The sequence below is a fragment of the Heptranchias perlo genome, unplaced genomic scaffold (genome assembly GCF_035084215.1).
Source record: "Heptranchias perlo isolate sHepPer1 unplaced genomic scaffold, sHepPer1.hap1 HAP1_SCAFFOLD_54, whole genome shotgun sequence".
Classification (NCBI taxonomy): Eukaryota; Metazoa; Chordata; class Chondrichthyes; order Hexanchiformes; family Hexanchidae; genus Heptranchias; species Heptranchias perlo.
In genome coordinates, this window is record NW_027139559.1 from 1,893,604 (window position 1) to 1,965,692 (window position 72,089).

General features: G+C 44.7%; 4 non-coding genes across 4 annotated transcripts; all 4 read left to right on the plus strand.

The window, feature by feature from the left end:
• The first annotated feature begins 5,168 nt into the window (after window positions 1–5,168).
• On the plus strand, window positions 5,169–5,263 carry trnai-uau (transfer RNA isoleucine (anticodon UAU)). Its single transcript has 2 exons — window positions 5,169–5,206; window positions 5,228–5,263. It is a non-coding gene; the product is annotated as a tRNA-Ile (tRNA).
• Window positions 5,264–9,539: 4,276 nt separating this feature from the next.
• trnar-ucg (transfer RNA arginine (anticodon UCG)) lies at window positions 9,540–9,629 on the plus strand. Its single transcript is given in 2 exon segments — window positions 9,540–9,576; window positions 9,594–9,629. It is a non-coding gene; the product is annotated as a tRNA-Arg (tRNA).
• Window positions 9,630–14,149: 4,520 nt separating this feature from the next.
• trnat-ugu (transfer RNA threonine (anticodon UGU)) lies at window positions 14,150–14,222 on the plus strand. The gene has a single exon. It is a non-coding gene; the product is annotated as a tRNA-Thr (tRNA).
• Window positions 14,223–22,566: 8,344 nt separating this feature from the next.
• Window positions 22,567–22,662, plus strand: trnai-uau (transfer RNA isoleucine (anticodon UAU)). Its single transcript has 2 exons — window positions 22,567–22,604; window positions 22,627–22,662. It is a non-coding gene; the product is annotated as a tRNA-Ile (tRNA).
• Window positions 22,663–72,089: the final 49,427 nt, after the last annotated feature.

A 72,089-nucleotide genomic window follows, 5' to 3' on the forward strand; every position in this document is an offset into this window, starting at 1 on the left:
TTCTTAATTACTTTAAGTTCCTCACTCTCATTGGACCCCATGGCTAACCACTATTTCCGGTACCTTTTGTGCCTTCTACTGTGAAGACAGATAAAACATATTTGTTCAACGTCTCTGCAGATGAAGTTCAACGCAGAAAAGTGTGGAATGATATATTTCGGTAGGAAGAACGAGGAGAGGCAATATAAACTAAAGGGTATGAACTGAAAGGGGTGCAGGTACAGAGAGATCTCGAAGTATATGTGCACAAATCGTTGAAGGTGGCAGGGCAGGTTGAGAAAGCGGTTAAGAAAGCATATGGGATCCTGGGCTTTATAAAAAGAGGCACGGAGTACAAAAGCAAGGGTGTTATGATGAAGCTTTGTAAAACACTGGATCGGCCACAACTGGAGTATTGTTTCCAGTTCTGGGCACCGGACTTCAGGAAGGATGTGAAGGCCTTCGAGAGGGTGCAGATGAGATTCACTGGGATGATGCCAGGGATGAGAGACCTCAGAGACGTGCATAGACTGGAGAAGCTGGGGTTGTTCTCCTTATAGGAGAGAAGTTTGAGAGGAGATTTGATAGAGGTGTTCCAAATCATGAAGGGTCTGGACAGAGTAGATCGACAGAAAGTGTTCCCATTGGCGGAGGGGTCATGAACCAGAGGACAAAGATTTAAGGTGACTGGCAAAATAACCAAAGGAGACATGAGGAAAAACTTTTTGCACAGCGAGGCTTCACATCCTTCATAAAGTGCGGTGCTGAGACCAAGGCAGAATATTCCTGTTGTGGCCGAACCAGTGTTTTATAAAAGTTCATCATAACTTCTTTGCATTACTACTCTATGCCTGTATTTATAAAGCCCAGGATCCCGTACGCTTTCTTAAAATATCTTTACACAGCGAATGGTTGTGACCTGGAATGCACTGCCTGAGGGGGTGGTGGAGGCAGATTCAATAGCGCCTTTCAAAAGGGTATTGGATAAGTACGGGAATGGAAAATAATTGCAATGCTCCGGGGATAGGGCGGGGGAGTGGGACGAGTTGGATTGCTCTTGCTGAGAGACGGCACTGACTCGATGCGCTGAATGGCCTCCTCCCGTGCTGTTACCATTCTATGATTGTATGCTGAAGTACGGAACATCACGACCAGAATTCGAACCCACGCAATCTGAACACATGGCCTTAGACCATGCGGACATCCTCGCTCCCGGGTGCATCATTCAAATCCATTCATCAACCGGTAACTTTCTGTATCAGATTGCCGGAAATCCTAACATGGTTAGCGAGTTGCCGTCAAAAATGTAATATGTTTTTTATGTTTTGCCCATGTTGATTGTCATCCATTCTCATTATACAGACGGTATTTTGGGACTTGGTTAAAAATGTTCCGTGCTTATGTCAACAGGAATCTAGAAAGAATTTAAATTCTCCACCTCACTAAACACAACGGTAACTATTGCCCCCATTCTATCTTGCAACCACACCAAGTGCCGCCTCAATTGAAAAACCTTAACTAATACGATCCCCCTCTACGCCACTATTGAACAACCTCAGGTGTGTATAAACAAAGTGTGAGTGTGTTTGTTTGACTGTGATATTTTTGAAATAGCAGCCTCCAATCCCTCCATGTCTCTGGAAAGTTTGTTAGTGACGAAAGTCGAATCGTGCCCTGACAATATTGGAGCATCAATGTCCGGGCTCAGGCAACTCGACCGCGCTCTCGTCCAGTGTTGTCCAATGGAAAATGCTGACTAACCGCAGGTGTGACTGTGGAGACACCGTTTTATCCACATGAACGGATTTAGTGGAAACATCCCCCACACACAATACAAGGAAATGGACTTCACATGTGTGTATTTCATAACATCTTTCACCATTCAGTAACCAAGGAAGTAAAACACTCACAACGACGAAACAACACTCGCACACTCTGCTTTTTATCTTATCGTTTTACCAACAACACAAAAAGGATAAAGTTCACATGCAAATCGCATGCGAATATGAGTATTGAGATCACAGGCCCAAAGACTGTGTTCATTACTCATTTTTCAATTTAATAATTTCAATTGTAATTAACCACATCTGAATTCCCATTTGGCCATTAGAGCCCAGTTGCAACGGTATTGAACGACACGGAGGGATTGGAGGCTACTATTACTTAAATATCACAGTCAAAAAAACACACTCACACTTTGTATATGCACACTTGAGTTTAAAAATAGTGGCAGAGAGCAGGGATGGTATTAGTTAAGGTTTTTTTTAAATTGAGGCGGCACATGGTGTGGTTGCAGGATAAATAGACACACTCACACCTTGTATATACACACTTGAGGTTGTACAATAGTGGGGGACACAAGTTAAGGTTCTTTAATGAGGCGGCACTATTTAGGGTTATATGATAGAGTGGAGCAGTAATTACCGTTGTGTTTTAGTGAGGTGGGCAATTTAACAATTCAACACATGCAAAACACAAAAACTTATTTGAGCTTTGACTGACTCGGTAAACATGTTCGGATTCCCTTCAGACTGAAGCACAAAGTTATCGGTTGATTAATGGCGAATTGAATAATTATTCATCGTCTTTGAAGAGTTTGCTGTGGTTCTCGTAATTAATACAGTAAACTGTTTTGTAAAAAGTGAATTCTCTGAAACGAGAATCGAATCCGCCTCCCGCACTGAAAACATTTGTTGACCGCTGTCCTCTTCTCAGTTGTTCCTATAGTAATTTACAGAGCTGAGTTTCCGTAGTGTAATGTTTAGCACTCTCGCCTAATGCACGAAAAGGCCCTGGTTTGAAATTGCGTTGCATTATTTTGAAAACATTCCTCATTAAAGGCGCAAAATTTCAAAAGTTAAAGAATTCATGTTGAGGTTAAATATGAATAAAATAGAATATCTCACAGCCCCGGTGTATTCTTTCTTTCTCTGTACAGTTCTACTCAGACAAACATCACACAGATACCGGCAGTGTATCTCCCTCACTCCCAATCCTTGCCCTGACGATGTCGAAAACCCCTCTCAAAGCTGCACATTCAGTTGATTTGTTAGAGATCATTAATGGAACCTGCAGCGATGCCTCTGTTAATAAAAATAGGTTTTAACCGCATTTCATCAGCGGCAACAAAGCCATCAGATTTTCGCTGTTCCCCAGCTCCCGGAGTGAGTGAAGCCGCGACAAGCAGCAACATTGAGGCCGCCTGTCCGGCCCCGCTCTCTTCAATCACCCACTGCCGGTAGAAAGCAGCCAATGCAGCCTCGCATTCCTGCCCCTCCCTGGGAAACAAGATGCCACGGTCCGGTCAAACCTCCCCATGCACCGAGCACATGGGCAGGAAATTTTGGGGAGACTGTATCCCAGTCACTCAGCCTACCGGAAACATTTAACGAAGTCCGGAATGAGTGAAAATGTATTTGGGTTTTAATCTAGAAATGAGAGAATGTGACCACTGCAGCCAGGAGTCGGGAGTCTGAGGCGCTGCGTTCACGTCACGTGGAGCCGTTGGTTCCAATCCCAGTCCTGACGTTCAGTCCTTTACAAAGACGGAACTATTTTTGATGCATTCGGCTGGATGGGTTTTACGGCGTTGTTGATTTGTTCCTTCCAGAAAACGAACCTGACCTGCATTCGAATCCTAACCAGGGAAACTGCTGCAATTTTCCTTCAATCAAGCCGACCAACGCTGCCCTTCCTGCTTCTCCCTTTGAAATTTAGGTCACTTTCGCCGCAGACAAGCTGCTCAAACAAAATTACATTTACTGCAAGAACACGAAAGACTTGTTCAGAGAATGAAAGCACCAAGTGCGGGGAGGCATGAACATGGAATGTACAGTGAGGGGAAATACTATCACAAGCTGCTGGTGTAACTGTGTCCATTTCAAAAACCCACCCAGCTGATCAATGCATCTCCTTGGAAAGGTGCAAGGCAACGCCGGCCTCTCAGGCCTCATTTGAAGCAAGTGACACTCACATTTTCTGCCAGTTTCACCTGCCATCTCCTTCTGTTTCTCTCTGTTATTTTCCTCCGGCTTCCTCTTTTCCTCCAGATGCCGGGGAATTAGATGTTCGAAGCAAATACTGCGGCTTAAAAATAAATCTTTACCAGGAAAGCAGGGAGAAGGGAGGAAAGATGTTGGGCATTGCGAGACGATGGATTTTGCAGATGCCAGGATAAATAGACACATAGATCTCATCTCCCTGCCTCTCTCAGCTGCTGAAAATCTTGATGCTCAAGAGATGTTCTCACTGCCCCAGGCCCATTCTCCCGAGTCACACTGTCCCTCCGATCCTGCACACGTTACTTAGCTTTGAAACTGTCCATCACCCCTGTGCTCGCTGATCTGCATTGGCTTCCGGTCCGCCAATGCCTCGATTTTAAAATTCTCATCGTTGTGTTCAGATCCCTCCGTGGCCTCGGCTCTCCCTATCGCTGTAACATCCCACAGCCCTACAACCCTCCAAGATCACTGAGTTCCTCAAATTATGGCCTCTTGTGCATTCCTGATTTTAATCGCTCCACCATTGGCGGTCTTGCCTTCAGCTCCCTCGGCCCATACTCTGGAATACCCGACTAAAACCCCTCCGCCTCTCTCTCCTCCTTTCTGACGCTCTTTAAAACCGACCTTTTTTGACAAAGTTTTCGGTCACCTGTCCGAATATCTCCTTTCTTGGATCTGTGTCAAATTTTACCTGATTACGCTCCTGTGAAGCGCCTTGGGACATTTTATTTTGTTAAAGGCGCGATATAAATGCAAGTTGTTGTTTATTGTAAGCTCTCCCACCATTTCAAGAAGTCAGGGTATGTCAGTCACCTTGGTAACTCCGAACCATCTATTGCTGCACCTGGTTCACCGTTTCCATCACCAGCCCAGGTGCACCGTCTCGAGAGGATGTATCTTGTGAGACTGAGGGTATCTCACAGGGTGAAGCACCGAGCACCAGTGAGCAGGAGGAGCTGGAAATAATTATGATAATTATTATTACATAAACTTTGAACAGCCTATACCTTAAACAATGACCCAATATAAAACCAATCGCCAGTCCGTGAGTCGATATACTCAAGTCGTGATTTGCACACGGCCGAATGGCAGTTGGCGACATGTGTCCTCTTGGAAACCGATCTGAAAGATCATACATTATCACCGGTCGGAAATGAGAGTATTTGATGGCAGCTTCAATGGTGCGCAGCTCCAGTGGCGCAATCGGTTAGCGCGCGGTACTTATATAACAGTATCAGGCTCGGGAAATGCCGAGGTTGTGAGTTCGAACCTCACCTGGAGCAGTTCAACTTTTTGCTTCATGAACATTTCCACCGGAGTTCAAGGGACAGCTGCTTTGTTCCATGAAGTATCTCCTTCTTATTGTTCTCATGGGGGCACTTCGGGTCCTCTGGCCGGCCGTATTGCAATAGCAGGTGTGAGTTTATTTGTTAATAGGCGGGAGAGGGGGCGATTGGCGACAGCATGAAATGGCAAAGGAGGCGGCACGAGATCTTTAAATCTGAAGATCCGAACACACGATTCTTCTTTTCGTGAAACAGACATTCTTCTGTTTGAAGTGTCGTGTTGGAAAATTCGGAAGGTAAATGTGTTTCCCGGTGTCACTGAGTAACGGGTGGAATTATTCCGCTTTCAGTTGTTGATCCGCTGACAGGTCGAGAGACCTTTTCCAGCTCCGGTGTGGGACAAGTTTAGCTTTTGAGCCACTGGGTAAAGTTTTTATTTAATTGGTGTTAACGAATACCAGGACATTTGGCACAAATAAGAAAAATTGTAAACTCACGAGTTTTCTCTCCATGTTTCTTACATCAGGTTCAACACAAACACGGATTCTCCTCAAAACGTTACTGAGAATTTTATAAAACGGACCCTCACCCGAGTTCGACGCCCACAATGGAAAATTCAGAGACCGACCATGAATCTGTATGATGCAAACTTACGAATAGCGACCCTGGATAGTTCAGTCGGTAGAGCATCAGAACTTTAAGCGAAGTAGTGATCTTAGGATCGAGGATTTAAGTCCCGACTCAGGTTGTTAGTTTTACAACAGTTGGCAAGTTCTGCCTTTCCAGCGGAACAACAACTGCGGGAGAGACGATGCCTGCCATGTGTTGTCAATATGTTGACCTTTGGTGAGCATTCTCAGAAAAGGGCTTTGTTCTTCTCTGATCAACATTTTTACCAGAAACATTTGGACAGTAGATGATCAGTTAGAAAGACAACTGATTGCCCGTTCACACCACCCGTCCCTTGTTTGCACAGATATTGCTTAATGTCTAAACTGCTTCAAGTAAGTCTCTTCCATAATTATCTGGAAATGTTTGGATTGGTGCAGTTATCTGTAGCTTGTCAATTGGATGGTGAACACTGAGTTTAGTTGGGCTGATCTGATTTCTTTGTTCCAATAAATTAGATACCTTTTAACCGCGACCCACTCCTTGCAGACACTTCCGGCATCATCTCCGTGGGCGGTAGAATGCAGAGACATTCAGCGCTACAAATCCGTGCTGCCTCTTACCGAATCTCGGGAACAATGTGAACCCTTTCAGCCTCTCAGATGCCGATGTCTCCAATTTCATCTTGTGAGCCAGAACCCCTGGTGATATTACAGTCACTGAAGTTCGCTTCACTTTCCCAAAGGTTTGCTCCAAGAGAAAACAACGAAAAATAAGGAAAAAGTGAGCATTTCGTCATTGGTGGCGAAGCAACATCGCTGCTTTCATTCCTTCCAACGTTTGTCTTCCTGCGGGCTCTGAACCTTCTGCACTCCGCTATTTTTATCACATGACCAGGAAGTGAAACAAGTTGAATGTGAAAGTTGGAACAACAAACTGGATCAAGCTATAGGCGGGGCGGGATATTGGAAAACAAACAGCCAAGCAACGAAAAGCGGGTCAGCTGTTATATAAGAACATAAGAAATAGGAGCAGGAGTCGGCCTTACGGCCCCTCGAACTTGCTCCACCATTCAATAAGATCATGGCTGATCTTCGAACTCGAATCGATTTTCCCGCCCGATCCCCATATTCCAACACGACACTTCAAACAGAAGAATGTTTGTTTCACGAAGAGAAGAATTGTGTGTTCGGTTCTTTGGATTGAAAGATCTCGTGCCGCCTCCTTTGTCATTTCACGCTGTCGCCAATCGCCCCCTCTCCTGCCGATTAACATCTAAACTCACATCTGCTTTGCAATACGGCGGGCCAGAGGACACCAAATGCACACATGAGAACACGAAGAAGGAGATGCTTCAAGGAACAGACCAGCTGTGCCTTGAACTCGGGTGGAAATATTCAGAAGCAAAAGTTCAAACTGCTCCAGGTGAGGCTCAAACTCACAACCTCGACATTTCTCAAGCCTGATACTATCATTTCAATACCGCGCGTTGACGGATTGCGCCACTGGAGCCACGTATGACAAGCAGTCTCATCAAACACTCTCATTTCCGGCCTGTGAGACTGTGTTCTTTCCACCATGTTTCCAATTGGACAAATGCAGCCAACTGCAGTTTGACCATGGATGTTTTGGTGGTCGAATTCTTGCCTGCCACACAGGAAGCGAGCGTTCCATTACCGCCCAATGCAGGAGCATTTTCATTCTGCATTCATGACATCGCTGAATTGGGATCAATTCATATTCAGCTTCAATCTGCACAACATCTTGAGACATTTTCTTTTCTCCAGGTGTGTTGCGTCCACTGAACCTCGGATTCTGCACGCAATGGATGGCAGACGTTTTGAACGCTCTTCTGCTGACCGTCGTTGATGCAAGCTCACTTGTGAATGTTAAATCTGAGATTAATAGATTTCTGTGAACGAAGGGTATGAAGCGATATGTGGCAAAGGCGGGTATATGGAGTTAAGTCGCAGGTTCACCATGATCTAATTGAATGGCGGAACAGGCTCGACTGGCTAAATGCCACTGCCACTTGCTGATATGCGCCACCTTCTCCTGCAAGAAAACGGGACGTGTGTCTGTGTGATTTGCCTGTCATGCTTGGATAGCTGCCAGAGTGTATGACCTGCGATATGTGGGTGGGCGGCTCACAACAGTGGTCATGTGTAAGGGTGAAAGGAAGCCTCTGGTTAGAAGAGTTGAGTACCGATGGAAAGGGTTTGTTGATATGTGGGGGATGGGGGATGTTGTGCGTGGTGCAGTTGGTAGGCGAGGCCACTTGAGAGCTGACCTCACTCGCCTTAACGACTCATGTAAGAGCATTGAACTTCTTCCCGCACTGCATCCAAGTCCATTCTCCTGTGCGCCTGGCATCGACTTCCGCTCCCGCTGCCTCCCGCTGCCTTTGGATGTATGTCTGGAGGGCCTCTTTCCCACCCCCTCCATCACCCCTCACTCTGCGGTTATTGGATGTTCCTCCATCTATCCAAATCTTGCACCATGGTCTCTCAGCGTCAACAGAGACACTTGGCGCATGCCCTCTCCAGGCCTGGTACCAACTCAGATTCATGACCAAACAATGCATTGTATTGATGTTGCTGAAGGGATAAATATTGAACTGGTCTCCGGGGAGAACGAATCACCTTTTAAGACGGAGACAAGGTGATTGTATCAGTTCGAGTTTTGACCTTTGTAATGTTTTTCTTTCCTTATTTTTCTTTTCTTCAGATTCCAACTGATCAGAAAACTGACAACTGAACTCTCAAAGAGTTTTAGATAAATCTGTCACTCAAAATATAAAATGTTATAAATAAAGAAATAAACCGGATTGAGACGGTTCACTTCACTTCACTGAAACGTCTAATTCCGGTTAAACCGGCGCGGCGGAGTCACAGCAGCTCATCGCTGATCTGCACCTCAACTCCATTTAGCGAAATAGAAACTGGAAATCTCATGTTTCGAGACGAGTTTACTAATTCCCTGAAAAATGATTATCACTAAAACAGCAAAACATTCCCTGCCCTGATTAAACACACAGCAAGGGGATGTGTCGAATATATGGCAAGAAACGCGCGAATTTATTATTACACGGATAGAATCCCGTGCTCAATATTAACATTAACACTGAGCGCCAGGTCTGGATCTGACCCGTTTACCCCATGGTGCGGGACCCCGTCCGCGTTTATATTTACCAAACACAGAACATCAGAATATAATAATCGCACCCAGCAGAATTGGGGATTGTTCGTATTTTACAGGACGAGATGAGACCACTCGGCCCGTCGGGCTTGGATATTAAATTCTGTTCACATTCTCCGCTCGGTGTTGTTCTCCGTGTACATTTTTAGTTAACCGATTTGTCTTGTTATTTTATTTCCCCTCTCTCTATTTTGCAGGCTGAGTGCGAAAGAGATTCAATTTTGAGGCTAAACACTTTGATCAAAGATTTGAACATTGTTTATTCTGATTGTAGGTTTCTCGGAGACCCAGCGGGAGTTCAGTTCTCAGTTTCCTGATTAGTCGGAAACAGGAGAGCCAACTTGCTCCAAGAAAGAAAACAATAAATGAACAACATCAACAAAGTGAAAGTCAGTGAAAGATCCAAGCAGAGTCTTAACAACCCCTGCCCCCGGTTTAAGATCTTTTGCTGAAACTTTGCAGCAGCGGCCGCGTAGCCTAATGGATAAGGCGTCTGACTTCGGTATTAATCGTCGATGTTATCAGAAGATTGCAGGTTCGAGTCCTGCCGCGGTCGTTTTTACATTCCTTCCAACGTGCGCCGTTACTGTTTGACACCGGGCCGTTTCGAACAGTGACTGACCTTATTGAACGGAATCCACAAATGCCTTTGCTCACAGAAGTTGGCCCGACACATTCAACATTGTCGGTCTGGGTGCTCGGGCAGGACATTGTGCAAAAGTGACTTTGTTTCTATTGTTTGGATTCAGAAATGGTCGATTAATCCATTCTGCTCTGTCCGTGTGGGTCGGAATCCCATCCGTGTCGTTATTGTATTGAAATTTTGTTGCGGCCCTACGTAAGTTTTGTACAATTAAAATGGTCTTGAATGATATTACTATCAATTCGAAACCGGTGTTTTAAGTCTATGTCCCTGGATTGTTTATATTTTGTTTAAATGGAGAGTGACAATTGGAATTTTACACCTGCTGTGATGAGATAAAGGTCGAGTCGAGAGGACGGATCGGAGATAAACCTTTCTGTCCTTCCTTGCTGCCTCTGGGGTTAACAGCGAATGAAAGATTAACAGGAAAAGCAAATGAAAAGGGAGCTGGAACATAAAGGGTTAACTTTATCCATCAGGATGAAATCGAATTTCAAAACTTTTTAACAATCTTGAACCTGTCCAGTTATTAGATTTGAACCAAGTCTGTACATTTTTTCTGTTAAATTTAATTCCTCCGCCCGCTCTTCATGACGAAAAATTAAATTTGGAGGGAGGTCGGGTCCAGATTTGAGCCCACGATCTCTCTCATTGTTAAGAGTCTCCCGTTTTGAACTGGAATCCCACCCATGGCTCGGTTCCCAGTAACTGCTGCAGAGATTGAAGGACTTCGGTCCCTCCTGAATCTCCTGCATTTCACCATCTCCCGATTATTCGATCGCTATTTGGGAACATGGGAGAAAGTCTGGGTTTAAATCCCGAACATTTAAATCCCCAACAATTCTTCTGTTTAACCCATTCCACGGTGTCTTTAGTTAACAATAACGCCCGAGCGCAATTGGAATCCAGTCCGCAGTTTGTTTCCTTCTCTGTTCCTGTTCTCCCTCGATGTCTCCAAAAGACCATTCACTGTTTGGATCAGGAGCCTGGGTTTAAATCAGCATTCTTGTAATTATCTGCTGCACCCTCTCGAAAGCCTTGATATCCTTCCGAGAGTGTGGGGCCAATAATTGAATACAATATTTCAGCTGAGGCCTAACCAGTGTTTTATAAAGGTTTAGCATAACTTCCTTTCTTTTATACTCTATGGCTCTAAGCCAATGATCCCATATGCTGATTTAACAGCCTTCTCAACTTGTCCTGCCACATTCAAAGATTTATTTACATAGATCTCCATATCTCTGTGTTCCTGCACCCGATTTAAAATTGTACCATTCGATTTATATTGTCTCTCCTCATTCTTCAGGCCAAAACTTACCACTTCACACTTCTTTGCGTTAAATTTCATCTGCCATGCGTCTGGCCATTTCATCACTCTGCCTATGTCGTCCTGAAGTCTGTTACTATCCTTTAAATTGTTTATCACATTGCCGAGTTTCGTGTCACCTGCACACTTTGAAATTCTGCCCTGTCCATCCAAGTCCATGTTGTACACTATCTATTTCAAGCCGACGCGATCAGGCCTTCTTTACCAAAATCGTTTTCAATGCGTGACATTCATTATCAAGTAAGACTTTGCAGAATGTATGAGATAAGAAACGACATTGCCGTCTGTATGTGCAACGTAATAAAGTGCTTCCTGATTTCACCGTGAAAATCCGAGCTCTGAATTATGTCCCGCCCCGTCCCCATCACCGGAGGAAATAACTTCTCTGCATCTACTCTTACGAATCGTTTTATCGTTTTAAATACCTCAATCAGATCAACCTTTCAAACTGAAGGGAATACAATCCAAGTTCATGCAACCTGTCCTCATAATTTAACCCTTTAAGACCAGGTTAGACCTGGTGAATCTGCGCTGCACCCCCTCCAAGGCCAATAACTCCTTCCTGAGGGGCGGTGCCCAGAACTGAACGCAGTTCTCCAGATTTAGTCTGACCAAGGCTCCATACAACTGAAGCATAACTTCCTCCTCTTTATATTCCAGTCCCTTTAACCTTTTTGATTACCTTTTTTTATTGTCCAATCGTTTTTAGTGATTTGTGTACATGGACACACAAATCCCTTTGCTCCTCCACTGTTCCTAATCTCTCGACATTGAGACCATTTTCCGATTGATTGGATCCAAAGTGAATTACCTCACACTTCCCCACATTAAACTCCATTTAACACAGTTTTGCGAGTCACTTAATCTGTCTCTGTCCCTTTGTAACTTCCTGCTCCCACCCACACAGGTAACTGTGCCACCGATCTTACTGTCATTTGCAAACTTTGATATACAACTCTCTATTCCTTCATCCAAGTCACTCAGAAATATTGGGAGCACATTCCCGAGTGTTCACTGAAATCAGGTACCTTAATATTTTGAGGAATCCTTGAAATCCCACGGTGTTTCCCCACAGGTTTCAGTGAGCGCTGCAGTAAATCTCGTCCTCGCGTCTTTATTGAAAACCGTCAGTTTTTGCTGTTCAATCAGAATTGTCTTTGCATCCCGTGCTGGCGAGTCAGGGATTAGTGTTCGAAGAATCAGGAATAGGATCTGGAACCAGATCTTGCCGACTGCGCCACTGGAGAAATATGAGTTCGATTTTTATGTTTGATCCGCTCGATCAGATTGAATTTGACCCAGAAACAGGAAGCGGTTTCGGTGAAACTGATCCGAGGGGGAAGCGCGAAGGTGGTTGAAGCGATGAGCTGCTCAGTGATTGGATCCAGCCCGTGTGGCTCGGGATCCCGGTCTGGTCTCGGTCGCCGACACTGTTTTCTTCCTGATTGGTTTCCCTCTGCTTTCAGCAATTGCCTCAGGAACGACCGTTTATATCTGGATTCAGCACCAGGCAGAGAGATAGAAACAACTGTCTGGTGTTTATTGACCTGATCGGGAGGTTAATGTCACCGACGGCTGATTCACTGAGGTCTCCAGGCCTGTGCTCTGCCGCCATTTGCTTTGGTTCCCTGTTCGACGCTTGTTCTCTACGGGTGAAGGAGACAGATTTTCTCTTTCACCAGTTTTTTACAATACTGGACCGGTCCCATTTTCTCTGTGGATAACTGGGATAAGTGGACAGAGCAGGGACAGAGAAAGGCTGTTGGATCCCGGAGCGGAACAAGGTCTCACTGTTATCGGACCAGAATTATTTCGTTATCATTATAATCCTGCAATTGCTGGGACCTCGAGCCAAAATGATGCATTCACAGCGTGCGCCATTATCGATAGGTAAATGTTGCAGAAAGTGAGATACGGGAATTTGTGATTTGCCCAATAATTTCTGGAACATTTCCGCCGCTCCTCCGAAAGGCTCGGTTAAACGATGAAAGTTGTTTTCGTCGCTCAGCCCACGGTTGCCGTCAACGGCGATCGCCAATTCGCTGTATTTACGCAATTATTCGCGCCGCAGCCAATTACGATTGGACAATGAAGGTAAAGAAATTATGAGGCAGCAGGAAGTGACTGAGAAAAGTCACATACTTCAGCCTCTCAGCTTCTCTCCTGCCATCTCACTCTCAGGCTCAGTCTTTTGTTCCTTTTCAGTCGAGTTTATTTCTGCTCCCTCCCATCTTCCTTCCTTCTATCCATCACTGCCATCTTTCTTGGAAAAATACGTTCCTGCCGTCTGCAGCTATGAAAAAATCTGAGACGCCAATTGGTGATTTTTCACTTAAAATGGAAGCGGAGTGGGACTTAACTGGGATCCGATCTCCGGACTTCTCATTTATCAATCTGTGAAAACCTCAAAGTGAAAATAAGACCCGAAGTTCAACGAAACGCTGGCATTTGACCATGCAGCCATGTGAAACTTCGCTGCCACCCACAGCCGATCAGCCATACTTTCAGACGCTTCCTGTTCATTCAATCTCGCTTTCTATTCCGATGTACAGCATCATTGAGTTGTACACTAATTATTTCAAGTGAACAATATCAACGTCTCTTCACCAAATTTTGAATGTCCAACTTGTCTTATCCAGTAAGACTTTCTAAAATTAAAATGATCTGAAGCAAAATTGCCGTTTGTGTGAGAACAGGTACACCGGGTAGACTAGCGCGAATACACATTTCATAACGTAAAACAAACACACGTTAAACTATTGTGCAGTAGTTGTCGGAGGTCAACCACAGGAGGAGGTCAGGGCCGGGTGTATCACACACAGTACTCACCAACATTTCGTGGGAAGAGATCAGAAATGCAATAGGGTAAGACCAGATAGTTTGGGGAGAGTGTGGGATTAAAACAGGATGAATAGGACTGGATATAAGATGTGCTGACAGGGGATAACAAAGAGAAGGTCACGACTGATATCCATGGTTTCTCAAGCTGAGACCGTTGAACAAAAGATCGATGTTATTGCGCAGACGCTCTGAAGGGGAAGGCTCAACAAAGTCGCTTGACAAAGGTATCAATACCATAACGTTGGGAAAGATTTGTACAAATGTGGGCGCCGTGGCTCAGTGGTTAAAGCACCTGTCTTGTAAACAGGGGGTCCTGGGTTCAAATCCCAGCGGTGCCTTCAAGTTCATGTTGTTTGTTTCTTTGCTTCCATTTTTCCACCCGTTGTGCTCCAGAGAGCAGCGAGATCAATGTTCACTCTTCCTCATTGGCAGCCTCCAGAAGCCCTTCGTTTTTGCTTCCCAGCCTCTCTGTGTTGACTGCCGATTTAAATTAGTTCCAGAGATTCCCATCCACGCGTTTCCAATTGCAACGAATCATCTCCGTGAGGTTAAAGTGCCCCCTGCTCCTTTATATTTCCATTAAATAATAAAAATCATTTGCGGAATAAAAATTCAGCTGTTCGCTGATATTCTGTATTTTCCCAAATCAAGTCGACAGGAGGGAACGAATCTTTCTGTGAGGACGTTGGACAAACTGATTCTCGGGGAGAGCTAAACATTCATGGTGGAGATTAAACACAGACCAACACCGCGGGACCGCTTCTGGTCAACGACTTTAATTCTTAAACCAGAGTTGTTTTAGCGAAGGGATTGAATAGCTGGATTCTAAATCTAAGGGGATTCCGACCCGCCGGTTTAACCGGATTTACACGGTTCACTTCACTTCAAGAGGAAAACATTCGACAATTTCAAAAGTTTCATCCCCTGATTCTCGAGACCGGACAGGAAGTGAAATTTCAAATTGGTTTTTCAGTTCGAGCAACAAGATTCTTCTCAATATAAGAAAAACGGAGTGTTTCAAACTGCAGGGAGTGAATTAACCGCAGATTCGGAGCGAGCGCTCTCCAGTGTGTTCTTATCTACAACACTCTTCGAATTATAGAGTCATAGAATGGTTCCAGCACAGAAAGAGTACATTCGGCCCTTCGAGTCCGTGCCGGCTCTCTGCAAGAGAAATCCAGCTAATCCCATTTCCCCGCTCTATACTCGAAGCTCTGCATTTTTTCCCCTTCAAGTACTGATCCAATTCCCTTTTGAAAGCCACAAGTGAATCTGCCTCCACCACCCCCTCAGGCACTGCATTACAGATCACAACCATCGCTGTGTCAAAAACTTTTTTCTCATGTCGCCTTTGGTTCTTTTGCCCATGACCTTAAATCTATGTCCTCTGGTACTTGATCCCTCCGCCAATGGGAACAGTTTCTCTCTATCTACTCTGCCTGGACCCTTCATGATGTTGAATACCTCGATCAAATCTCCTCTCAAACTTCTGGCTCAATGGAGAACAGACCCAGCTTCTCCAGTCTATGCACGGAACTGAAGTCCCTCATCCCTAGAATCATTGCAGTAAATCTCTTCTGCAACCTCTCTAAGGCCTTCACATCCTTCCGAATGTGCGGTGCCCAGAACTAGAAACAATACTCTAGTTGTGGCTCAACCACTGCTTTATAAAGGTTCATCATAACCTCCTTGCTTTTGAACTCTATGCATCTATTCATAAAGCCCAGGTTCCCGTATGCTTTCTTAACCGCTTTCTCAACCTGCCCTACCATCTTCAATGATTTGTGTACATAGACCCGCAGATCTCTCTGTTCCTGCACCCCTATTAGAATTATACCGTTTAGTTTATATTGCTTTTCCTCGTTCCATCACTCTTCCCTTCCGCCGATAATTCTTAGGACTGAAAACTGAGTTTAATTACAACGACTTATCATTTTCTAATTTATCCCGTTTCTCTCCCTCTCTGTCTGTATCGAACGTGGTTTCCTCACATGTTGCGACCCCGCCCGCACTCCTTCCGTCTCTGTGTTCAGACAAAGGAACTGGCTGAAGTGTCACATTATCCTGGGGGATTTCAGCGTGTAAGTGAGGCTTCCGCGGACACTGGATCCCGTTCAAAGAGTTTCATCAAGAGGTGTTTCAATTCGGTGAGATGATCTTTACTTCCTGGAGATTATAATGTCCAGACGGGCAGTGAGACTGAATGGAGTCTGAGTGCTGAGATTGGAATGGGAGGCCAGCAAATTCACTTTGGTCTGGCCATGTTTTAATTTCTTCTCTATGAATCCCCTGAGCTGGAGATCAGCCTCCTCCTTGAGAGCGATTCGCCAATCCAGATCAGAGGGAATTAAGTGTCATGAAAGTCGAGTGGGACTGGAGCCCCTTGTTTGACTAATTTATTCGAGTTTTTTGAGGATGTAACCAGCAGGGTAGATCAAGGGGAACCAGTGGCGGTAGTTTACATGGATTTTCAAAAGGCATTCGATAAGTTCCCACATAAAAGGTTGTTCCATTAAGTAAGGGCGCATGGGGTTGGGGGTAATATATTAGCATGGATAGTAGATTAGTTAACGGAGAGAAAGCAGAGAGCAGGGATAACGAGTCATTCTCAGGTTGGCAGTCTGTAATTAGTGAGGTGCCACAAGGATCGGTGCTTGGGCCTAAGCTATTTACAATCTATATTAATGAATTAAATAAAGGGAACGAGTGTACTGTATCCACCTTTGCTGACGATACAAAGCTCGGCGGCAAAGCAAGTTGTGAGGAGGAGACAAAGAATCTGCAAAGGGATATAAAAAGATTTACTGAGTGGGCAAGAAGGTGGCAGATAGAGTATAACGTGGAGAAATGTGAAGTTATTCACTTTGGCAGTCAGAATAGAAGAACAGAATATTGTTTCAATGGTGAGAATCTATTAAAGGTTGGTCTTCAGAGAGACTTGGGTGACCTAGGTCATAACATTTATTACGTGGGTACAGCAAGCAATTAGGAAAGCAAATGGCATGTTGGCCTTTATTGCAAGGTGGTTGGAGGACAAGAGTAACGAAGTCTTATTGCAGTTGTGAGGGCTTTGGTGAGACCTCTCCTGAAGTACTGCCAACAGTTTTGCTCTCCTTATCTAAGGAAGGATATACTTGCCTTCGAGAACGTGCAATGAAGGTTGACTAGATTAATTCCTCCGATGAGAGGGTTGTCCTATAAAGAGAGGTTGAGTAGAATGGGCCTAAACTCTCTGAAGTTTAGAAAAATGAGAGGTGATCTCATTAAAACGTAAAACATTGTGAGGGGGCGTGACAAGTTAGGTGCTGAGAGATTGTTTCTCCTAGTTAGATAGAAATGAACCAGGGGCATAGTCGCAGGACAAGTGGTCGGTTATTCAAGACTTTGATGAGGAGGAATTTGTTCACGCAGAGGGTTGTGAAATTTCGAATTCTTTACCCCAGATGGCTGTAGATGCTGATTCATTGAATATATTCAAGGCTGAGATAGAACGATTTTAGGACTCTCGGAGAATCAAGGGATATGGGGATCGGGCGGGAAAGTGGAGTTGAGGTAGAAGATCAGCCATTATCTGATTGAATGACGGAGCAGGCTCCAGGGGCCGTGTGACCGACTCCAGCTCTTGTTTCTTATGTTCTTAAAACAGGAAGCGTCGGGATGGCTGTTTGCCTTCCATGAAGGACATCGGTGAACAGCTTGGGTTTTTATTACAAGGTCCCACCCTTCAGTATCATTACTATGCAGCCGTTATCTAAAATACAACGCTAGTGGGATTTGAACCCACAACCTTTAAAACCGTTTCATTTACTCACAATGACGTATCCATTGCGTCACAGAGCTAAAAGCAGCAAGGTCAATTTTGCTGAGTGCTGAACCGACCGGGCAAGCCGTTCGGTAGATTTGCACTTCCCACAGATTTTCCGTGGGGTTTCACACGCACGTTTTTATCAGCCAAACATCTAAACAGAGCTACAGAGCTACGACAGCAGACTGAGAGATGGGGGTTGAGGGATATTGTGAGAAGCTTGATAAGTGGGTTGAGAGGCATGGAGAGAAGGACTTAGTTGGGTTTGATGGATATGGTGAAAACTGGGAAGCTGGGGTTAGATGGAGAGTAAAGCTCCCTCAACAATGTCCCGTCAAACACTCACAGGGCAGGTACAGCACGAGTTAGATTACAGAGTAAATCTCCCTCTTCACTGCCCCATCAAACATTCACAGGGCATGTACAGTACGGGTTAAATCCAAAGTAAAACTGCCTCTAAACTGTCCCATCAAACACTCCAAGGGCAGCAGCACAGAGCGGCCGGGATATCACAGGATCATTGTCGGTGCAGCACAGGAGGAGGCCATTCATCCCCTCGAGTCCTTTCAGCCATTCAATTAGATCTTGGCTGATCTGTACGTAGGAACAAATGGAAGCGATTCATCTGGTCGAGCCTGTACCATCATTCAACTATAAGGAACCGATCCCACCATCAAACTCACCATGGACGACTCTTCAGAATCGTTTTTTTTCTTGGACACACAAATCTCCATCAAAGACGGGCATCTCAGCACCTCACTCTACCGCAAGCCCACGGACAACCACACGAAGCGCCACCGATCCAGCTTCCACCCAAACTCCGTCAAAGAGGCCATCCCCGATGGACAGGCACTGCGGATACACAGGATCTGCTCAGACGAGGAGGAACGCGATGGACACCTACAGACGCTGAAAGACGCCCTCGTAAGAACGGGATATGACGCTAGACTTGTCGATCGACAGTTCCGACGGGCCACAGCGAAGAATCGCATAGACCTCCTCAGAAGACAAACACGGGACGCAACCGACAGAGTACCCTTCGTCGTCCAGCACTTCCCCGGAGCGGAGAAACTTCGCCATGTTCTCCACAGCCTTCAACACGTCCTCGATGACGGCGAACACCTCGCTAAGGCCATCCCCAAGCCTCCACTACTCGCCTTCAAACAGACACCCAACCTCAAACAGACCATCGTTCGCAGCAAATTACCCAGCTTTCTGGAGAACAGCGTCCACGACACCACACAACCCTGCCACGGCAACCTCTGCAAGACATGCCAGATCATCGACACAAATACCACCATCACACGAGAGGACACCACCCACCAGGTACATGGTTCATCCTCCTGTGACTCGGCCAACGTTGTCTACCTCATACTTTTCAGGAAAGGATGCCCCAGAGCATGGTACATTGGCGAGACCATGCAGACACTGCGACAACGGATGAACGGACACCGCACAAAAATCGCCAGACAGGAGGGTTCCCTCCCAGTCGGGGAACACTTTAGCAGTCAAGGACATTCAGCCACCGATCTTCGGGTAAACATTCTCCAAGGCGGCCTTGGAGACACACGACAACGCAAAATCGTCGAGCAGAAATTGATAGCCAAGTTCCGCACCCATGAGGACGGCCTCAACCGGGATCTTGGGTTCATGTCACGCTACACGTAACCCCACCAGCGGGAAAAAAAAGTTATCTGTTTTTAATACAACTGGACATTCTCTCTTCTCTCTCTCTGCCTTTCGGGTCTCTTTCTCTTCTTGTCTGTGTCATTTGACCCTTGTGTATTCAGTATACTGGGACATACTGTTTTCCGTGGCTAACCTGTCTGAACACCAACGACACCTTTGAATCCCAGCTTAATATAAGATATGCGATTTGAGAACCTCTCATTCACTCACTCACCTGACGAAAGAGATAATCTCCGAAAGCTTGTGATTTTCAAATAAAACTGTTGGACGATAACCTGGTGTTGTAAGATTCCTTTCATTTTTCCACCCCAGTTCATCACCGGCATCTCCACATCATCATTCAACTAGTTCCTCGCTGATCTGTACCTCAGCTCCATTTTCCCGTCTTTTCTCCGCACCCTCAGATAACCTGAACCAACAAAAATCTCTCGATCTCAGTCCTGACATTTTCATTTCATGGAGTCACCACAGCCTTTTCGGGGAGAGAGTTCTAGATTTCACGGAAAAGCAGTGCCAGTGCTCTCGATCTACAAACCGCCTCCTCGATGTACCCGGTTTACTGGACGGGCAGAGAAATTGAGGAGCAGCAGATCCTTACAATTGTTGCGCTCAGCTCTAACACTAAACAGCAACTCCCCAATGTTAGAGAAAGAGATTTCATTCGACATTCTAAGTCCCTTGTATTTGAAATGTGCTGTTGAGAATACAGCACGTGCAGACAAAGGGACAGGCAGAAATGCAGATTTGGCAAATAACAACGCAAAATAGATCCTCACAAATTAAACACATCGTGAAATGAAATGGGGAAAATGATAAACAGTAACGATAATAATGAAAATAACGATAATAATCCTCATCATCATCATATTGGAATTAATCCAGAAGGAGAATTAATTATGGGGAATGTCCGTGGAACGAGTTATATCATAGGTCAGAGCGCAGTAGATCAGCATCACCTCAAGATTTCGGCCACCTCGATGCACCGGTAGCTTCCAAAAGCCGTTTTATTTCCTTCTTTCTGAATCCAAACAGTGTGAATTAAGTGACCGGTACAAAATGTCCTGCCCGTGCACCCAGATCGACAATGTTGAAATCGCACAGTCAGGAAGACAAGGAATGTATGTATTTACCTCAAGTCTTTTCTGGGACAGTTAGAAATGGTCGGATGTAAAACAGTTCCGACCCATGTAGAACACGTTATCCACCAGTGTGAAAACCGACCAGAGCAGGACTGGAACCTGCAATCTTTTGATGACATCACGATAAAGAGCGAAATCAGGTGCTTTTTTTTATTAGACCACGATCACCAAATGATCCAAAACCCGGAACAGTGTTCATTAAAGCCTTTACTTCATTCTGTCTCTTGCTTTCACTTTGTGGATGTTGGTCATTTAATTGATTATCTGCTCTTTTACCAAGTTGGCCCTTCAGCTTCCGAAATCGAAATAAATCTTTCAGAAAACTGACAACTGAACTCCCGCTCGGTCTCCGAGAAATTTACAATCAAAATAAATTATGTTCAAATAATTGATCGAAATGATTAGCCGCCAAACCGAACCTCTTCCACACTCAGTCCGTAAAATAGAGAGAGGAAAAGACAAATTGGTGAACTGAAAATCTATACTGAGAGCAACACAGAGCAGAGAGAGCGAACATAATTTACTGCGGGCCCCGACGGGCCGAATGGTCTCTTCCTGTTCTGTAAAATACGAACATTCTCCAATTCCACTGGGCGTGATTACTATTTTCTGATTTTCATTTGGTATTAAATATGAACGCAGTGTATTTGTGAGAGTGTGTGAGTGTGGTGGGGGTCCCGGAACCTCGGGGTAATGGGTTCGATTCAGATCTGGCGCTCAGTGTTAATATGTGTATTCTCACTGTTTATTAGTTAAATCGCGGGTTTCTTGCTATGCACTCAACACATGCCCTGTAATGTGTGTTTAATTTCTGCAGGGAATATTTTGCGAAATTGGTAATATTCAACTCGCGGGAATTTAATAAAATGGGAAATAATTATTTTTGCCAAAATGAGAGGGCACGGAATTGGAGCGAGCCATTTGACTTGGGTTGAACATTAGTTGGGATGTAGGAGGCAGAGAGTGGGGATAAAGTTTAGGTATTCTGATTGGCGGGATGTGACAGTGATGTTCCCCAGAGTTCTGTTCTGGGGCTTCAACTCTCCACCATATTTATTAATGACTGGGATGAAGGAATACAGGGTTGGATATCCAAGTTTGCAGATGTGACTAAGTGAGAACGGACAGTAAGTGAAAAGGGGAGCAGGAAGTTGCAAAGGCGCATAGACAGATTAAGAGAATGGACAAAACTATGGCAAATAGAGTTCAAAGTGGGCAAGTGTGAGGTCATCAACTTTGGACACGTAAATCGGCGAATTTTCTGAATGGTTAGAAGCGAGGGATTGTAGAGGAGCACAGAGATTTGGGAGTGCAAGCACATAAATCATTGAAAGGCAGGTAGAGAAAGCAATTGAAAAGTCTCAACTCTTGTAACCAGAGGCTTCCTCCCACTCTTCCACATTATCACTGTTGCAAGCCGCCCAGCCACAACTCATAGGTCACACACACTGGCAGCTATTTAACCATGACAGGCACATCACTCAGCCACACATCCCGCTTTCTTGCAGGTGAAGGTGGTGCATATCAGGAGGCAGCAAGTAGCAGTGATACGTAGCCCGTCGATCTTGTTGCACCATTAAATGAGATCATGGCGGAGCTGTGACCTCACTCCATGTACCCGGCTTCGCCCCATATCCCTTAATACCCTTGTTTCACAGAAATCTATCAATCTCAGAATTAGCATTCACAAGTGTGCTACCATCAACTTCCATCTGCAGAAGAGCGTTCCAAAACGTCTCCCACCCTTTGCGAATAGAAGCCGAGGTGAAGTGAAAACAACACACATGGAGAAAAGATGTTGTGCAGATCGAAGCTGAATATGAATTTATCGCAATTCACGCGATGTCATGAATGCAGAATGAAAATGCTGCTACATTGGGCGTTAATCGAACACTTGCTTCGTGTGTGGCAGGAAAGAATTCGATTTCCAAAACACCAATGCCCAAGTGGCAGGTGGCGGCATGTGTCCACTTGGAAACCTGCCTGAAAGAATATGCAGTCTTACAGGCCGAAAATGAGTGTGTTTGATGAGACTACTAAACCAACGCGGCTCCAGTGGCGCAATCGGTTAGCGCGCGGTACTTATATAACAGTATTCAGGCTCAAGAAATGCCGAGGTTGTGAGTTCGAGCCTCACCTGGAGCAGTTTAACCTTTTGCTTCTAACATTTCCACCGGAGTTCAAGGGACAGCTGGTCTGTTCCCTGAAGCATCTCCTTCTTCGTGTTCTCATGTGGGCACTGGCACATAAGGGGGAACTCTATGACATATCACAAGTGTTGTCAGCAGCTAAATGTGTTTACAACGCGCAAGACGCGTCATGCCACCAGCTGTTTGACCTGGCCGTCCGCCACAAATGCACTTGTTCATGCCCCAGTATAACTATCGGGGACTTTCCAGACTCTGAGGACTTCACCGAGGACTGCGAGTGCATACGGTGCCTTGGAGAACCACAGGCTCAATTACCAGCCGTCGACTTCAGGGGTCCCCGACGGGCAGACGCACGTGAGCTTGTGATTGATTGTTTGTCTGTTACAGTACTTGTATGTTATTAGTGTTACAATAAAGTAGTACCTTTTACTTTCGCCTGTGTACGATATTGTCTCAGATCCAGAACCTGTGTTTGAAACAAAACACTACACAATACGACAGTGTAACCCTGCGATAAAACAATACATAGATTCGAGATAGAATTTACAGAAACGGGCCATTCGCCCCAACTGGACTCTGCTGGTGTTTATGCTCCACACAATATTCCTCCTACTCCATCTCATCTAAAACTATCAGCATATCTTTCTGTTCCTTTCTCTCTCGTGTACTTATCTAGCGTCCCCTTACATATTTCTAAGATATTCTCCTCAACTACTCCATGTAGCAGTAAGTTCCACATTCTCACTACTGTCTGAGTAAAGATGTTTCTCCTGAATTCCTTATTGAAGGTATGAGTGATTATTTTCTACTGATCACCCGAAAATTTCGGCTCCCCGTAAGTTGAATCATCTTCTCTATCCCCACCTATCAAACCACGACATAATTGTAAAGACCTCGACCAGGTCACCTCTTAGTCTTCTCTCTTCTAGAGTAAAATGTCCCACACTGTTCAGTCTTTCCTGATAGGTATAACCTCTTCGAATTGTTATGATCCTCGTGAATATTTTATTTTCGTTCTCCAGTGCTTCTATATCCGTTTCCGTAATATGGAGACCAGAACAGTGCAGGCCTAAAACGTCATCATTGAGAGCGGTTCGTCAATCCAGATCAAAGGGAATTCAGGATTGAGAAAGTCGGGGTGGACCGGCGCCACTCGCACAACAGGAAGTGTCGGGGCGGCAGTTGCCTTTCATGGACATCAGCTTGGATTTTTGTTTCACCCACAGCGTCATTATTATGGAGCCCTCATCTGAAATATAAATCGGGGGAACACAGCATCATTATTATGGAGCCATGATATGAAGTATAAATCTGGGGGAACACAGCATCATTATTATGGGGCCGTGATCTGAAATATAACTCTGGGGGAACCCAGCATCATTATTATGGAGCCCTGATCTGAAATATAACTCTGGGGGAACACAGCATCATGATTATGGAGACCTGATCTGATATATAACTCCTGGGGAATACAGCATCATTATTATGGAGCCCTGATCAGAAATATAACTCCTGGGGAACACAGCATCATTCTTATGGAGCCCTGATCCGAAATATATCTCTGGGGGAACACAGCATCATTATTATGGAGCCCTGATCTGAAATATAACTCCTGGGGAACACAGCATCATTCTTATGGAGCCCTGATCCGAAATATATCTCTGGGGGAACACAGCATCATTATTATGGAGCCCTGATCCGAAATATAACTCTGGAGGAACACAGCATCATTATTTGGAGCCCTGATCTGAAATATTACTCTAGGGGAACACAGCATCATTATTATGGAGGCCTGATCTGAAATCTAACTCTGGGGGAACACAGCATCATTATTATGGAGGCCTGATCTGAAATATAACTCCAGTGGAACACAGCATCATTATTATGGAGTCGTGATCTGAAATAGAACTCTAGTGGAACACAGCATCATTATTATAGAGTCGTGATCTGAAATATAACTCTTAGAGAACTCAAGCCCAGAACCTTTCAAATGTCGTTACAGTCTTGAACTAAAAGTCCAATGTGCTGTCCGTCGCGCCACAGAACCCAATATATTTTACCTCTTCTTTCACTCTGTTCTTGTGAATCTTATGTTGGGCAAACTTTTGTAAATATCTAAATTCTCCCTATTCCATTTTATTAAACACTTTCGTTCATATATTTCACACCAAGCTTGTTGTTGTAGTTAGGAGCAGGAGTAATATGTCAGGAGAAATCAGCTTTTGCTGGAGGTAAATATAAATCACCACTGAGCAGGAAATGCTCATTTGGTAAATATCATTCACAAATCATCCTAAAAAATGAAGCACAATGTGGAAAGAAATTCGGGAAATAATTATAGTCGTCAAAATAATATTCGAGCTACACTCGCCTTGCATTAAACAAGAGAGGAATTAATTGCGGGGAATATTTGTGCAATGAGTTACTTGACCAGACGGTTGCTTTTATTACTTGTAGAGAAACACCAACAATTATGAGGAGATGCACAGACTGAATATCTGGGGCTCAATTCCATTGGATTCTCAACAGTCAGTATAATAATTTACAATTATTGATAAGGAAACCCGCAATCTTATTATTTAGCAGTGAGGACACAGATATTAAAAACGAGTGGCCCGACTGCTTCGGACTCATTCCCAAGAAATGACCGGACCAGAGGGGTTTAGAATTTCGCAAAACGGAGACTGGACATAGCAGAGTGTCCCAGACTCTGATCTGAGAATTGGACCTTCACTTGGTGTAAAATGGGTCACTCACTGAAAGAAATAAACCAGCATCAGCCCCGAAAAATCAACGAGTTCCGATATTAAGTGACGGCCCCGATAACCATTCAATTCTCAGACAGAGGCTGTTTTGGGTTTGACAAACTGTGAAACAGAGAAGTGTGGGATGATATAAAGTATTGTAAATTATCTATTTTAGTTTCAGATTTACAGTTTCTCTTCAATTGTTACTGACAGGAGCGGCTGTAACGGAGGTGACTGACTGAGTAACAAGCTGCGATCAGTCATTGGCCTGTGCTCCAAACCAGCTCGTTGGACCTGCTCATTTCAGCTCACTTCATTCTCAGCTACAGGGAAAATGACTGAAAGAGAAGATGTGAATAACAGCTGGAAAAAAACAATGGTCTCTACATTGGTGGTCTGAGCTCTCCAACATACAGCAGTTAAGGGACTCGGTGAGTTTGATGTTCAGAGACAACACAGCACAGTTTCAGTCGTGCAAGCTCCATCCACTTATATTCATAGAATCACAGAAAGGTAACAGCACGGAAGGAGGCCATTCGGCCCATCGAGTCTGCGCCAGCTCTATTCAAGAGCAATCAAGCTCGTCGCACTCCCCCGCCCTATCCCCGTAACCCTGCAAATTCTTTCCCTTCAAGTACTTATCCAGTTCCCTTTTGAAGGCCATGATTGAATCTGCCTCCCCCACTCCCTCGGGCAGTGCATTCCAGATCCGAACCACTCTCTGTGTAAAAAAGATTTACCTCATGTCACCATTGGTTCTTTTGCCAATCACCTTGAACCTATCTCCTCTGGTCCTTGACCCTTCCGCCAATGGGAACAGCTTCTCTCAATCTGCTCTGTCTGGACCCGTCATGATTTTGAAGAAGGTGGATGATTTTGAAGAATGACTTGTTGGAAGGATTATAGGGGAGAGTAGAATGTTTTTCAGTGGGTGGTGGGGATCTGGAATCACTACCTGGAAGGTTGGAAGAGGCAGAAACCCTCATCGCGTTTAAAAATTACGTGGATATCCACTTGAACTGCCTTAACTTCTGAGGCGAGAAACCAAATGCTGCAAAGTGTGATAAGGCTGGAAAGCCCTTTTTTCGGCCGGCACAGACACGATGGGCCGAATGGCCTCCTTTTGTGTGGTAAATTTCTATCATTTCTATGATTCTATTTTGTTTGTTTTTCATGTGTTCCCGACACCAACTGTGTTAACTGATCGTTTACTTGAACGACAGAGTTTTCTGTCGCACTCACAGCTCAGCGAAGGGCGGTTTTCAAAATTAAAGCCGCAACGATAATGTTAAATATAGATAATGCCAAGAAATGAGTTTTATTTCTGTTCTTCCCCAGATAAATGTGTTATTTAGCGAGCGATCAGAAGACCGTTGATTTGTCTTTCTCACACCTGCAATCTTGTGTTTGTGCAGAGGGTGATATTTGATGTCCCCTCTTCCCATTATATTGTGGGCAGAGTTTGTTATCCAGACTCAGAAGGTGATATTTGAAGTCCCCTCTTCCCATTATATTGTGGGCAGAGTTTGTTCTTCAGACTCAGAGGGTGATATTTGAAGTCCCCTCTTCCCATTATATTGTGCACAGATTTTGTTCTTCAGACTCAGAGGGTGATATTTGAAGTCCGCTCTTCCCATTATATTGCGGGCAGGGTATTTTCTAAATGGTAAAAAGTTAAAAACAGTGGATGTCCAAAGGGACTTCGAGGTTGAGGGACAGAGATCATTGAAGTGTCATGAACAGGTGCAGAAAATAATCAAGAAGGCAAATGGAATGTTGGCCTTTCTACCTAGAGGACTAGAGTACAAGGGGGCAGAAGTTATGCTGCAGCTATTCAAAACCCTGGTTAGACCGCACCAGGAGTACTGTGAGCAGTTCTGGGCACCGGACCTTCAGAAGGACATATTGGCCTTGGAGGGAGTGCAGCGTAGGTTTACGAGAATGATACCCGGACTTCAAGGATTAATTTACGAGGAGAGATTACACAAATTGGGGTTGTATTCTCTGGAGTTTCGAAGGTTGAGTGGTGATCTGATCGAACTTTATAAGATTTTAATGGGAACAGATAGGGTGGATGGAGAGAAACTATTTCAGCTGGCTGGTGTTTTTACGAGCAGGGGGCACAGTGTAAAAATCAGAGGCAGACCTTTCAGGAGCGAGATTAGAAAAACATTCTACACAAAAGGGTAGTAAGAGTTTGGAACTCTCTTCCGCAAACGGCAATTGATACTAGCCCAATTGCTAAATTTAAATCTGAGACAGATAGATTTTTGGCAACCAAAGGTATTAAGGGATTTTTTTAAATTCATTGATGAGATGTGGGCGTCGCTGGCGAGGCCGGCATTTATTGACCATCCCTAATTGCCCTTGAGAAGGTGGTGGTGAGCCGCCTTCTTGAACCGCTGCAGTCCGTGTGGTGACGGTTCTCCCACAGTGCTGTTCGGAAGGGAGTTCCAGGATTTTGACCTAGCGACGTTGAAGGAATGAAGATATATTTCCAAGTCGGGATGGTATGTGACTTGGTGGGGAACGTGCAGGTGGTGTTGTTCCCATGTGCCTTCTGCTCCTGTCCTTCTAGGTGGTAGAGGTCGCGGGTTTGGGAGGTGCTGTCGAAGAAGCCTTGGCGAATTGCTGCAGTGCATCCTGTGGATGGTACACACTGCAGCCACAGTGCGCCGGTGGTGAAGGGAGTGAATGTTTAGGGTGGTGGATGGGGTGCCAATCAAGCGGGCTGCTTTATCTTGGATGGTGTCGAGCTTCTTGAGTGTTGTTGGAGCTGCACTCATCCAAGCAAGTGGAAAGTATTCCATCACACTCCTGACTTGTGCCTTGTAGATGGTGGAAAGGCTTTGGGGTGTCAGGAGGTGAGTCACTCGCCGCAGAATACCCAGCCTCTGGCCTGCTCTCGTAGCCATAATATTTATAAGGCTGGTCCAATTCAGTTTCTGGTCAATGGTGATCCCCAGGATGTTGATGGTGGGGGATTCGGCGATGGTAATGCCGTTGAATGTCAAGGGGAGGTGGTTAGACTCTCCCTTGTTGGAGATGGTCATTGCCTGGCACTTATCTGGCGCGAATGTTACTTGCCACTTATGAGCCGAAGCCTGGATATTGTCCAGGTCTTGCTGCATGCGGGCTCGGACTGCTTCATTATTTGAGGGGTTGCGAATGGAACTGAAAACTGTGCAATCATCAGCGAACATCCCCATTTCTGACCTTATGATGGAGGGAAGGTCATTGATGAAGCAACTAAAGATGGTTGGGCCGAGGACACTGCCCTGAGGAACTCCTGCAGCAATGTCCTGGGGCTGAGATGATTGGCATCCAACAACCACTACCATCTTCCTTTGTGCTAGGTATGACTCCAGCCAGTGGAGAGTTTCCCCCCTGATTCCCATTGACCTCAATTTTACTAGGGCTCCTTGGTCCCACACTCGGTCAACTGCTGCCTTGATGTCAAGGGCAGTGACTCTCACCTCACATCTGGAATTCAGCTCTTTTGTCCATGTTTGGACCAAGGATGTAATGAGGTCTGTAATGGCATCATTACCCTGTTTACAGGTATTGTCTCATCATCAGCATCATGACCCTATTTTTTAAAAAAGTCTGACCATTAGCATCATTGCCCACTTTAAAAAGCATCATGACCCTGTTTAAAGATAGATTCTCTCCATCTTCATTATGACACTGTTTAAAAGGAGCCTCACCATCAACATCATGACCCTTTTTAAAGAGTGTCTCACCATCAACATCATGGCAGTGTTTATAGAGAGTCTCACTATCAGCCTCATCGCCCTGTTCAGATTGAGTCTCACTATTAGCATCATGGACTGTTTAAAGAGCGTGTTTCGCCATCAACATCATGACCCTGCTTAATGAACGTATCTCTCCATCAACATCACGGACGGTATAAAGAGAAAGTGGTACATATCGGTACCTACGACATAGGTAAAAAGAGGAACCAGGTCTTGCAAGCACAATATAAGGAGATAGGAAATAAGTTAAAAAGCAGGACCTCACTGGTAAATATCTCATGATTACTCCCAGTGACACGTGCTCGTGTGTATAGGAAACGGAGAATAGAGCAGATGAACGCGTGGCTGGGGGGTTGGTGCGGGAGGGAGGAATTTAAATTCCTGAGGAATTGGGACCGATTCTTGGGAAGGTGGGACCTGTCCAAGCCGCATGGATTGCTTTTCAACAGATCTGGGGCTCATATCCTCGCAGGGTATTGCTACTGCTGTTGGCGAGGGTTTTAACTAGAGTGGCAGGGAGATGGGAACTTGAGCGGGGAGTCATAATAGAGTAAAGCTGAAAGCAACAAGGGAGAGGAGGATCAAGAGAAATTTACAACACAAACAGTACAAATGGTTGTTCAAGAACAAATGAAAGGGAAAAGCGTTGAGCAGCAGAAAGAAAATGTACTTTTGGCACTACAGATAAAGTAAAAACTAGAAGGTGTAAAGCGATTAATCCAGCATCAAAGCTAAAGGTCAGGCTGGGGTGTGTGGCCCAACTAAGAGTTCGATATACAAATACACGGAGTAGAAGGAATAAATTAAATGAACTACAGGTACAAATTCAAATTGGAGGTATGATATGATATGATAGCTATTACGGAGACATGGCTGCAGGAGGTGACGAAAGTAGTGGTCAGGGGAATGTCAGTGGATGTTATTTATATGGACTTCCAGAAGGCATTTGATACGGTCCCACATAAGAGACTGTTAGCTAAGATACAAGCCCATGGAATCGAGGGAAAAGTACGGATTGGTTAGGAAGTTGGCTGAGCGAAAGGAGACAGAGAGTGGAGATAATGGGAAGGTACTCATATTGGCAGGATGTGACTAGTGGAGTCCCGCAGGGATCTGTCTTGTGGCCTCAATTATTCACAACATTTATTAACGAATTAGATGAAGGCATAGAAAGTCTCATATCTAAGTTTGCCGATGACACAAAGATTGGTGGCATTGTAAGCAGTGTAGATGAAAACATAAAATTACAAAGCGATATTGATAGATTAGGTGAATGGACAAAATTGTGGCAAATGGAATTCAATGCAGACAAATGTGAGGTTATCCACTTTGGAACAAAAAAGGATAGAACAGGATACTTTATAAATGTTAAATGTTAAAAACAGTGGATGTCCAAAGGGACTTTGGGGTTCAGGAACATAGATCATTGAAGTGTCATGAACAGGTGCAGAAAATAATCAAGAAGGCAAATTGAATGTTTGCCTTTATATCGAGAGGACTAGAGTACAAGGGGGCAGAAGTTATGCTGCAGCTATACAAAACCCTGGTTAGACCGCACCTGGAGTACTGTGATCAGTTCTGGCCACCGCACCTTCGGAAGGACATATTGGCCTTGGAGGGAGTACAGCGTAGGTTTACTAGAATGATACCCGGACTTCAAGGGTTAAGTTACGAGGAGAGATTACACAAACTGGGGTTGTATTCTCTGGAGTTTCGAAGGTTAAGGGGTCATCTGATCGAAGTTTATAAGATATTAAAGGTCCAGATAGGGTGGATAGAGAGAAACTATTTCCGCTGGTTGGGGATTTTAGGAGTTGGGGGCACAGTCTCAAAATCAGAGGCAGACCTTTCAGCAGCGAGATTAGAAAACATTTCTCCACACAAAGGGTTGTAGAAGTTTGGACTCCCTTCTGCAAACGGCAATTGATACTAGCTCAATTGCTAAATTTAAATCCGAGATCGATAGTTTTTTGGCAACCAAAATTATTAAGGGATATGGGCCAAAGGCAGGTATATGAAGTTAGATCACAGATCAGCCATGATCTTATCAAATGGTGGAGCAGGCACGAGGGGCTGAATGGCCTACTCCTGTTCCTATGTTCCTATGAATGGTCAGGATTGGGAACTAAATGTACCTGGTTATAAGTTTTACTGGAGAGACAGGGAAAATGGAAGAGGGGGAGGAGTATCCTTATTAATCAGAGATGAAATCACTTCAATGATAAAGGATGATATAACGAGAGGTAAGCAGCAAATAGGGACCTTATGGGTTGAATTGAGAAATAGGAAATGATCTAAGGCTATGGTGCGAGTTGTGTACACGACTGCTGGCAGCAGCTCTGAAGTGCTGGATTGTATAAATCCTGAGATCAGAAATGCGTGTAACAAAGGCATAGTGGCCTTAATGGTAAAAGCAGACAAGCAACTACCAGTAAGGTAGTGAATTTCTTGATTGTGTCCAGGATAGTTTTCTACAGCAGTATGTCCGAGAGGCAACAAGGGGGCAAACCATCCTGGATTTAATAATGACGAATGAACCAGATTTAGTTAACAGCTTAACTGTGCTTGAACATCGATCCAATAGCGATCATAACATGATCGAGTTCAAGTTGTGTTTGAAAGAGAAATAAATGAATCAGCTGCTAAGATTCTAGACTGGGTAAGGCGGACTTCAATGGGATGAGACAGAGACTGGGCAAATCTGTTAATGGGTAAAACGACTGACGATCAGTGGGAAATGTTTAAAGAAACATTTAATTTGATGCAGAACCGGTTTCTACCTCTGAGGGGCAAGAACTGCACTTGCCAAAAAAACAGCCATGGACAACTGAAGAGGAAAGGGACAGTATAAGACATAAGGAAAGGACATAAAAAAAGCAAAAAATGGTACAGATCCTGGCGAATGGGAAAGATATAAAGTTCAACAAAGGGTCACAAAACAGATAGTAAGAGGTGCAACAAGGGCATATGAAAATATAGACGCAAGGGATATCAAAACCAATACGAAGAACGTTTATAGTTACATTAGGAAAAAGAGGGTGGTCAGGAGCAGTGTTGGCCACCTAAAAACTGAACGTGGGGGATATTGTCATTGACAATGGGGAAACGGCGGAAATGTTGAATAATTACTTTGCGTCAGTATTTACAGTTGAAAAATAGATGCCAAAAATCCCAAGAAAACTAATATTGAATCAATACAATTAACACAAGTAAAACTACAGTAATGTAAAAAATAATAACATAAAAGAGTGACAAATCCCGAGGACGAGATGATTTTCATCCCAGGGTTTTAAAGTGAGCACATTGCAGATGCCCTAAATATAATCTTTCAAAGTTCACTAGTTTCAGGAAACGTCCCTGCAGATTCGAAAATTGCATCTGTTACTCCGACTTTTAAGAAAGGAGAGAGAGGGAAACCAGCGAATTCTAGATCAGTTAGCCTAACATCTGTTTTGGGGAAAATTCTTGTGTCTATAATTAAGGATAGGGTGACTGAACACCTCGAGAATTTTCAGTTAATCAGGGAGAGCCAGCATGGATTTGTGAAAGGTAGGTCGTGCCTGACATACCTGATTGTTTTTTTTTGAAGAGGTGACTGAAGTCGTGGACAGGGGAATGTCAATGGATGTTATTTATATGGAGTTCCAGACGTCATTTGATAAAGTCCCACGTAAGAGACTGTTAGCTCAGATAGAAGCCGATGGAATCGAGGGAAAAGTACGGGCTTGGTTAGGAAGTTGGCCGAGCGAAAGGCGACAGAGAGTCGGGATAATGGGTAGTTGCTCACATTGGCAGGATGTGACTCGTGGAGTCCCGCAGGGATCTGTCTTGGGGCCTCAATTATTCACAATATTTATTAACGACTTAGATGAAGGCATCGAAAGTCTTATATCTAAGTTTGCTGATGACACAAAGATTGGTGGCATTGAAAGCAGTGTAGATGAAAACATAAAATTACAAAGGGATATTGATAGATTAGGTGAATGGGCAAAACTGTGGCACATGTGAGGTCATCCACTTTAGACCAAAATAGGATAGAACAGGGTACTTTCTAAATAGTAAAAAAGTTAAAAACAGTGAATGTCCAAAGGGACTTAGGGGTTCAGGTACATATATCATTGAAGTGTCATGAACAGGTGCAGAAAATAATCAATAAGGCGAATGGAATGCTGGCCTTTATATCTAGAGGACTAAAATACAAGGGTGCAGAAGTTATGCTGCACCTATCCAAAACCTTGTTTAGATCGAACCTGGAGTACTGTGAGCAGTTCTGGGCACCGCCCCTTCGGAAGGACATATTGGCCTTGGAGGGAGTGCAGCGTTGGTTTACTGGAATGATCCCCTGTCTTCAAGGGTTAAGTTACGAGGAGAGATTACACACATTGGGGTTGTATTCTCTCGAGTTTGGAAAGTTAAGGGTTGATCTGATCGAAGTTTATAAGATATGAAGGGGAACAGAAAGGGTGGAGAGAGACAAATTATTTCCGGTGTTAGGCGATTCTCGGACAAGGGGGCATCGTCTACTAATTAGAGACGGACCTTTCAGGAGTGAGATTAGGAAACACTTCTACACAAAAAGGGTGGTAGAAGTTTGGAATTCTCTTCTGCAAACGGCAATTGGTGCTAGCTCAATTGCTAATTTTAAATTTGAGATAGATAGCTTTTTGCCAACCAACGGCATTAAAGGGTATGTGCCAAAGGCAGGTATATGGAGTTAGATCACAGATCATCCATGATTTTATCAAATAGCGGAGCGGGCTTGAGGGGCTGAATGGCCTACTCCTGTACCTATGTTCCTATGTTGCTATGTTCACAATAGTAAACAATTTTACAACACCAAGTTATAGTCCAGCAATTTTATTTTAAATTCACAAGCTTTCGGAGGCTTCCTCCTTCGTCAGGTGAACGATGTCACCTGACGAAGGAGGGAGCCTCCGAAAGCTTGTGAATTTAAAATAAAATTGCTGGACCATAACTTGGTGTTGTAAAATTGTTTACAATTGTCAACCCCAGTCCATCACCGGCATCTCCACATCATGTTCACAATAAGCATCGTAGCTCTGTTAAAAGAGAAAATCTTACCATCAGCATTATTACCCTGTTCAAAGAGAGTGTCGCACAATTAGCATCATTGTCCTGTTTAAAGATAGTCTCGCCATCAGCATCCTATCACTGTTCAAAGAGCGTCTCTCACCATCAACATCATGCCCAGCTATAAAGAGAGAGTTTCACCTTCAGCATCACGATCCTGTTTCTCGAGAGTCTCACCATCAGCATCATGGCCCTGTTTATAGAGAGTCTCACCATTTACATCAGGACCCAGTTTAAAGGGAGTGTCTCACCATCAGCATCATGGCCCTGTTTAAAGAGCGTGTCTCATCATCAACATCATGGCCAGGGAAAAAAGAGCGAGTCTCACCATTAGCACCGTGAACCCCTTTAAAGAGAGAGTCTCACCATTCGCATCATGACCTTGTTTAAAGAGAGTCTAACCATCAACGTCGTGAACCTGTTTATAGACAGTCTCACCATCAGCAATCTGACGCTGTTTATGGAGATTATCACCATCAGCATCATGACCCTATTTAAAAAGTTGTAAACAATTTTACAACACCAAGTTATAGTCCAACGATTTTATTTTTAATCCCACAAGCTTTCGGGGGCTTTCCCCTTCCTCAGGCGGTGTGGAACACCGCCTGAGGAAGGGGAAAGCCCCCGAAAGCTTGTGTGATTAAAAATAAAATCGTTGGACTATAACTTGGTGTTGTAAAATTGTTTACAATTGTTAACCCCAGTCCATCACCGGCATCTCCACATCATGGCTATTTAAAAAGAGTCTCAAAAGCAACATAATAACCCTGTTTAAAGAGTGTATCACCATCAACATCGTAACCCTGTTTATAGAAAGTATCACCATCAGCATCATGGCCCTGTTTATAGAGAGTCTGACCATTAGCATCATGACCCTGTTTAAAGACAGTCTCACCATCAGCACATGAACCTCTTTAGAGAGAGTATCACCATGAGCATCATGACTCTATTGAAAGTGAGAATCTCACCACCAGAATCATGACCATGTTTCAGGAGAGAGTCTCACCACCAGAAACATGACCATATTTAAGGAGAGAGTCTCACCATCAGCATCACGACCCTTTTTAAAGAGAGAGTCTCAGCAGCAACATCATGGCTTTGCTTAGAGAGGGAGTCTCAACATCAGAATCATGACACGGTTTAAAGAGAGTCTCACCATCAGCATCATGACCCGGTTTAAAGAGAGTCTCACCATCAGCATCATGACCCGGTTGAAAGAGAGTCTCACCATCAGCATCTTGACCCGGTTTAAAGAGAGAGTCTCACCATCAGCATCATAACCCTGTTTAAAGAGTGTCTCGCCATCAGCATCATGGCCCTGTTTATAGAGAGTCTCAACATCAGAATCATGACCCGGTTTAAAGAGAGTCTCACCATCAGCATCATGACCCGGTTTAAAGAGAGTCTCACCATCAGCATCATGACCCGGTTGAAAGAGAGTCTCACCATCAGCATCTTGACCCGGTTTAAAGAGAGAGTCTCACCATCAGCATCATGACCCTGTTTAAAGAGTGTCTCGCCATCAGCATCATGGCCCTGTTTATAGAGAGTCTCACCGTAAGCATCATGACCCTGTTTATAGAGAGTTTCACCATCAGCAGCATGGCCATGTATAAAGAGCGTTTCAGCATCAGCATCATGTCCCTGTTTATAGAGAGTCTCACCATCATCATCATGACCCTGTTTATAGAGAGTCTCACCATTAGCATCATGACCCTGTTTAAAGACAGTCTCACCATCAGCACATGAACCACTTTATAGAGAGTATCACCATGAGCATCATGACTCTGTTTGAAGTGAGAATCTCATCACCAGAATCATGACCATGTTTAAAGAGAGAGACTCACCACCAGAAACGTGACAATATTTAAGGAGAGATTCTCACCATCAGCATCACGACCCTTTTTAAAAAGAGAGTCTCAGCAGCAACATCATGGCTTTGCTTAAAGAGAGAGTCTCAACATCAGAATCATGACCCTATTTAAAGAGAAAATCTCACCACCAGAATCATGACCCTGATTAAAGAAAGAATCTCACCATTGGAATCATGGCCGTGTTTTAAGAGAGAGTCTCAGCAGCAACATCATGACCCTGTTTAAAGAGAGTGTCTCAACATCAGCATCATTGCCCTGTTTAAAGAATGTGTGTCACGATCAACATCATGGTCAGGCATAAAGAGAGATTCTCACCATTAGCACCGAAACCCATTTTAAAGAGCGAGTCTCACCGTCAGCATCATGGCCAGATGTAATGAGAGACAGTCTCACCACCAGAGTCATGACCCTGTTTAAAGAACGTGTCTCCCCATCAGCACATGACACTGTTTATAGAGAGCCTCACCATCTACATCATGACCTTGATGGAAGAGAATCTCACCATCAGCATCATGACACTGTTTATAGAGAGTCTCACCATCAGCATAATGTCCCTGTTTATAGAGCGTTTTTCACCATCAACATCATGGCCAGCGATAAGGAGAGAGTCTCACCACCAGTATCATGACCCTGTTTAAAGAGAGAGTCTCATCATCAGCATCATGACCCTGTTGAAAGACAGTCTCAACAGCAACATCATGACCCTGTTTAAAGAGAGATTCTCACCATCAGCATAATGTCCCTGTTTATAGAGCGTTTCTCACCATCAACATCATGGCCAGCTATAAGGAGAGAGTCTCACCACCAGTATCATGACCCTGTTTAAAGAGAGAGTCTCATCATCAGCATCATGACCCTGTTGAAAGACAGTCTCAACAGCAACATCATGACCCTGTTTCTCGAGATTCTCACCATCAGCATCACGATACTGTTCAAAGAGAGAGTTTCACTATCTGCATCATAACCTTGTTTAAAGAGCGTGCCTCACCATCAACATCATGGACAGGTATAAAGAGAGAGTCTCACCACCAGTCTCATGAACCTGCTTAAAGAGAGAGTATCAACATCAGCATCATAATCCTGTTTAAAGAGAATCTCACCATTAGCACCGTGACCAGGTTTAAAGAGCGAGTCACACCATTAACATTAAGACCATGTTTAAAGAGCGTGTCTCACCATCAACATTATGGCCAGGTATAAAGAGAGAGTCCCACCATCAGCATCATGACCCTGTTTGTACAGAGTCTCACCATCAATAACATGACTCTGCTTATAGAGAGTCTCACCATTAGCATCATGGCCTTGTTTAAAGAGCGAGTCTCACCATTAGCTTTATGGCCCTATTCAAAGAGCGATTCTCACCATTTGCATCATGGCCCTGTTTAAGGAGAGAGTCTCACCAGCAACATCACGACCCTGTTTATACAGAGTCTCACCATTAGCAACATGGCCCGCTTTAAAGAGCGAGCCACACCATCAATATCATGACCATATTTAAATAGAGAATCTCACCACCAGAATCATGACCCTGTTTAAAGGGAGAATCTCACCATCAACATCATGACCCTGTTTAAATAGATTCTCACCATCGCCATCATGACCCTGTTGAAAGATAGAGTTTCACCATCAGCATCATGATTATATTTGAAGAGAGAGTCTCACCACCAGAATCATGACCCTGTTTGAAGAGAATCACACCATCAACATCATGGCCATGAAAAAGAGAGTCTCACCACCAGAATCATGACCCTCTTTAAAGAACGTATCTCACCATCAACACCATGACCCTGTTTATTGAGAGTATCACAATCAGCATCATGAACCTGTTTGAAGAGATTCTCATCTTCAGCACAGTGACCCCGTTTAAAGAGCGAATCACAACGCCAGATCCCATTTACCAAAGGTCTTATAATTGTGGGTCCAATGCAAGTGTGAGCCTTTAACTATTCAAAACATCTTTTAAAATATAGTCGCATCATCAGAACATATTGATAAAAAGTGAGTTTCATGGCTATTTCAAAATAATTACAAACAAATTAATGTTTGAGAATTCCCTTTCACCATTGGCCCTGGGTTCAGTGCAGCCCAGAGAGCGAGTCGATGTTAAAGTGTGTTAGATTCTGGGCTTTGTACCCTGAAAGCCAGATTGAAATCTCATCCAGGATATGGGCAGGTGTTCCCGTGTATTGGGCGTGACTTTCACCTTTTCACGTCTGTTCTTTGTGTTCAAATCTTGCCGCAAGGCGGGCGAATTGCTCTGAATAAAGTCAGCAATCACCGAAAGGAGTATAAATGGAGAATTTAACACAACCCAGCTACCGACACCATCACCAACTCAACCTATCAACATCCCGAACATCCATCACCCCAAACAAATCCTCCCACCATCACCTCGAACCAACCCTCACACCATCACCTCGAACCACCCCTCCCACCATCACCTCCAACCACCCCTCCCACCATCACCTCCAACCACCCCTCACACCATCACCTCCAACCACCCCTCACACCATCACCTCCAACCACCCCTCACACCATCACCTCCAACCACCCCTCACACCATCACCTCCAACCAACGCTCACACCATCACCTCCAACCACCCCTCACACCATCACCTCCAACCACCCCTCACACCATCACCTCCAACCACCCCTCACACCATCACCTCCAACCACCCCTCACACCATCACCTCCAACCACCCCTCACACCATCACCTCCAACCACCCCTCACACCATCACCTCCAACCACCCCTCACACCATCACCTCCAACCACCCCTCACATCATCACCTCCAACCACCCCTCACACCATCACCTCCAACCACCCCTCTCACCATCACCTCCAACCACCCCTCACACCATCACCTCGAACCACCCCTCACACCATCACCTCCAACCACCCCTTCCACCATCACCTCCAACCACCCCTCACACCATCACCCCCAACCACCCCTCACACCATCACCTCCAACCACCCCTCACACCATCACCTCCAACCACCCCTCACACCATCACCTCCAACCACCCCTCACACCATCACCTCGAACAACCCCTCACACCATCACCCCCAACCACCACTCCCATCAAAAACCCCCACCCCCACCATCACCCCTTCCACCATCACTCCCAACAACCCCTCCAACCATCATACCCCCCCACCAACATCCCCACCTCCACCAACATCCCCTCCCACCATCACACCCTACCACCATCAACCCAAACCATCCCTCCCACCATCACCCCCTCCCAGCATCACCCCCAACCACCACTCCCATCAAAAAACGCCACCCCCACCATCACCCCTTCCACCATCACTCCCAACCACCCCTCCCATTATAACACCCTCCCACCAACATCCCCACCCCCACCATCACCCCCTCCCACCATTAACCCCATCCACCTCTCCCACCATCACACCCTCCCACCATCAACCCCAACCACCCCTCCCAACATCACCCCCTCCGACCATTACCCCCACCCACCCCTCCCACCATCAAACTCTCCCAACATCACCCCCAACCACCCCTCCCACCATCACACCCTCCCACCATCACCCCAAACCACCCATCCCACAATCACCACCTCCCAACATTAACCCAACCACCCCTCTCACCTTCAACCCCAACGACCCATCCCACCATCAACCACTCCCACCATCAGCCCCAACCACCTCTCCCACCATCACCCACTCCCACCATCACCCCCAACCACCCCTCCCAACATCACTCCCTCTCACCATCACCCCCAACCACCCCACCCACCATCACTCCCTCCCACCAACACCTCCACCCCCACCAACATCCCCACTCACCACCACTCCCACCACAATCCAACCCACCTCCCCTCATACCATGTTACGCTCCACCCCCACACTCCCCAACACACATACACAGACATGCACACGGAAAGCCCTGTCTGTAACATTAAAACCTGATCGGCCATGAACAGGGCTCGTGAGGCCAGCAGAATTTCCAGTGATCCTCGTATCCAAACATATTGGGACGTTTCCAGCGCCTCATACTTTCAAAAGGGCGCTTTATTTCGCACTCAATGTCTTCTGTCCCTGACCTGGGTGCACAGAATGGGACAGTATCGAGCGAGTCTTATACTCAAATTCAGTTAGCATATGCCTGACTTACAAATGCTTAACATGAGAGTGTGGAGCTTTGCTCTGCATGTGAAGTGTGTGGTGCAAACATTTATTAATACATTTTGTCACAGCAGAATTATAATAGTGACTGAGGAGTGTGTGACGAACTGGTTATGTGTTCATACTGCAATACCCGAACACTGATTTCTACTTTATCAACAGACGCATTGTAAGTGAATAGAGTGAGGAGGAGAGATAAACAGGAGAGATCTCTGTGAAAAAAACAACGCCCTTGTTAACTTAAATCAATAAATTCCCTTGTTTGTGGGTACACTTCATCACGAGAACGTGGATTAAAACCTCTTTGAAATGGTAAGATGATATCAGACTCTGACGTCACATCAGTGCTGCAAAAATTTCTGTTTCACGGTTAGTCGCCATCCCAATAGTTCCTAGAAATGAGATGCGGAGTTATTGGTGGTTTCAGTTTTTTGGTCATCAGAAAGAAAAGCAGAAAAAAAGGTTGGGCTGAAATGAGCAAACAGAACCTGTTTGTTCAAGGATTGTGATTAATGGAGCTCTCCATGGCCCCAGCTTGCCTCTGCGGAGGGATTCCCACCCTTATGAATCAGGGTTGCCTTCAATATGTAACCTCACAGTATAAATTGGAGCACAGTTTCTATCACAAACAAGAATAATTGATTAACAACAAAATTAGGTGTCGCGATTGAGGAGCAGATATGGAGGTTCTATTCGCTCTTTGGGATATAGAGATGATTTACTATCCCATTCTCGCTGCTATTGGTGTTCCTGGTAACTCATTCTATCCAACTATTTATTCTGTATACGTGTTAACTGTATTATTCTCGTGATTTTATCCAGCTATTATTTTTAATTCATGTATTCCTATTGTGTGTTTGAGAATCCACCGTGATCCCGTGATGCGATTGGTGCACAGTCCCCCACTCACAGGTCTCTGTTGAATGAATAATAGATTCTTAGTCATCCCGATCAGCTCTGTATGATCCGGTTTTATTAAGTGTCCGTTTAGTCCCCACCACGAGCAATGTTACTGATGAATCTTTGAACAGGACAGCGTGCAATCTGCTGGCTGCACTGAACACGGGTGGAACACTGGTCACGTGGTCTATGTGTTCACCTGATTTATTTTCGTTTCCACAGGAGGGTAAATTCTGTCGAATTGCAGAGACCAGTCCTGACAGACAGACCATCGTTTACTCAGAAAGTTTGGACATTTTTCACTGTTAATAAGGTTTCCAGACAGCTGTTTCCCTCTCTCACACCCCCGCTCTGTGGAACTCTGCTTATTGATGGCGGGGCGATGATTGCAAGTGTCATTTATGTTCCAATGAAATGTGTATTCAGTTATCTTTCACATTATTTATTTTGAATCACAGTTTTGAGATAACAACACGAGCCCCCTTCGTTCAGACCAATGGTTCAATCAGCAAGCCCGAGCCCGACTTTCTACAATCTCCAGGTGTCCCTCGATGGACATTATCCAGTTGACGAGCTGCAATAATTCTTGTGTCCAGTGGAAACATTTATGATTGCCAGTAAGATGTGAAAGGCGCCACATTAGCAGTTTAAGAATCGTGTGAAACTCCTTATGATACAATCATCTTTCCGCCCTGAAGTTCACAGCTCGGTTCCTGACCCCTGGGTCCCCTCCAGTGCATTTTGGGGAATCACAGCCAAGGATGTTCCAGTCCACAATGGAACATCTGACATCGCTGTCGCTGTGGAGGACTCTGCTCACATTCTGCTGCTCATGTCCCTCTCCTTCCCCATTGTGCACTTCCAGTGGCCTGTTGGGACGAAGAGCCCATTTCAGCTGTTCAAATAATTATTACGAGTGTTATGAATATTAATTATATTGTTCTATTAATATGTTTGTTATTATTATTATTATTATTATTATTATTATTATTATTATTGTTATTGTTATTATTATTGCTATGATGATTCAGTTTCTTTCCTCTCCTGAAAGCGCTGCCTCTTCCCACGGTCACATTCTAAATCCATGACTGACCTCTGGTAACTTCGGCAAAACCTCATTCTGGTGTGAGCCTGGCAGTGTAAGTCTGAAGACCATCGGACTGTGGAGAATGACAGCCGCGTCCAATCCTGTCCGTATCTCGCCTCCCGGCACTGGAGCCTTTCAGCTTGTACCTCTGTACAGTGATCACAAGAACAAACAGAGACACCTCTTCTCTAAATCTGTGGGCAAGGGAAGTGGATATTTCGGCCACACCTGCAGCCATAGCATCACTCCCTGAGTTAGACTAACTCACCAAACGTTTCTGGTCTTCATAGATCGATGAAACAGTGATCAGTCAGTCCAGTCAGAGTGGTGGAGGGAAGCTCCCGTTCATTATCCTTCATTCCATTATTTACTGTTACCATCTATTTATTTCTTTGCGAATTAATCAATGATTATTTCTATTTTAATCGCTGACTCTGACCAAAACAAAGCGGCCAAGGTCCAGTGAAGGAAGAAGAAAAATCCCCATCACCTGTAGAGTGAGGAGAAGGAGCTTCTCATTGACCCAGTGATCAGAGGAAACCCCCATCACCTGTAGAGTGATGACAAGGAGCTTCTCACTGACCCAATGATCAGAGGAAACCCCCCATCACCTGTAGAGTGAGGAGAAGGAGCTTCTCACTGACCCAATGATCAGACGAAACACCCCATCTCCTGTAGAGTGAGGAGAAGGAGCTTCTCACTGACCCAATGATCAGAGGAAACCCCCATCACCTGTAGAGTGATGAGAAGGAGCTTCTCACTGACCCAATGATCAGAGGAAACCCCCATCACCTGTAGAGTGATGAGAAGGAGCTTCTCACTGACCCAATGATCAGAGGAAACCCCCATCACCTGTAGAGTGAGGAGAAGGAGCTTCTCACTGACCCAATGATCAGACGAAACACCCCATCACCTGTAGAGTGAGGAGAAGGAGCTTCTCACTGACCCAATGATCAGAGGAAACCCCCCATCACCTGCAGAGTGAGGAGAAGGAGCTTCTCACTGACCCAATGATCAGAGGAAACCCCCATCACCTGTAGAGTGATGAGAAGGAGCTTCTCACTGACCCAATGATCAGAGGAAACCCCCCATCACCTGTAGAGTGAGGAGAAGGAGCTTCTCACTGACCCAATGATCAGACGAAACACCCCATCACCTGTCGAGTGATGAGAAGGAGCTTCTCACTGACCCAATGATCAGAGGAAACCCCCATCACCTGCAGAGTGAGGAGAAGGAGCTTCTCACTGACCCAATGATCAGATTCTATCACTGAATGGAGGAACACAGCTGGACATTTAACTGCCAACCCAATCACACTGTTCCTCACACTTAATGTTTCCTTCTTGCGTTTATTTCTTCTTTTTCATTTAGTCAACTTAGTGACGATTGTGATCCTATCTCGGGGACAGTGCGGTCTCTCCAAATGTGTCACTCGCTACCTGGTGGCCATGGCAGCGGCGGATATAGTGTTCATTATCACCGATCTTATATTGAGGCAGATTCCAATTGCTTATTGGTCCCAGTTTCAATTCGTGCGGTCCATCCCCTTGTGTAATATCCACGCCGTCCTGCTTTATGCAGCTACAGACTGTTCTGTCTGGTTGACCGTCACTTTTACCTTTGATCGATTTGTCGCCATTTGTTGCCAGAAGCTGAAAATTAAGTATTGCACCGAGCAAACGGCGGCTGTGGTTCTAGGAACTGTGACTGTGCTGAGCTGTTTAAAGGACACGTTCTGGTACTTTATGTATAAGAGTGGCTGCGTGCTTGGCAATGAACCCTGGTTCTGTGCTGTCACACCCAGTGTTATGGCTTCACGGATTTGGGCTGTTGTTGAAATCCTTCATTGTATTCTAACCCCGCGGGTCCCATTTGTTCTTATTCTGCTGCTCAATGCTTTAACCGTCCGACACATTTTAGTGGTCAGCAAAGCACGCAGGAGACTTCGTGTTCACAGCGATTGGGAGAGTCCAAGTGACCCAGAGATGAAGAGCAGAAGGAAATCCATTATTTTACTGTTTGTTATCTCGGGGAATTTCATACTGTCATGGGGATTTTTCATGGTGTATTCTATATGGAACCGAATGCATTTTTTGGGCTTTTATTCAGTATATTTATCATGAATTTATACAAGAACTGGGATTCATGTTCCAGCTCCTGAGCTGCTGCACGAACACCTGTATTTATGCTGTGACCCAGACGAAATTCAGAGAGCAGTTGAAGAATGCGGTGAAGTTTCCCTTTGATATAATTGTTAAATTCATTAAATGTTATGAAGATCTGAAATCTTTCCAACAGTCCTGTCCGCAAAAGGTTTTCAATAAGGTTCTTCAACATTAAGGGTGCCACAACATTCAAACATTAAACATGTGAACATTATCACATTCAATGTGACATGAAAGGATTCACTGAATTATTACACATACAATGGATGGAGTATGTTTGGATTTTCAAAACGCATTCAGTAAGGAGCCACAGAAGAGGTTGTACACAAGATAAGGACTCATGGATTTGAGGTAATATATTAGCATTGATAGGGATTTGGTTAATGGACACAAAACAGAGAGTAGGAATGAACGGGTCATTTTCAGGTTGGCAGACTGTAACTATTATCGGTGCTTGGGCTTCTGCTGTTTACAATATATATCAATGAATTAGATGAAGGGATCGAGTGTAATGTATCCATGTTTGCTGACAATACAAAGCTAGGTGGTTAAGTCAGCTGTGAGGCGGATGCAAAAAGGCTGGGAAGAGATATGGACAGGTTAAGATGGGGCAAGAAGGTGGAAGGTGCAGTAAAATCTGGTGAAATGTCAAATTATCCACTTTGGTACGAAGAATAGAAAAACAGAATTTTTAAAAAAAAGTTTAGAGACTGAGAAATGTGGTTAATCAGAGGGATTTGAGTGTCCTTGTGCACGAATCACAGAAAGTTAACATGTAGGTACAGCAAGCAATTAGGAAGGCAAATAATATGTTAGCCTGTATTGCAACGTGGTTGGAGTATAAGAGTAATGAAGTCTTGCTTCAATTTTATCAGGTTCTGGTGAGACCTCACCTGGACTACTGTGTACAGTTTTGGTCTGCTAACCTAAGGACGGATACATTTGCTTGGAGGGGGTGAAACGAAGGTTCAGCAGATTGATTCCTGGGGAGGGAGGGTTGTTCTTTGAGGAGAGATTGAATAGAAATGGCCTATACTCTCAGGAATTTGGAAGAATGAGACCTGATCTCATTGAAATGTATAACATTCTTATAGAGCTTGCCAGGGTAAATACTTTGAGGCCGTTCCCCCTGGCTGAAGAGTTTGGAACGAGGGGACATAGATTCAAGATAACAGGTCTGCCATTTAGGGACAAAATGAAGAAACATTTCTTCACTCAGAGGGTTGTGAATCTTTGGAATTATCTACTTACATAGGGGTACGGATGCTCAGTCGTTGAGTAAATTCGAGGCTTAGATAGATAGATCTTGGACACTAAGGGAATCAAGGGATATGGGGATATGTTGGGAAAGTGGAGTTTAGGTCGAAGATCAGCCAGGATCTAATTGAATGGCGGAGCAGGCTTGGGAGAGGCCATATGACCTACTCCTGTTCCTACTTCTGATGTTCTGATGTTCTCATGTCACATCACGTAAACATACACTTAAAAGGCAATACGTACAACCACACCTGATGATGGTTGTTTGGGGATCCAAACGTATTACCGTTCTGGGCTCAGTATCTTGGGCCTTTACGAATGAAAGCAATCATTATAAACTGGCAAATTTAATATATTTCTCTCTATATATGTATATGAAATCCACACTATTCTGCATTATAAAATTATATAAAAGTTAAAATACAATTGCATGTAAGACAAGTTTAATTCACTTATTTCTTATCAATAAATTTAGAGTTCCTTAATTAATGAGCTCCATTTCCGTTGAGCGAACAAGTACAACCCCGCCACGTTGTTATCTTATCGACAGTTTCAATCTTGTTCAATCTTACTTCTATATTTCAACTGAAACCGTTAATTATAACTCTGTCTTTGTATCTGTATCATTCGAACCAGTTGGAAGTGTGATGTATGCCGCGTGATGTATGATATTTCCGTTTGCAGATGTAACTGTTCACCGCTGTTTCATTGTTTATCAAGTGATTCCGCATGGAATGGCACGTCTTTTACTGAATCTCTTATTACTATATCCTGAAAGTGAACATTGCTGCAGGATGAGCCCAGGCCCAATAGCCGATGTTATTTGAAAATGAATCAAACTTCCCCGTTTAAAGGGCAAAGGCTAAAGGTTAAAATTACTAAAGTATAAAGAGAAATCAATAGCAGAATAACACTAATGGGCTTCAGGACAGTTTGATTAACCCTTCCCTTACAATCACCCCATCGTTGTCTCTAGAATTTTTAAGGCCAATTCTGAACAGAATTCTACCAATTAGGCATAACATATCATTAAAATTGTTATGAATATCATTTTACATTGAATGGGAAACAAGTTTCAAAACCTATTTCTCCCCGTGCACTTCCATATATCAAAACGTCATCAACTCGACTTAAAAGATCCTCCTGTCCAATTTTACTCTTAACCATATTACGTGTCATTTTAATTCATGTTTGGAGGTTTCATTCTGAATTCTGAATTTCCAATTTGATGCCCTTCTCTATTTTAACTTCAATAGCTCTGATCGGTACCAGTGTGTTGAACACCATCCTGGTTCTTTCATTAAGCTTAATGCAGAAGGTCGTTTTTTTCTATGAAGCATGTGTCAGAGCCTTGAGTACAAGTTTCAAGTCAGTAGTGGTCCAATAGATGTTCTAACTCTCCTGATCCACATTCACCATTTCATGTAGTTGCGTTGTCAGCGTGAGTGACATGTCCAAGATCCGTTTTTCAATGAATTTTCCTCATGCACATCGCTTGCTCATTGATTCCAGCGTCCGACTTCACTCGTGCACACTCAGCGTGCTCCCCAGATCAAGCAGCACGAGACATTCGGTACAAGTCATTCGTGCCCTTCCAGGATAAATATACAGTGAGAAAATAAAGAGCATTTCAATATTCTAATCATTCACATCAGTGCAGTTCTCCAACAAGAAAACTGTTCGAAACCCCTGCACTTAAAAATTATAACTTCAAGAAACAATCACAGAACTTCAAATATCAAATTAATACGCAATTCAAAGGCACCACTGCTTTTAAATGAATACTAAACTTAGAGAATCATAGAATCAGAGAAGTTTACAACATGGAAACAGGCCCTTCGGCCCAACATGTCCATGTCGCCCAATTTATACCACTGAGCTGCTCCAAATTGCCTGCACTTGGCCCATATCCCTCTATACACATCTTATCCATGCAACTGTCCAAATGCTTTTTAAAAGACAAAATTGTACCCGCCTCTACTACTTCCTCTGGCAGCTCGTTCCAGACACTCACAACCCTTTGAGTGAAAAAATTGCCCCTCTGGACACTTTTGTATCTCTCCCCTCTCGCCCTAAATCTATGCCACCTCGTTATAGACTCCCCTACCTTTGGGAAAAGATTTTGACTATCTACCTTATCTATGCCCCTCATTATTTTATAGACTTCTATAAGATCACCCCCCAAAACCTCCTACTCTCCAGGGAAAAAAAGTCTCAGTCCATCCAACCTCTCCCGATAAGTCAAACCATCAAGTCCCGGTAGCATCCTCGTAAATCTTTTGTGCACTCTTTCCAGATTAATAATATCCTTTCTATAATAGGGTGACCAGAACTGTACACAGTATTCCAAGTGTGGCCTTACTAATGTCTTGTACAACTTCAACCAGACATCCCAACTCCTGTATTCAATGTTCTGACCAATGAAACCAAGCATGCTGAATGCCGTCATCACCATCCTATCCACCTGTGACTCCACTTTCAAGGAGCGATGAACCTGTACTCCTAGATCTCTTTGTTCTATAACTCTCTCCAACGCCCTACCATTAACGGAGCAGGACCTGGCCCGATTTGATCTACCAAAATGCATCACCTCACATTTATCTAAATTAAACTCCATCTGCCATTCATCGGCCCACGAGCCCAATTTATCAAGATCCCGTTGCAATCCGAGATAACCTTCTTCAGTGTCCACAATGCCACCAATCTTGGTGTCATCTGCAAACTTACTAACCATGCCTCCTAAATTCTCATCCAGATCATTAATATAAATAACAAATAACAGCGGACCCAGCACCGATCCTTGAGGCACACCACTGGTCACAGGCCTCCAGTTTGAAAAACAACCCTCCACAACCAGCCTCTGTCTTCTGTCGTCAATCCAATTTTGTATCCAATTGGCTCCCTCACCTTGGATCCCGTGAGATTTAACCTGAAATAACAACCTACCATGCGGCACCTTGTCAAAGGCTTTGCTGAAGTCCATGCAGACCACGTCTGCTGCACAGCTCTCATCTATCTTCTTGGTTACCCCTTCAAAAAACTCAATCAAATTCGTGAGACATGATTTTCCACTCACAAAACCATGCTGACTGTTCCTATTCAGTCACTGCCTCTCCAAATGTCTGTAGATCCTGTCTCTCAGAATACCCTCAAACAACTTACCCACTACAGATGTCAGGCTCACCGGTCTGTAGTTCCCAGGCTTTTCCCTGCCGCCCTTCTTAAACAAAGGCACAACATTTGCTACCCTCCAATCTTCAGGCACCTCACCTGTCGCTGTTGATGATTCAAATATCTTGGCTGGGGGACCTGCAATTTCCTCCCTCACCTCCCATAACGTCCTGGGATACATTTCATCAGGTCCCGGAGATTTATCGACCTTGATGCGCGTTAAGACTTCCAGCACCTCCCTCTCTGTAATATGTACACTCCTCAAGACATTACTATTTATTTCCCCAAGTCCCCTAACATCCATGCCTTTCTCAACCGTAAATACCGATGTGAAATATTCATTCAGGATCTCACCCATCTCTTGTGGTTGCGCACATAGATGACCTTGTTGATCCTTAAGAGGCCCTACTCTCTCCCGAGTTACTCTTTTGCACTTTATATATTTGTAGAAGCTCTTTGGATTCTCCTTTGCCTTATCTGCCAAAGCAATCTCATGTTCCCTTTTTCCCCTCGTGAATTCTCTATTCGCTCTACTCCGGCAGTCTCAATACTCGTCAATTGATCAACTTGATCCCAGCTGCCTATGCATGTCATATGCCTCCTTCTTCTTTTTGACTAGGGCCTCAATCCCCCGAGTCATCCAAGGTTCCCTACTTCTACCAGCCTTGCCCTTCACTTTGTAAGGAATGTGCTTACCCTGAACCCTGATTAACACGCTTTTGAAAGCGTCCCACTTACCAGACGTCCATGTGCCTGCCAACAGACTCTCCCAATCAACTTCTGAAAGTTCCTGTCCAATACCATCAAAATTGGCCTTTCCCCAATTTAGAATTTTAACTTTTGGGCCAGACCTATCCTTCTCCATAGCTATCTTAAAACTAATGGAATTATGATCACTTTTCCCAAAGTGATCCCTCCCTTGGAATGTCCTTTCTGAAAGCGTGGTGGAAGCTGATTCAATCGTGGCTTTCAAAAATGAATTGGATAAATACTTGAAGGGGGAAAAAAGCAGGATTTCAAGGAAAGAGCAGGGAAATGGGACTAAATTGATTGCTCTTTCAAAGAGCAGGCACGGGCACGATGGGCCGAATGGCGTCCTTCTGTGCTCTAACCATTCTATTATTCTATGATTCTAGATCCATAACCGACAACAACTTGCATTTATATCGCTCATTGAACGTAGTAAAACGTCTCAATTCGCATCACAGGAACATTGTCAAACACGGTTTGACACTGAGTCACATAAGGAGGCATTAGCACAGTTAACTAAAAGCTTGGTCAAATAGGTCGATTTTAATGAACCTCTTAAAGGAGGAGACAGAGGTAGAGAGGCGGAGTGGTTTAGGGAGGGAATTCCAGAGCTTACGGCATTGGCAGCTGAAGGCGCGGCCGCCAATGGTGGAGTGATGAAAATCGGGAATGCACAAGAGGCAAGAATTGAAGGAGTGCAGAGTTCTCGGGGGGTGGGGCGGTGATGTCGGGCAGGAGGAGGATACAGAGATAAGGAACGGGGAGGCCCTGAAAGGATTTTACCACGAGGATGGGAAATTTAAATTCGAGGCACATTAAACGGCATCTGCCACCTGTAAATCCATTCCAGTCCAAACCATCAACGTCTGCCTGAACTCATTTATATTTTCTTTACTGGTTGTCAAATCTCCTAATTTTGTGTCATCAGCAAACGTTCCGATTGTGCTCCCGATTCCCAAATCCGAATAGTCTATATATACGGAGCGGAGATGTGGGCCCAGCACTGACCCCGAGGATAATCACTTCCACCTCTCCTCCATTGGAACATAGTTACTTCGGAACATCGCTAAAATAGTGACATAGGAACATAGGAACAAGAGTAAACCATTCAACTCCTCGAGCCTGATTCGATCAATTAGATCATGGCTTATCTGAATCTTAATTCCATCTGCCCACATTGGTTCCATTATTCATAATACCCATGCCGAACAAAATAAATCTCAGTTTTGGATTTCTCATTGGATCCCCAGCCTCAATAGCTTTTGGGGGCGAGAGTTCCACATTTACACTGCGCTTTGTGTGAAGAAGTTCTATTTGACTTCACCCCTAATTTTAAGGTTATATCCGTTGTTCTGCATTCCCCAACCAGAGGAAACAATTCCTCTCTATCATCTTAAACGCTTCAATTAGATCTTCTATGAGAATTAAAATCTTCTATTCTGAAGGGAATGACAGCCATTTAAACAAATCCTCGGATTGACCATTTTTTGGTCCAGAATGGATGACCTCACACTTAACTGCTTTGAAGTCCATCTGCCACAGTTGTGCCCTCACTTACTCTACAAATGTCTCATTGTAATTTTCTGCTCCCGTGTACACGACTTGCTATGCCATCAATCCTTGCGTCATTTGAAAACTTGGATAAATGGCTCTTTATTGTGTTATCCTTGTCAATAATAAATATACTGAATAGTTGATGCCCCAGTGGAGATCCTTGTAGGTTCAGGTGTTGGGGAAGGGGATAAGGCTGTGGGGAACTGCTTCAAGGTTGGGAAGGGGATGGTACGAATTCAGAGGTTGGAAAAGAGGTTCAGGGGTTTGGGAAGGGATCAGGGATTCACGGGCTGGGAAAGGGATTCATTAGGTGGGAAGGTGTTCAGTGGGAGGGGAAGGGGTCGAGAGGATTGGAAATGGTTCAGGGGGTGTGGCAGGGTTTCAGAGGGAGGGAAGGAGTTCGGGAGTGGGAAGAGGGTCAGGGGATGGGAAGTCGTTCAAGGGATGGTGAGGATTTGGGGAAGATGCTCAGGTGGTTGGAATCATATCAGCGGGTAGAATGGGGTTCAGAGGATGGGAAGGGATTTCGGGGAGGAGAAGCGGTTGAGTGCATCGAGAATGGGTTCATGGGTTTGAAAAGGGGTTCAGTGGATGGGAAGGGATTCATTGTGATTGTAAGCAATTCAGAGTGTGGGAAGAGCTTCAGGGGATGGGAAGCTGTTCAGGGAAGTCGTTCCGTGTTTGGGGAAGGGCTTGAGGGAGCGGGAAGGGGTTTATGAAGTGGGGAATGTGTTCAGGTTGTTGGAAGGAGCCGACGGACGATCCAAGTTGCCTTCCGGAGTTTGAATCCCAACTCGAGCTCCTTTCGGTGCCGGTCCCCGTTGGCGGGCGGCGATTTCGCCGATTTCAGGAGCTGGTGGGACGTATGTGGCGATGGCGACCCCACCTTCCCACAATGCGGCGCGGCGGAGAAAGGCCCCTATCGAACCACAGTTCTGGCCGCGTTTCACTCTGGGAGATGGCGTCACCTGACCACGTGACTCCTCAACCGGTCACTCGGGTGCGGGGCAGCAGGCGGAGCCCAGCTGAGCCCGGCGGCGGACAGGGTGAGCTGGCATCGACGTTACGAAGTCACTTCTTGGTCAGGACAAAATGTCGGATGCGGAGGGGGCGGGTCAGCAGCGTTGGAGGCGTCCGTGTTGGGTCGTCATTGTCTTACGCGGTGAGGTCACTTCCTGTGAAACACAACGATGTCGGCTGTTCCTCCGATTGTGAAGCAGACTTCAACCAGCGCTGGATTGTTCACACTCGAATATTGAACGGGAGCTCGGATTAGACCGTCGTGAGACAGCTTAGTTTCACACCACTGATGATGTGTTGTTGCAATAGTAATCCTGCTCAGTCTGGTCGGAACCAGTTCAGGCTGCTGACAAGACCCAGCTCCACATCCCCACCATCTCTCCCAACCCCTCCCTGCCCCCTCCCCCTGTCTGCAAACCTGCATTGTGCTCAATATCTGGGGGACGCTTTGCTGCTCTCACGGAGGGGAATTAAGAATAATGTTAAAGAGTTTAAAATGGGCTTAAAGGGGGACTAAAGTTATAAAGGGGTTAAAAAGAGGGTTGAAAGGGGTTCAATACGTCACTGGTTGAAAGGATAGTAAAGAGGTTAAAATAGGTCTAATAAAATTAAAAGGTTAAAAAGGAGGTTGGAGGGAAAAATTTGTTTAAGAGGTTAAATGGTTTAAAAAGGATAGTTATAAGCGGTTTAATGAGTTTATGTAGTTAAAAGGGGGTTGAACAGGTCTTAAAAAGGGATTTTAAAAGGGGTTAGGAGAGAGACTGTAAGCTCGGTGAGAAAGTGATGGGTTTCAAAAGGAACCACAGTGGCAGAGTTTGGGAATAAAAAGGGGGCAATAGTAATCCTGCTCAGTCTGGTCGGAACCAGTTCAGGCTGCTGACAAGACCCAGCTCCACATCCCCACCATCTCTCCCAACCCCTCCACTGCCCCTGCTTTGTCACGCTGCTTCTCCGTCATCCAGTATTAGTTGAACAGAAATTTCCTCCAATTAAACTTTGGGAATACCGAAGCCCTTGTCTTCTGTCCCTGCCAATAACTCCATTCCCCAGACACTAAAGCCATCCCTCTCCCCAGCCAATGTGTGAGGCTGAACCACACCGTTCACAACCTTAGCGCCCAGTTTGAATCTGAGATGAACTTCTGACCCCATATCCTCTCCATCACCAAGACCGCCGACTTCCGCCTCTGTGACATCGCCGGTCTCCACCCATTGCCTCAGCTCATCTGCTGCTGAAACTCTCATCCATGCCTTTGTTACCTCCAGAATCAACTACTTCAATGCCCTCCCGGCCAGCCTCCAACCTTGTACCCTCTGCAAACTTGAGCTCATCCAAAACTCCACTGTCCAAATTCTCACTCGAATCAAGTCCCGTTCTCCCACCGCCCCTCTGTGCTCGCTGATCGACATTGGCTCACAGTCCAGCAACGCCTCGATTTTAAAATTTTCATCCTTGTCTTCAAATCCATTTGCAGCCTCGCCCCACCTTATCTCTGTACCCTCCACCAGCCCGACAACACTTCGAGATCTCTGCGCCCCTCCAATTCTGGCCTCTTGCCTTTCACCGCTTTTCATCCCCCAACCAATGGCGGCCATGCCTTCAGCTGCCGAACCTCTGAAGTGCCCTCGCAAAACCTGTCTGCCTCTCACCCTTCCTTTCCCCCTTTAAAACGCTCCTTAAAGCCTACCTCTTTACCGATGCTTTTGGTCAACTGTCCTCATATTTCATTAGGCGGCTCGGTGTCAAATCTTGTTCGATAATCGCTCCTGTGAAACGCCCTGGGACGTTTTACTACCTTAAAGGCGCTGCATAAATGGGAGTTATTGTTGTTAATATTCACCTGTGTCTCTGTCAGGGTCTTAATATCCCTGGCATCAGTGGGAGTGTTTTACAGTTCACAGGGTGTCTCTGGCCCTGGGCTATGAAGCACAGAGTGTCTCAGTGAGAATGTTAATATTAACCTCTGTAATCTATCGGTGTGTTTATATTCATGAGTCATTGGGAGTATGTTATTGTTTACAGGAAGTCTCTGGCAGTGTTGTAGTTGGTACATGGTGTCTGTTCATCAACGGTAATTTTTACAGGATGCTTCTGTCATTTTGTGAACAGATCTTGGGGGTCTCTGGGGTTGATTCGTTGCTGACAGGAAGTGCCTGGCAATGTATTAGTATGGAATGATGTCAGTATTTTAATACTTGCTGCGTGTATCTGTGAGACTTGTTAATGTTTACAGGCTGTTTCCTTGAATCTGTCAATGTTTACAGTGTTTCTGACAGTCTGTTAATGTTTACTGTGTATTTGTCTGAGTCTGCTAAAGTTTACAGTGTTTCTGTGATTCTATTATTATTTACAGTGTCTTTCTGCGAGCATATTGTTATTTACAACCTGTTTCTGTGAGTCTGTTAATGTTTTCAGGTTGTTTCTGTGAGACTGTTAATGTTTACAGGGTGTGTCTGTGAGACTGTTAATATTTATGTGGCGTTTCGGTGAAAGGAGCCGAGCCGAGCGGAGGGAGCGTCCGATAAAAGGCGGGATTTCAGAGCGCTGAGAAGAGCTGAGAGGAGCGGAGCCGAGCGGAGGGAGCGTCCGATAAAAGGCGGGATTTCAGAGCGCTGAGAACAGCTGAGAGGAGCCGAGCCGAGCGGAGGGAGCGTCCGATAAAAGGCGGGATTTCAGAGCGCTGAGAACAGCCGAGCGGAGCCGAGCGGAGCTGCGACCGAGTTCGAAGTGACGTCAGGAATCAGATCGGGACGCGACACAGGGGAGGCACCTGATTGGTGAGTAGGTTCAGGTGAGTATTTCGACTTATCGACAGAAACTGAAGTAAAAGGAAAGGGAAGGTCTGCAGGTCTTATAGGAAGTAGCGTTTATTTTTTAGTGAATCAAGGTCCCTAGTGTAGTTAACATTCTCTAAATTGAGAACAATTTAAAGGAGTAAACTCCTTAAAGGGAGTGGTAAGTAGTTTTTCTTTCCTTTTTTTTCTCTTGACATTGCAGTTGTTGTTAAGCTAACTTAAGGGTTAAGTCATGGCAGGAGATGCCAGAGCCGTGTCATGTTCCTCTTGTGAGATGTGGGAATTCAGGGCTCCTTCCTGTATCCCTGATTCCTTCACCTGCGGGAAGTGTGTCCGGCTGCAGCATTTGTTTGACCGCTTGACGGCTCTGGAGCTGCCGATGGACTCACTTTGGAGCATCCGCGATGCTGAGAAAGTCGTGGATAGCACGTTCAGTGAGTTGGTCACACCACAGATAAAAATTACTGAGGGAGATAGTGAATGGGTGACCAACAGACAGAGGAAGAGTAGGAAGGCAGTGCAGGGGTCCCCTGCGGTCATCTCCCTCCAAAACAGGTATACCGTTTTGGATACTGTTGGGGGAGATGGCTCACCAGGGGAAGGTGGCAGTGGCCAGGTTCATGGCACCGTGGCTGGCTCTGCTGCACAGGAGGGCAGGAAAAAGAGTGGCAGAGCTATAGTGATAGGGGACTCGATTGTAAGGGGAATAGACAGGCGTTTCTGCGGACGCAACCGAGACTCCAGGATGGTATGTTGCCTCCCTGGTGCAAGGGTCAAGGATGTCTCGGAGCGGCTGCAGGACATTCTGGAGGGGGAGGGTGAACAGCCAGTTGTCGTGGTGCATATAGGCACCAACGATATAGGTAAAAAACAGGATGAGGTCCTACAAGCTGAATTTAGGGAGTTAGGAGTTAAACTAAAGAGTAGGACCTCAAAGGTAGTAATCTCAGGATTGCTACCAGTGCCACGGATTAGTCAGATTAGGAATGACAGGATAGCTAAGATGAATACGTGGCTTGAGAGATGGTGCAAGCTGGAGGGATTCAAATTCCTGGGCCATTGGAACCGGTTCTGGGGGAGGTGGGACCAGTACAAATTGGACGTTCTGCATCTGGGCATGACTGGAACCAATGTCCTAGGGGGAGTGTTTGCCAGTGCTGTTGGGGAGGGTTTAAACTAATGTGGCAGGGGGATGGGAACCGATGCAGGAAGTCAGTGGGAAATAAAGTGGTGACAGAAACAAAAGGCAGTAAGGGAGAGTGTACAGAACATGACCGGACAGATGGTCTGAGAAAGCAGGGCAAAAACCAAGGGAAGTCTAGATTAAACTGCATTTATTTCAATGCAAGAAGTCTGATGGACAAGGCAGATGAACTCAGGGCATGGATGTGTACATGGGACTGGGATGTTATAGCTATTACTGAAACATGGCTAAGGGAGGGGCAGGACTGGCAGCTCAATGTTCCAGGGTACAGATGCTATAGGAAAGATAGAGCAGGAGGTAAGAGAGGAGGGGGAGTTGCGTTCTTGATTAGGGAGAACATCACGGCAGTAGTGAGAGGGGATATATCCGAGGGTTCGCCCACTGAGTCCATATGGGTAGAACTGAAAAATAAGAAGGGAGAGATCACTTTGATAGGATTGTACTACAGACCCCCAAATAGTCAACGGGAAATTGAGGAGCAAATATGTAAGGAGATTACAGACAGCTGCAAGAAAAATAGGGTGGTAATAGTAGGGGACTTTAACTTTCCCAACATTGACTGGGACAGCCATAGCATTAGGGGCTTGGATGGAGCGAAATTTGTTGAGTGTATTCAGGAGGAATTTCTCATTCAGTATGTGGATGGCCCGACTAGAGAGGGGGCAAAACTTGACCTCCTCTTGGGAAATAAGGAAGGGCAGGTGACAGAAGTGTTAGTGAGGGATCACTTTGGGACCAGTGATCATAATTCCATTAGTTTTAAGATAGCTATGGAGAAGGATAGGTCTGGCCCAAAAGTTAAAATTCTAAATTGGGGAAAGGCCAATTTTGATGGTATTAGACAGGAACTTTCAGAAGTTGATTGGGAGAGTCTGTTGGCAGGCAAAGGGACGTCTGGTAAGTGGGAGGCTTTCAAAAGTGTGTTAACCAGGGTTCAGGGTAAGGCTGGTAGAAGTAGGGAACCTTGGATGACTCGGGAGATTGAGGCACTAGTCAAAAATAAGAAGGAGGCATATGACATGCATAGACAGCTGGGATCAAGTGGATCCCTTGAAGAGTATAGAGATTGCCGGAGTAGAGTTAAGAGAGAAATCAGGAGGGCAAAAAGGGGATATGAGATTGCTTTGGCAGATCAGGCAAAGGTGAATCCAAAGAGCTTCTACAAATACATAAAGGGCAAAAGGGTAACTAGGGAGAGAGTAGGGCCTCTTAAGGATCAACAAGGTCATCTATGTGCGGAACCACAAGAGATGGGTGAGATCCTGAATGAATATTTCACATCGGTATTTACGGTTGAGAAAGGCATGGATGTTAGGGAACTTGGGGAAATAAATAGTGATGTCTTGAGGAGTGTATATATTACAGAGAGGGAGGTGCTGGAAGTCTTAACGCGCATCAAGGTAGATAAATCTCCGGGACCTGATGAAATGTATCCCAGGACGTTATGGGAGGTTAGGGAGGAAATTGCGGGTCCCCTAGCAAAGATATTTGAATCATCCACCGCTACAGGTGAGGTGCCTGAAGATTGGAGGGTAGCAAATGTTGTGCCTTTGTTTAAGAAGGGCGGCAGGGAAAAGCCTGGGAACTACAGACCAGTGAGCCTGACATCTGTAGTGGGTAAGTTGTTAGAGGGTATTCTGAGGGACAGGATCTACAGGCATTTGGAGAGGCAGGGACTAATTAGGAACAGTCAGCATGGTTTTGTGAGAGGAAAATCATGTCTCACGAATTTGATTGAGTTTTTTGAAGGGGTAACCAAGAAGATAGATGAGGGCTGTGCAGTAGACGTGGTCTACATGGACTTCAGCAAAGCATTTGACAAGGTACCGCATGGTAGGTTGTTACATAAGGTTAAATCTCATGGGATCCAAGGTGAGGTAGCCAATTGGATACAAAATTGGCTTGACGACAGAAGACAGAGGGTGGTTGTAGAGGGTTGTTTTTCAAACTGGATGCCTGTGTCCAGCGGTGTGCCTCAGGGATCGGTGCTGGGTCCGCTGTTATTTGTTATTTATATTAATGATTTGGATGAGAATTTAGGAGGCATGGTTAGTAAGTTTGCAGATGACACCAAGATTGGTGGCATTGTGGACAGTGAAGAAGGTTATCTAGGATTGCAACGGGATCTTGATAAATTGGGCCAGTGGGCGGATGAATGGCAGATGGAGTTTAATTTAGATAAATGTGAGGTGATGCATTTTGGTAGATCGAATCGGGCCAGGACCTACTCCGTTAATGGTAGGGCGTTGGGGAGAGTTATAGAACAAAGAGATCTGGGAGTACAGATTCATAGCTCCTTGAAAGTGGAGTCACAGGTGGATAGGGTAGTGAAGAAGGCATTCGGCATGCTTGGTTTCATTGGTCAGAACATTGAATGCAGGAGTTGGGATGTCTTGTTGAAGTTGTACAGGGCATTGGTGAGGCCACACTTGGAGTACTGTGTACAGTTCTGGTCACCCTATTATAGAAAGGATATTATTAAACTAGAAAGAGTGCAGAAAAGATTTACTAGGATGCTACCGGGACTTGATGGTTTGACTTACAGGGAGAGGTTAGACAGACTGGGACTTTTTTCCCTGGAGAGTAGGAGGTTAAGGGGTGATCTTATCGAAGTCTATAAAATAATGAGGGGCATAGATAAGGTCGATAGTCAAAATCTTTTCCCAAAGGTAGGGGAGTCTATAACGAGGGGGCATAGATTTAAGGTGAGAGGGGAGAGATACAAAAGGGTCCAGAGGGGCAATTTTTTCACTCAAAGGGTGGTGAGTGTCTGGAACGAGCTGCCAGAGGCAGTAGTAGAGGCGGGTACAATTTTGTCTTTTAAAAAGCATTTGGACAGTTGCATGGGTAAGATGGGTATAGAGGGATATGGGCCAAGTGCAGGCAATTGGGACTAGCTTATTGGTATAAACTGGGCGACATGGACATGTTGGGCCGAAGGGCCTGTTTCCATGTTGTAAACTTCTATGATTCTATGTTAAAGTTTACAGGTGGTTTCTGTGAATGTTAATGTTTACAGTGCGTTTCTGTGAGACGGTTATTATTTATAGGGCCATTCTGAGCGACTGTTAATGTTTGCAGCGTGTTTCCTTGAGTCTGTTAATGTTTACTGGGTGTTTCTGTTCCTGGGTAATTGTTCGATTATTGTCCATTTATGTTTTTTAATATTCTAAGGAGTCTTCCGTCATGTTACTGAACGTTTAAGTGATCATTTCTTTCAATAATTTAAAACACATTCCAACGATTGTCCAGTCCCACAATGTCTCGACAGGAAGCTGTAGTGAAATTCCCGGCCACATTCAAGATTCACCGCAGGGACGTCAGAGGTTGTGATCGTCCGCAAACTTCCATTCAAATTAGGAACCGATGATAGTATTTTGGACTGGTTCAGTGTCATAGCCGATTGACCACAATATCTCTCTAGCACAGAGCCCGGGGGCGGAGTGGTTCCGACAGAACATAAAAGAGGATTGAGTTCTGATGCTGGGAATTTTTTTGTTGTTCTCATCATTTAATGATTTCAACAATTAGAGAAAAGGGATATTTCAGCATATTCTTCAACTGCTCTCTGAATTTAGTCTGGGTCACAGCATAAATACAAGTGTTTGTGCAGCAACTCAGGAGCTGGAGCATGAATCCCAGTTCCATTAGAAACATAGGCGGAATTGCAGACGGACGTATGAAATCCAACACCCGCACCCATATAGAATACAACATAAACATCGCCCATAACAGCATGAAATTCCCCGAGATGACGAACAGTAAAATAATGGACTTCCTTCGATTCGTAATTTCTGGGTCACTGGGACTCTCTTCACTGCTGTGGTCCCGGAGTCTCCTGCGGGCTCTGTTGGCCACTACAATGTGTCTGACGATTAAAACATTGAGCAGCAGAATCAGAACAAATGCGACCCCCGGGGTTAGAATATAATGAAGGAGTTCGATTGTTCCCCCCACCCGGGAATATTTTAAACCACCATCATCACTACAAAACCAGGGAAGGTTGCCAAGAGCATACCCACTCGATAACATAAAGTACCAGGTGATGTTCTTCAAACAGCTCAGCACAGTCACTGTTCCCAGAAGCACAGCCGCCGTTTTCTCGGTGCAATATTTAGTTTTCAGTTTCTGGCAACAAATGGCCACAAATCGATCAAAGGTGAAAGTGACGGTGAACCAGACAGAACAGTCTGTCGCTGCATAAAGCAGGACGGCGTGGATATTACACACGCGGATGTCGGACAGGAAAATAATTTGTTCGAAATAAACAATCGGAATCTGTCTCAATATCAGATCGATGATAACGACCAGTAGATCCGCCGCTGCCATGGCCACCAGGTAGCGAGTGACACATTTGGAGAGACCGCACTTTCCTCGGGACAGGATCACAATCGTCACGAAGTTAACTGTCAGGAAGGGAAATGAAGAGGGAAATTATACATCAGGCTGGGAGCAAAAGCAGCAGTTTGATGGAGTTCGGGGTGAAATTTGCTGATTTGTTACTGCATCCAGTGATGGACCTGATTATTATACTTGTGATACGGCTTTCTACTGGAGACAGAGTTTAAATATAATAATAGTGATTGGACTGTTAAACAGAGAAACAAACAGGGATTTCTGCTGGAATCAGGAGTGGATTGATAACTAAATAAAAGAAAGGAATTAAATTACACATGAAAGATAATCGGTTTCCAATGAATCACATCACCCTGTAAATATTGATAGAGCCTTTGATCCAAGTGTAAATATTAATACAATCCGTGGTTCCAAAGTAAACTTTGTCATAATCTGTGGTCCCACTTGTCAACATCGTACCGTCACTTTAACTCTTGTCGATATGGCCACAGATTCTCGGCGCCACGATAAACATTCGGGAAGTCCATCGATCCAATTTTAAGTATTGGTAAATTCTCCGGATCCCGTGTTAATGTGGTATCGTCTCTGAAAACCTCTGAAATTTTGGTACAGTCACTAACTCCCCCATTAATGTTGATCTTTCCATTCAGTCTCCAGACCGTGTTAGTATAGACAAGGGTAAGTGGACAGTGTCAATATTTCATACAGTGAAATAATCTTAGAGCATACAAGGAGGACACTCGGCCCACCGTGCCAATGCCGGCTCTTCTGGAAGAGTTATCCAATTAGTCCCACTCCCCTGCCCTTTCCGTATATCCCTGAAAAGGTTTCCTTTTCAAGTGTCTGTCCAATTACCTTTTGGAAGCTGCTGTTGAATATTCTTCCACCACCTTTCAGACAATACATTCCAGATCATAACAAGTCGCTGCATAAAAAAAAAATCTCCTCATCTCCCCCTGCTTCATTTCCCAATGATCTTAAATCCGTTCCTTTGGTTACCGACCCTCCTGCCAGTGGATACAGTTTCTACTTTTTTACTCTCTCAAAACCCCTCATTAATTTGAACACCTTTATTAAATCTCCCCATGGCCTTTTTCTGCTCCAAGTGAACAATCCCAGCTTCTCTCGTCTCTCCACACAATGAAATCCTTTATCCCTGCTACCATTTTAGCTAATGGCCTCTGCACTCTTTCTTTGACGAACTTTCAAAAGTATGGTTACTAGAATTGGTCTCAATACTCCAGCTGAGGCCGAACGAAGCAGTGGCAGAGCATTTACATATACAGGCAGACGCCAGAATGCGCCAGTGATTACATGCATGGGTGAGTCAATATTTACAGGGTTACCAGGGAGCGTCCCCATTTAGGAAACCCCGAGTGCGTTGATATTCTACAGATTCTGTAACAATAAGTCAATGCAAACCTAGGACACAGGACCAGGAGTAGGCCATTCAGCCGCTCGAGTCTGTTCACCATCCAATTAGTTCATGGCTGATCTGCATCTCAACTCCTTTTAAACCCCTTTTGATCCATATAATTTGTTAATAAACAAAAAGCTATCGATTTCAGTCTAGAAAATGTCAATTGACCCAATGTACACAGCCGTGTGGGGAAGAGTGTTCAAGGTTTCCACTTCCCGTTGGGTCAAAAAGTGCCTCCTGATTTCGCTCCGAAATGGAATAATTTGCCCGCTACTTTTGGATTCCACCAGAATAGAAAACATTTGTCGGTATCTACCCGATTCAATCCATTTATGACTTTAAACACTTCGATTAGATAACTTCTCAGATTTTAAACTAAAGGGAATACAAAAAAGTTTATGCATCCCACAAGTACTGACACGCACAAAGAAACATCCAGCAAAGAGTGAGAATCACTTTTGAATAACTTATAATTACTGACACACAAATAGAAAGATCCAGCAAATACTGACACTAATTTAAAAACATCCTGTAAATACTGATACTCAACCAGGAACATCCTGTAAATACTGACACTCAACAAGGAACATCCTGTAAATATTGACCATCAACCAGGAACATCCTGTAAATACTGACACTCAACCAGGAACATCGTATAAATACTGACAGTCAACCAGGAACATCCTAAAAATACTGACACTCAACCAGGAACATCCTGTAAATACTGACACTCAACCAGGAACATCCTGTAAATACTGACACTCACTCAGGAAAATTGTCTAAATAATGTTTCTCACCTAGGAACATCCTGTAAATACTGACACTCACTAAGGAACATTCTTGAAATACTGACACTAAGCGAGGAACAGACTGTAAATACTGACACTCACCTGGGAACATCCTGTAAATATTGACACTCACCTAGTAACAGGCGGCAAATACTTACACTGACACAGAAACATCCTGAAAAAACTGAGACTCACCCAAGAACATCCTCTAAATTCTGACATATACCTATTAACAATCTATAAATACTGACACTCACCGAGTAACATCCTGTAAATACCGACACTCAGCTTGGAGCATCCTGTAAATACTGACACTCAAACAGGAACATGCTTTAAATACTGACACTCACGTCGGATCAGCCTGCAAATACTTACTCTCACTCAGGAACATCCTGATAAAATTGAAACTCATGCAGGAAGATCCTCAAAATACTGACATTCACCTTGGAACAATCTATAAATACTGACGCTCAACTAGTAACATCCTGTAAATACTGACACTCAGCTAGTAACATCCTGTAAATACTGACACTGACCAAGGAACATCTTCTAAATACTGACACTCACCCAGGAACATTCTATAAATACTGACACTCACCCGGGACCCTGCTGTAAATACAAACAGTCAACGAGTAACATTCTGTAAATAATGTGATTCATCTAGGAATATACTGTATATGCTGACATTCATCCAGGAGCATTCTGTAAATACTGACTCACCTAGGAACATCCTGTAGATCCTAACACTCACCCAGAACCATGCTGTAAATACAAACACTCAAACTGGAACATTCTGTCAATAGTGACACACACTCAGGGACATCCTGCGAATACGAACAGATGCTCGGGAACATCATGTAAATAATGACGCAATCAGGAACATCCTGTAAATACTGACAATCATTCAAGAATAAACTGTAAATGCTGAAACTCACTCAGGAACATCCTGTAAAAACTAACACTCACTCAAGAACATCCTGTAAACAATGACACAAACTCGGGAACAGAATGTAAATATTGACACTCACCCAGGAACGAACTGTAAATACTGACACTCACTCTGGATCGTTCCGTACATACTGACACGCACTCGGGAACATTGTATAAATAATGAGACCCACCGAGGAACATTGTATAAGGAAGGAATCTCGCCGAGGAGCATCCTGTAAATACTGACACTCAAGCGGGATCTTCCTGAAAATACTGACAGACACTGAGGAACATCCTGTATTTACGGACACACACTTAGGACCTTCCTGTAAATACTGACACTCACTCGGGAACATCTTGTAAAAAAAGACACTCATTCAGGAAAATCCAGTAAATACTGACACTCACTCAGAGAAATCCTGTAAAAACTGACACATATTCAGGAACATCCTGTAAATACTCACGCACTCAGGAACATCCTCTAAAAACTGACACTCAATAAGCAACATCCTATAAATACTGACACTCACACAAGAATATTCTGTAAATACTGACACTGACTCGGGAACATCCTATCAATACTGACACTCACTCAGGAACATCCTATCAATACTGACACTCACTCAGGAACATCCTATCAATACTGACACTCACTCAGGAACATCCTATCAATACTGACACTCATTCAGTAACAACACGTAAATACTGAGACTCACAGAGGAACATCCAGTAAATACTGACACACAATCTTGAACATCCTGTAAATAATGACAATGACCCAGGAATAATCTGTAATTACTGGCACTCACTCAGAAAAATCCTGTCAATGCTGAGACTCATCGAGGAAAATCCAGTAAATACTGACACACAATCAGGAACATCCTGTAAATAATGGCAATGGCCCAGGTATACTCCAACCACATGCCATCAAGCCTAACATATCATTTGCTTTCCTTATTGCTTGCTGTCCCTGCATTTTAGCTTTTTGTGATTCGTGTATAACGACACCGATATCCCTCTGAATATCAATATTTACCAGTCTCTCACATTTTAAATAATATTCTGCTTTTCTATTCTTCCGACAAAGTGGATGATTTCACATTTCCCCACATTATACTTCATCTGCTGCCGATTTGCCAAATAACTTAAACTGCCTTTAACCCTTTGCATCCTCTATGTGTCAATCTCATAGCTTACTTTCCCACCTAGCTTTGTACCGTCAGCAAACTTGGCTACATTACACTAGGTCGCCTCATCTCAGTCATTAATATAGATTGTAAATAGATGAGGGCCATGTACTGATCCTCGCGGCACCCCACTAGTTAAAACCGGCCAACCCGAAAATGAACTGTTTATTCTTACTCTGTGTTTTATGTCTGTCAGCCGATCCTCAAACCATGCTAATATATTACCCCCCGACTCCACGAGTCTTTATTTTGTATGGAAACCTCTTTTGATGCACCTTATCAAACGCCTTTATAAAATCCAAACATGCCACATCCACTGGTTCCCCCATATCTGCCCTGCTGGTTGGACCATCAAAACACTTTGATAGACTTGTCAAATACGATTTCCCTTTTATAAAACCGTGTTGACTCTGGCTAATCACATTATGATTTTCTATGTGTCCTTTCATGACAGCCCAATCAAATATTCTATCATTTTCCCAACCACTGATGTCAGGTTAACTGGCCTGTCGTTTCCTGTTTTCTCTCGCCTTCCTTTCTTGAATAGCGGGGTTACATTTGCTGCCCCTAAAACCCATCTTTTCCAAGCAGTATTGTGTGCAGCATTGCAATGTTGGGGCAAGACTACCGGAACTGATGTGTGGTGCAGTGATCGTACAGTGATTACACACGTGTTAATAAAGGGTATAAAGATGAACTCAACAACCACTCAGTTTAAACTCGGGAGTGGGGAAACTTTTAGAAACAATAAATATGGACAAAATTAATAGTCATTTGGACAAGTGTGGATTAATTAAGGAAAGCCAGCACGAATTTATTGAAGGCCAATCATGTTTGACGAACTTGATTGAGTTTTTTGATGGGGTAGCAGAGAGGGTCGATGAGGGCAATGCGGTTGATGAGGTGTAAATTTACTTCAAAAGGCGTGTGAAAATTGCCGCATAATAGGCTCTTCATCAAAGTTCAAGCCCATGGAATAAAGGGGACAATGGCAGCATGGATACGAAATTTGCTCAGTAACAGGAAACAGGGAGCAGTGGTGAACGGTTGTTTTTCCGATTGTCGGGCGGTGCACAGTGATGCTACCCGGGGGTGGGTACCAGGACCACTACTGATTTTGATATTTATTAATGAATTGGATTTGGGTGTAAAGGCCACGATTTCAAAATTTGAAGATGACACAAAACTTGGAAGGGGAGTGAACAGTGAGGAGGATAGTGATAGAGTTCAAGAGGATAGAGACAGGCTGGCGGCATGAGCAGACACGTGGCACATGAATTTCAACGCAGAAAAGTGTGGAATTATATATTTAGAATCATAGAATCATAGAAGTTTACAACATGGAAACAGGCCCTTAGGCCCAACATGTCCTTGGCGCCCAGTTTATACTACGAAGCTAGACCCAATTGCCTGCACTTGACCCATACCCCTCGATACCCATCTTACCCATGTAACTGTCCAAATGCTTTTTAAAAGACAAAATTGTAATCGCCTCTACTACTGCCTCTGGCAGCTCGTTCCAGACACACACCACCTTTTGAGTGAAAAAATTGCCCCACTGGACCCTTTTGTATCTCTCACCTCTCACCTTAAATCTATGTACCCTCGTTATAGAATCCCCTACATTTGGGAAAAGATTTTGACGATCTACCTTATTTATGCCCCTCATTATTTAATAGACTTCTATAAGATCACACCTTAACCTCCGACTCTCCAGGGAAAAAAGTCCCAGTCTATCTAACCTCTCCCTATAAGTCAAACCATCAAGTCCCGGTCGCATCCGAGTAAATCTTTTCTGCACTCTTTCTAGTTTAATAATATCCTTTCTATAGTAGGGTGACCAGAACTGTACACAGTATTCCAAGTGTGGCCTTTCTAATGTCTTGTACAACTTCAACAAGACATCCCAACTCCTGTATTCAATGTTCTGACCAATGAAACCAAGCATGCCGAATGCCTTCTTCACAAGCCTATCCACCTGTGACTCCACTTTCAAGGAGCTATGTACCTGTACTCCCAGATCTCTTTGTTGTATAACTCTCCCCAACGCCCTACCATTAACGGAGTAGTTCCTGGCCCGATTCGATCGACCAAAATGCATCACCTCACATTTATCTAAATTAAACTCCATCTGCCATTCAGCGGCCCACTGGCCCAATTTATCAAGGTCCTGTTGCAATCCTAGATAACCTTCTTCACTGTCCATAATGCCACCAATCTTGGTGTCATCTGTAAACTTACTAACCATTCCTCGTAAATTCTCATCCAAATCATTAATATAAATAACAAATAACAGCGGACCCAGCACCGATCCCTGAGGCACACCGATGGTCACAGGCCTCCAGTCTGAAAAAAAACCCTCTACAACCACCCTCTGTCTTCTGCCGTCAATTCAATTTTGTATCCAATTGGCTACCTCACCTTTGATCCCGTGAGATCCAACCTAATGTAACAACCTACCATGTGGTACCTTGTCAAAGGCTTTCCTAAAGCCCATGTTGACCACGTCTACTGCACAGCCCTCATCTATCTTCTTGGTTACCTCTTCAAAGAACTCAATCAAATTTGTGAGACATGATTTTCCTCTCACAAAACCATGCTGACTGTTCCTAATCAGTCCCTGCCTCTCCAAATGCCCGTAGATCCTGTCTCTCAGAATATCCTCCAACAACTTACCCACTACAGATGTCAGGCTCACCGGTCTGTAGTTCCCAGGCTTTTCCCTGCCGCCCTTCTTAAACAAAGGCACAACATTTGCTACCCTCCAATCTTCAGGCACCTCACCTGCAGCTGTCGATGATTCAAATATCTCTGCTGGGGAACCCGCAATTTCCTCCCGAACCTCCCATAACGTCCTGGGATACATTTCGTCAGGTCCCGGAGATTTATCTACCTTGATGCGCGTTAAGACTTCCAGCACCTCCCTCTCTGTAATATGTACACTCCTCAAGACATCACTATATATTTCCCCAAGAGTCCGAACATCCATGCCTTTCTCAACCGTAAATACCGATGTGAAATAGTCATTCAGGATCTCACCAATCTCTAGTGGTTCCGCACATTGATGACCTTGTTGATCCTTAAGTGGCCATACTCTCTCCCTAGTTACTCTTTTGCCATTTATGTACTTGTAGAAGATCTTTGGATTCTCCTTTGCCTTATCTGCCAAAGCAATCTCATGTCCCCTTTTTGCCCTCCTGAATTCTCTCTTAACTCTACTCCAGCAATCTCGATTCTCTTCAAGGGATCCACTTGATCCCAGCTGCATATGCATGTCATATGCCTCCTTCTTCTTTTTGACTAGGGCCTCAATCTCCCGAGTCATCCGAGGTTCCCTACTTCTACCAGCCTTGCCCTTCACTTTATAAGGAATGTGCTTACCCTGAACCCTCTTTAACACACTTTTGAAAGCCTCCCACTTACCAGACGTCCCTTTGCCTGCCAACATACTCTCCCACTTAAGTTCTGAAAGTTCCTGTCTAATACCATCAAAATTGGCCATTCCCCAATTTAGAATTTTAAGTTTTGGGCCAGACCTATCATTCTCCATAGTTATCTTAAAACTAATGGAATTATGATCACTGGTCCCAAAGTGATCCCTCACTAACACTTCTGTCACCTGCCCTTCCTTATTTCCCAAGAGGAGGTCAAGTTTTGCCCCCTCTCTAGTAGGGCCATCCACATTCTGAATGAGAAATTCCTCCTGAATACACTCAACAAAGTTCTCTCCATCCAAGCCCCTAATGCTATGGTTGTCCCAGTCAATGTTGGGAAAGTTAAATTCCCCTACTATTACCAACCTATTTTTCTTGCAGTTGTCTGTAATCTCCTTACATATTTTCTCCTCAATTTCCCGTTGACTATTTGGGGGTCTGTAGTACAATCCTATCAAAGTGATCTCTCCCTTCTTATTTTTCAGTTCTACCCATATAGACTCAGTGGGCGAACCCTCGGATATATCCCCTCTCACTACTGCCGAAATGTTCTCGCGAATCAAGAACGCAACTCCCCCTCCTCTCTTACCTCCTGCTCTATCTTTCCTATAGCATCTGTACCCTGGAACAATGAGCTGCCAGTCCTGCCCCTCCCTTAGCCATGTTTCAGTAATAGCTATAACGTCCCAGTCGCATGTACCCATCCATGCCCTGAGTTCATCTGCCTTGCCCATCAGACTTCTTGCATTGAAATAAATGCATTTTAATCTAGACTTCCCTTGGTCTTTGCCCCACTTTGCTTCCCACTGACTTCCTGCATCGGTTCCCATCCCCCTGCCACATTAGTTTAAACCCTCCCCAACAGCACTAGCAAACACTCCCCCCAGGACATTGGTTCCAGTCCTGCCCAGATGCAGACAGTCCAATTTGAACTGGTCCCACCTCCCCCAGAACCGGTTTCAATGGCCCAGGAATTTGAATCCCTCCCTCTTGCACCATCTCTCAAGCCACGTATTCATCCTAGCTATCCTGTCATTCCTACTCTGACTAGCCCGTGGCACTGGTAGCAATCCTGAGATTACTACCTTTGAGGTCCTACTTTTTAGTTTAACTCCAAACTCCCTAAATTCAGCTTGTAGGACCTCATCCCGTTTTTTACCTATATCGTTGGTACCTATATGCACCACGACAACTGGCTGTTCACCCTCCCCCTCCAGAATGTCCTGCAACCGCTCCGAGACATCCCTTACCCTTGCACCAGGGATCAACATGCCATCCTGGAGTCTCGGTTGCGTCCGCAGAAACGCCTGTCTATTCCCCTTACAATCGAGTCCCCTATCACTATAGCTCTGCCACACTTTTTCCTGCCCTCCTGTGCAGCAGAGCCAGCCACGGTGCCATGAACTTGGCCGCTATCACCTTCCCCTGGTGAGTCATCTCCCCCAACAGTATCCAAAACGGTATACCTGTTTTGGAGGGAGATGACCGCAGGGGACCCCATGCACTGCCTTCCTACTCTTCCTCTGTCCGTTGGTCACCCATTCACTATCACCCTCAGTAATTTTTATCTGTGGTGTGACCAACTCACTGAACGTGCTATCCACGACTTCCTCAGCGTCGCGGATGCCGCAAAGTTTATCCATCCGCAGCTCCAGAGCCGTCAAGCGGTCAAACAGTAGCTGCAGCTGGACACACTTCCCGCAGGTGAAGGAACCAGGGACACAGGAAGTATCCCTGAATTCCCACATCCCACAAGAGGAACATGACACGGGTCTGCGATCTCCTGCCATTACTTAACCTTTAAATTAGCTTAACAACAACTACAATGTCAAGAAAAAAAAAGAAAAGTAAAACTACTTACCAGTCGCCATCCAATCACTTCCCTGTTGGCTGTGACTTCATAACTCCAGCAGCTGCAGTAGCTCGATCCTCCTTCTCGTCAACTTGCTTGCCCTCCTCACAGTTCATAGTTCATAGAAGTTACAACATGGAAACAGGCCCTTCGGCCCAACATGTCCATGTCGCCCAGTTTATACCACTAAGCTAGTCCCAATTGCCTACACTTGGCCCATATCCCTCGATACCCATCTTACCCATGTAACTGTCCAAATGCTTTTTAAAAGACAAAATTGTACCCGCCTCTACTACTGCCTCTGTCAGCTCGTTCCAGACACTCACCACCCTTTGAGTGAAAAAATTGCCCCTCTGGACCCTTTTGTATCTCTCCCCTCTCAACTTAAATCTATGCCCCCTCGTTATAGACTCCACTACCTTTGAGAAAAGATTTTGACTATCGACCTTATCTATGCCCCTCATTATTTTATAGACTTCGATAAGATCACCCCTTAACCTCCTACTCTCCAGGGAAAAAAGTCCCAGTCTGTCTAACCTCTCCCTGTAAGTCAAACCATCAAGTCCCGGTAGCATCCTAGTAAATCTTTTCTGCACTCTTTCTAGTTTAATAATATCCTTTCTATAATAGGGTGACCAGAACTGTAAACAGTACTCCAAGTGTTGCCTCACCAATGCCCTGTACAACTTCAACAAGACATCCCAACTCCTGCATTCAATGTTCTGACCAATGAAACCAAGCATGCCGAATGCCTTCTTCACCACCCTATCCACCTGTGACTCCACTTTCAAGGAGCTATGAATCTGTACTCCTAGATCTCTTTGTTCTATAACTCTCCCCAACGCCCTACCATTAACGGAGTAGGTCCTGGCCCGATTCGATCTAAAAAAATGCATCACCTCACATTTATCTAAATTAAACTCCATCTGCCATTCATCGGCCCACTGGCCCAATTGATCAAGATCCCGTTGCAATCCCAGATAACCTTCTTCACTGTCCACAATGCCACCAATCTTGGTGTCATGTGCAAACTTACTAACCATGCCTCCTAAATTCTCATCCAAATCATTAATATAAATAAAAAATAACAGCGGACTCAGCACCGATCCTTGAGGCACACCGCTGGACACAGGCATCCAGTTTGAAAAACAACCCTCTACAACCACCCTCTGTCTTCTGTCGTCAAGCCAATTTTGTATCCAATTGGCTACCTCACCTTGGATCCCATGAGATTTAACCTTATGTAACAACCTACCATGCGGTACCTTGTCAAATGCTTTGCTGAAGTCCATGTAGACCACGTCTACTGCACAGCCCTCATCTATCTTCTTGGTTACCCCTTCAAAAAACTCAATCAAATTCGTGAGACATGATTTTCCTCTCACAAAACCATGCTGACTGTTCCTAATTAGTCCATGCCTCTCCGAATGCCTGTCGATCCTGTCCCTCAGAATACCCTCCTGTTTTTTTGGTTGCAGGAGGAGGGAGGGAGGTAAACACAAATATTGTGTTTCGGGTTCAACTGCTCCTCGACACCAGTTCTTCTGCTTCCCACTGTTCAGTGGAGGTGACTGAGCCGACTTCTCCCAGAATGCCCCTCTCTCTCCGCTGCTGGATTTCGGTCGGAAGAACGAGGAGAAGCAATATCAACTGAAGCTGATGAACTGAAATGGGTGCAGGTACACAGAGATCTGGGAGTATATGTGCACAAATCGTTGAAGGAGGCATGGCAGGTTGAGAAAGCGGTGAAGAAAGCATATGGGATCGTGGGCTTTATAAATAGCGGCAGATTACAAAAGCAAGGATGTTATGATGAAACTTTGTCAAACATTGGTTCGGCCACAACTGGAGTATTGTGTCCAGTTCTGGGTACCACAATTTAGGAAGGATGTGAAGGCCTCAGAGAGGTTGCAGAATAGAATTACCGGGATGAT